We start from the raw sequence: 72,089 nt of genomic DNA on the forward strand, positions 1-72,089 counted from the left end.
GATGTTTCACTACGTTAAAGGCGCTATATAAAAACAAGTTGTTGTTGGGAAAAACAGAACCACAACTGTTTGTAGATAAAACCCACGCAATGATCCAACCGCTCTGCGATGCCATGTGATAAAGTGCGGGCTGAAGCGCTCAGTGTGCTGGGGAACTTGGCCATGGGGGGAATCGGATTGTCCAGGTTTTGCTGCACCTGGATGGAAACAGTGAGCAGGTCACCAGGTCCTGTTGTTCAACACTGCGCTCGGTATTCCCACGTATTGGATCTGCCGAGGCTTCCTCAGTAACTGGGAATGATCCAGGGGAACCCAACAGGGTCTACATGGACTTCCTCAGTAACTGAGAATGATCCAGGGGAACCCAACAGGGCCTACATGGACTTCCTCAGTAACTGAGAATGATCCAGGGGAACCCAACAGGGGCTACATGGACTTCCTCAGCAACTGAGAATGATCCAGGGGAACCCAACAGGGTCTACATGGACTTCCTCAGCAACTGAGAATGATCCAGGCGAACCCCACAGGGGCTACATGGACTTCCTCAGTAACTGAGAATGATCCAGGGGACCCCAACAGGGGCTACATGGACTTCCTCAGTAACTGAGAATGATCCAGGCGAACCCCACAGGGACTACATGGACTTCCTCAGTAACTGAGAATGATCCAGGGGAACCCAACAGGGGCTACATGGACTTCCTCAGTAACTGAGAATGATCCAGGGGAACCACACAGGGGCTACATGGACTTCCTCAGTAACTGAGAATGATCCAGGGGAACCCCACAGGGACTACATGGACTTCCTCAGTAACTGAGAATGATCCAGGGGACCCCAACAGGGGCTACATGGACTTCCTCAGGAACTGAGAATGATCCAGGCGAACCCCACAGGGACTACATGGACTTCCTCAGTAACTGGGAATGATCCAGGGGAACCCAACAGGGACGACATGGACTTCCTCAGCAACTGAGAATGATCCAGGGGAACCCCACAGGGGCTACATGGACTTCCTCAGTAACTGAGAATGATCCAGGGGAACCCCACAGGGGCTACATGGAGTTCCTCAGTAACTGAGAATGATCCAGGGGAACCCCACAGGGGCTACATGGACATCCTCAGTAACTGAGAATGATCCAGGGGAACCCAACAGGGGCTACATGGACTTCCTCAGTAACTGAGAATGATCCAGGGGAACCCCACAGGGGCTACATGGACTTCCTCAGTAACTGAGAATGATCCAGGGGAACCCGACAGGGGCTACATGGACTTCCTCAGTAACTGAGCATGATCCAGGGGAACCAACAGGAACATACCATTATTGTCCCCGAGGGGGGCAAGAGGGGAGGGAAAGGTGAGGAACATACCACTATTTTCCCCGGGGGGGAGAGGAGAAGGAGAGGTGAGTGGAGAGGTGAAGAATTGTAGCTCCAGCTTTCTGGCCATTTCTATCAACAATACTTTAAATCCTTAAATCCAAATCCCCAAGAAAGAACTGTCCTGTTTGGCGAGCTTGTGGGGGTGGCATTGAAGTGCATTCATATACAACCGGACATTTCACACTGACAGGCTGGGTGGCAGGGAACCCAGGCCCATTGATGTCATCACCATCGAAAGTGATTACTGGGAACAATACTCCGAGAGGTAACTCAGAGACACTGTGCCTTCGCATTATTAAAGCACAGTCACCACTCAGTCCCAACCCAACTGGTGCAAGTCAGGAAATGGCCGGCCCATTGTCTTCCAGGAGATAAGCCGGTTAAGCAAGATCGGTTTGTGATCGAAACCCATTACCTGCTAATGGGGGCCATCAACTCAGGAAACGACAGACATCCAGTAATCAGCACCCATTGTCTCTCCAGGTGCAAGGCCTGGGAGCGGGAAAATAAAACACAATTTTTCACAAAGATTTCAAAGGCTACGAGCCGCTCCAGGACACGGGGAGGTGGGGGGGTCCAAACAGATCACCGGAGTCAATCCATCGGTCAGTATTGGCGGGAGGAAAGGTGATGGGTTTTGGGGATATAAGGAGCCGCTTTCCAAAAAGCTCCAGCTCAGGAGGAAGAACGCTACGGAAAAAGCTCAGGAAAAAGCCCAGGAAAAAGCTCAGAAAAAACCCAGGAGTGAGACGTTCAGGAAGAAGCTGCAAGCAAGACAACGGGCAATCAGGGTGAGCATATTAGCTGTGTGAGGGGGTGATTGTAAGTCCCAACCAAACCCAAGGGGTTTAGTGCTGCGGGGTGGTCCTGTGTTAGTTTATTTCACGGGAGGTTGCTTTTATTAAGCCGTGGTAACTTGGCACGGCAGGGCTTATTGGACAAGCCAGGGTTGTACTGTTTTGCACTGTTTATGAGTGGTGTTGTTAATCTTATTCAACATAATACAGTTGAGCCTGAAAAAAATGTGCCCGAGTCTGATCTATCCATATAATCCCTATCGTCCAGAACCTGTAGTAGGAGGTGCATTTACGTTATGCCCGAGAAAACCACCGACAGGCACCCCCTCAGTACTGCCTCTCCGATAGTGCGGCACTCCCTCAATACTGCCCCTCCGGCAGTGCGGCACCCCCTCAGTACTGCCAATCTGACAGTGCGGCACTCCCTCAGTACTGTCACTCTGACAGTGTGGCACTCCCTCAGTACTGCCCCACCAACATTGCGGCACTCCCTCAGTACTGACGCTCCGACAGTGCGGCACTCCCTCAGTACTGCCCCACCAACATTGCGGCACTCCCTCAGTACTGACGCTCCAACAGTGCGGCACTCCCTCAGTACTGCCATTCTGACAGCATGGCACTCCCTCAGTACTGCCCCCCTGACATTGCAGCACTCCCTCAGTACTGCCCCCCTGACAGTGCAGCACTCCCTCAGTACTGCCCCTCCGACAGTGCAGCACTCCCTCAGGACTGCACAGTAGTGTATGTCTTTATTTTACACTCAGGTCCCTGGAGTGGGGCTTGAACCCATGATACAACATTGCATCACTGGATGCTGCACAGTCTGAGCTGTGAGTCATATCCCGACCTCAGTTGGAACAGCTAACTTAGAACAAACAACAACAGCAACTTTTATACAGCACCTTTAACACAGTAAAACTCCCCAAGCGCTTCACAGGAGCGTTATAGAATAAAGATTGATAGCGAGCCACGTAAGGAGACATTGAAAATTGCAGCTCAGTCAAATTGTGAGGGAAATTGGCAGTGCTGTCTTCATACCAAAAGGGGGGTGATGTTGCTTCTGAAAAGACCACATTTTTTGACAATTTCTGTGTCACTCAGTTGATTGGTTTATAAAACCCGTTTGTACCAAACCTCCAGTCAGGTTTGCAGAATCATTTCCAGTTCCCCACGTGTCATTTGATGGTGGATCTCAGCGTGTATCTCCTCGACCGCTCGTGAGGCGGTGTCTCAGACCGATTGGTGGGTCAGCAGCCACTCCGCACTGCAGTGAGCATCGGCAGGCCATTCCACTGTGGGAGGCCTCACCGCAGAGCTCGGTGCACGGGCTATATCCACACAGAGACGCTATGCCGCCAGGTACAGCAGCAACAACCTGCATTGCTATAGCAACTGGAACATTAGAACAACATCCCGAGGCAGCTGACAGAGGCGTAATCTGGTCAAAGTGGTGCTGAGCCAAAGGGGGAGGGGCTGGGAGGGGGATCAAAACCTTCAGTCACAGATTGGGTTTGAAGGGAGGTCTTAAAAGAGGAGAGGGGTGGAGTGGCAGAGAGGTTTAGGGAGCAGGAAGTTAGGACCCAGGCAGCTGAAGGCACGGCCCCCAATGGAGGGGGAAGGGAACGGGGGGATGGAGAAGAAGCCTGAGCCAGATACAGCGGCCCCTGAATACAACAACAACTTGTATTTATATAGCGAGTGTTGTGACAATGACAGACAGCGAGAATATAACCCTGATAATGTAACACAGTAATTGCAGCACTTGACACTCTGGGGAAAGCTTGTAATTTGAAATCCATGAGGTGTACATAAGCGAGAGCAGGTCCTGTTTGTGGCCGGTGCGGAGATCACCACTTACAGAAGGTAGTTACTGCAGAGAATTCAGGGCCACAGTGACCTCCTGGACTAGTTTCCATCGCCTGGTGGCGGGGGATGGTCGCAGAGGAGTTTCCCAGATTTATTTCCCCCAATGGGTTTTTTCCCTGGTTTTTTGCCTCTCCCAGGAGATCAGGTAGTTTTTGGTGGGGTGGAGAGTCTATACTGTGATACACAAGGTATCACAAATGTGTGGGACGGGCTGGATTGACCACAGGGTCTTTACCTGTCCGTCACTGTCCGCGGGTTTGGGTTTCAAAGATGTAGAGCTGAATTGGAAAGAAAGACTTGCATTTATATAGCGCCTTTCACTACCTCAGGACATCCCAAAGAGCTTTACAGCCAATGAAGTACTTTTGAAGTGTAGTCGCTGTGGTAATGGAGGAGACACGACAGACAGTGTGTGCACAGCAAGCTCCCACAAGTTACTTTGGGCCCAAATTATAACTTTTCCATGCCGAATTCCCGCCCCAGAAGCAAAATTGGGGTCACAGCCCCTGACAGGAAGTGGAGTGCAATGTGGTGTACAGCATTTCCCCTGGGGGCGGGCTCAGGGGCCAGTGTCAGGCTGCACCATCGCGGCACTGACCCCGTCACATCGGCATAGAAAGGCCTGACCGGTTAGTTGTCCAAAACAAATGTCGGGGCGCAGAGGTGCGCACTGCATGTAACTTTCACCCCGTGAGTGAAATGCGGACATGGCTCACGGGGCACTCTCCGTTTCGCGTCTCTGCTAAATCGCGCGGGTAGCTCCCCCCCCGCCCCCACTCCATACCCTCGGGGAAAACACTGTCACAGCCCGTAAGCGCCCTCTGGAGGCACTAATGGCAGGCACACAGCAGGGGAATTTCATCCTCAGTCTCTTTTTGTGATGTTGATTGAGGGATAAATATTGACCAGGACACTGGGGAAAACTCCCCTGCTCTTCTTCAAAACATTGGCATGGGATCGTTAACACCCACCTGAGATAGCAGATGGGGCCTTGGTTTAACCTCTCGCCTGAAAGACGGCCCCTCCGACAGTGCGTCACTACCTCAGTTCTGCACTGGGACTGTCAGTGTGGATTTCTGAGAGTCTCTGGAGTGGACCATCTCTCCAGCCACGCATTCATCTATTCTATCCTCCTATTCTGGAGTGGACCTTCGGACTCAGAGGTGAGTGTGCTGCCCATTGAGCCACAGCTGACTGAGCTGGAAACTTAAGGCCCATTAATGGCCCATCGACGGTGTTCGCCCTCAGTGGGGTGAACAAATCCAGAAATTATGGCCAGAATGATGTAGGCTAGGCCATTATTTGCTTTTTTTTAAGTTTTAAATTTATTTCTGCTAAGTTAGTTCTCAGTCTATTAAATAGAGGCATGGCAGGGCAGTTCTGTCCCGTGGAGAGCACATCCTGTGCCATGTGGGAAGTCCTGGACACTTTTCGTGGCCTGGACGACCACATGTGCAGGAAGTGTCACCAGTTACAGCAACTCGAGCTCCGCGTTTCGGAGATTGAGCGGCGGCTGGAGTCACTGCGGTGCATCCGCGAGGCTGAGAACTTCGTGGATAGCACGTTTCTAGAGGTGGCCACCACTCAGCTTAAGAGTGTGCAGGCATGAGAGGGAATGGGTGACCACCAGACAGAAGAGGAGGTCCAGGCAGGTAGTGCAGGAGTCCCCTGAGTCCATCTCACTCTCCAACCAGTATTGTGTTCTGAGTGCTGATGGGGGCGATGGTTCCTCCAGGAAGTTCAGCCAGAGCCAAGTCCACGGCACCACGGGTGGCTCAGCTGCACAGGGGGGAGGAAGAAGAGTGGAAGAGCAATAGTGGTAGGGGATTCGATAGTTAGGGGAACAGACAGACATTTCTGCGACCGCAGACGTGACTCCAGGATGGTATGTTGCCTGCCTGGTGCCGGGGTCCAGAATTTCACTAAGTGGCTGCAGTACGTTCTGAGGGGGGAGGGTGAACAGCCAGAGATTGTGGTCCATATCGATACCAATGACATAGGTAGAAAGAAGTATGTAGTCCTACAGGCAGAGTTTAGAGAGCTAGATTAAAAAGCAACACAGCAATGGTAGTAATCTCCAGATTACTCCCGGTGCCACGTGCTAGTGAGTACAGAAATAGGAGGATAGAGCAGATGAATGCGTGGCTGGAGAGATGGTGCAGGATGGAGGGCTTTAGTTTTCTGAGGCATTGGGACCATTTCTCGGGGAGGTGGGACCTGTCCAAGTCGGACGGGTTACACGTCAACAGAGCCGGGACCAATATCCTCGCGGGAGATTTGCTAGTGCTGTTGGGGAGGGTTTAAACTAGCTTGGCAGGGGGATGGGAACCGGAGAATAAATTCAGTGGGGCGAGAAGCAAATCTGGAATTGGAAAGCAGAAAAGTAGTAAGTAAATTTGGAAGACAGAGGAAACAAAGCCCAGAAAATAGACAGCAAAGATGGTTGGCAGTGCTCAATGGTATATACTTCAATGCAAGGAGTATAGGGAATATTGCAGATGAGCTGAGAGCACAGATAGACAATTGAGAGAACGATATTGGGATGGAAATTCTGACGTGTCCGGGCCTGTACGTAGTTTCTACGGACCCGGGAAGGCATCGGAAAAGCCGGTTTTCAGCGTGCAATGCGCATGCACTGAAAACCTGCTTTTCCGATCTGTCAAGCTGGAGCTGGAGAGATCGTAGCCAGATCATGAGCGAGGATATTTGTACGGGCAAGATGGGACTATTTATCCATATCTTGCCCAGCAAATGTCCTCAAAAATCATAGCCTACTTTTACAGGCGTAAGTGCTTTAAAACATACAGAAACAATTGTAAAATAAAGTTATAGACATATAGTTTATTGTTCAAAAACCTCCCCACTACAGTAAGTTTATTACCATAATTAAAAAAACTTTTTTAGCAATCGGGAACATATTTTATTTCTATTGGACACAATAACTTTAATTTCAAATAATTTTAAATATCTGTGGTCTGTTTTTTAGTTTTTATTATTTTGTGTGTTTGGTTTTGTCACCATTAATAGCACTGAGAACTGGTAGATACGCGAGTCTTAGTGCTATTAATGGGAACCTGTGAACTACCAACCTGATTGGCTGAGCAGCCACACATGACTGCATCTTCTGCGTGGGAACCCTCTGGACTAGATCGTGCTTAAATGCATTCAGGAGAATTTTATCAATGAGTATGTAACAAGTCCAACAAGGGAGGGGACGGATCTGGACTTGGTTTTGGGGAATGAAGATGGGCAGGTGGAAGGGGTATCAGTGGGAGAGCATTTTGGCGCCAGTGATCATAATTCAGTTAGATTTAGTGTAGTTATGGAAAAGGACAAAGATAGACCAGGAATAAAAGTTCTCAGTTGGGGAAGAGCCAATTTTGCTGAGCTGAGATGAGATTTGGCCAAAGTGGACTGGAAACAGCTACTTGATGGTAAATCAGTGTCAGAGCAGTGAGAGGCATTCAAGGAGGAAATCCTGTGGTTTCAGAGTAAGTCTGTTCCCTTAAAGAAAAATGTGGGACTAAAAATCCTCGGGGCCCTGGATGTCAAGGGACATACAGTGTAGGATAAAGTAAAAAAGGGAGGCTTATGACAGATACCGAGGGCTCAAAACTGCAGGAACTTGAGAGGGGTATAGAAAGTGCAGGGTGCAATTAAAAAGGAAATTAGGAAAGCAAAGAGAGAGCATGAAAACATTTTGGCAAGTAAAATCAAGGAAAACCCAAAGATGTTTTATAAATACATTAAGAGCAGGAGGATAATTAAAGAAAGTGTAGAGCCTATTCGAGACCATAAAGGTAATCTGTGTGTGGAGGCGTAAGACGTGGGTATGTTTCTGAATGAATACTTTCTATCTGTTCTCACAAAGGAGAGAGGCAATGCAGACATTGCAATCAGGGAGGAGGAGTGTGAAATATTCGATGAAATAAACATAGTGAGAGAGGAAGTATTAAGGGGCTTAGCAGCTTTGAAAGTGGATAAATCCCCTGGCCCTGATAAAATGTATCCCAAGCTGTTAAGTGAAGCAAAAGAGGAAATAGCACAGGCTCTGACCAACATTTTCCAATCCTCTCTGACTGCACGTGTGGTGCCAGAGGTCTGGAGGACTGCTAATGTTGTACCTTTGTTTAAAAAGGGAGAAAGGGATAGATCGAGTAATTGCAGGCCAGTCAGCCTAACCTCATGGTGGGAAAGTTATTGGAAAAATTTCTGAGAGACAGGATAAATCTTCATTTAGAAAGACATGGATTAATCCAGGACAGTCAGCATGGGTTTGTAAAGGGAAGGTCGTGTCTGACTAACTTAATTGAATTCATCAAGGAAGTAATAAGGAGGGTTGATGAGGGCAGTGCATATGATGTAGTGTAGATAGATTTTTGCAAGACTTTTGGTAAGGTCCTACATGGCAGACTGGTCATGAAAGTAAAACCCCTTGGATCCAGGGCAAAGTGGCAAGTTGGATCCAAAATTGGCTCAGAGGCAGGAAGCAAAGGGTAATGGTTGGTGATTTAATGACTGGAAGGCTGTTTCCAGTGGGGTTCCGCAGGGCTCAGTACAAGGTCATTGCTTTTTGTGGTATATATCAATGATTTAGACTTGAATGTAGGGGGCATGATAAAGAAGTTTGCAGATGATACTAAAATCGGCCGTGTGGCTGATAATGAAGAAGAAACCTGCAGACTGCAGGAAGATATCAATGAAATGGTCAGGTGGGCAGAACAGTGGCAAATAGAATTTAATCCAGAGAAGTGTGAGGTAATGCATTTGGGGAGGGCTACCAAGGCAAGGGAATACACATTAAATGGTAGGATACAGAGAAGTGTAGAGGAACATATCCACAAATACCTGAAGGTAGCAGGCCAGGTAGCTGTGAGGTTATCCACTTTGGCAGAAAGAATAGAAAAGCAAATTATTTTTTAAATGGAGAATTATTGCAAACTGCTGCATTACAGAGGGATTTGGGGATCCTTGTGCATGAAACACAAACATTTAGAATGCAGCAAGTAATGAGGAAAGCAAATGGAATGTTGGCCGTTATTACAAGGGGGATGGAGTATAAAAGCAGGGAAGTCCTGCTACAATTGTACAGGGTATTGGTGAGACCTGGAGTATTGTGTGCAGTTTTGGTCTCCATATTTAAGAAAGGATATCCTTTCATTGAAGGCAGTTCAGAGGAGGCCCACTAGGTTGATTCCGGAGCTGAGGGGGTTGACTTATGAAGACATGTTGAGTAGGTTGGGCCTATACTCATTGGAGTTCAGAAGAATGAGAGTTGATCTTCTCGAAACATATAACATAATGAGAGGGCTTGACAAGGTGGATGCAGAGAGGATATTTCCACTCATAGAGGAAACTAAAACTAGAGGGCATAGTTTCAGAATAAGGGGTCGCCTATTTAGAACTGAGATGAGGAGGAATTTCTTCTCTCAGAGGGTTGTAAATCTGTGGGATTCTCATGCCGCAGAGAGCTGTGGAGGCTGGGTCCTTGAATATATTTAAGGCAGAGGTAGACAGATTTTTGAACAATTAGTGGATAAAGGGTTATGGTGAGCAGGCAGGGAAGTGGAGCTGAGTCCACGATCAGATCAGCCAAGATCTCATTGAATGGTGGAGCAGGCTCGAGGGGCCAAATAGACTCCTGCTCCTATTTCTTATGTTCTTAATCCGTAATACCCTTACCCAACAGGGTGCTGATGGTGCCGGAGAACCAGCCTGAGCCTCAGATCCTGAACTGCCCACTGCAACACTGGACTGAGACACAGAGGGAGCAGAGTGTGTGCAAAGTGGTGACTGGCTGGTCTGCTTGTCCCCGAGACCCTCCCGACCCCACAGTCCCAACAGGATCCCCCCCCCTCGATACCCAGCACCCAGTCCCATCAGAGCCCCTGACCTCCCCGTGACCCCCATGATCCCCCCACCCCCCGATCACGCCGGTCCCCCCCGTTCCACGCACAGTCAGCCCCCGATAAAGCCCACCCTCCCCCGGCCCGGTCTCCCCTCTCCTGGGTAACAGTCTTGCACACACATACACACACCTACAGACAGTGCTGGGTAACAGTCACACGCACACACATACACACAACTACAGACAGTGCTGGGTAGCAGTCACACACACACACACATACACACACCTACAGACAGTGCTGGGTAACAGTCACACACCACACCTACAGGCGGTGCTGGGTAAGCCACACTAACACTCAGGGACATGTACACGGTGATACACTGACTGCTCCTCTCCCGAAGCTGAGGCCTCACTCGGTACAGTTTTGTGCTGCTGCCATGAGCCACCCGTTAAGGAGAGAGAATGCAACATTGTGACTGTGGCCTCCTGCCCCCAGATTGCCCCCAGCAGTCAGCACACAGTGCACATTGCGATCCCACCATCGGGGGCAGCCCCAACAACCCCAGTGTGCAGAGTGAGAGCCAACAAGCTCCCCTCTGGAGTGGAACTAAACTACAGAACCAGTGGGAAGCTGTTCAACCTGCACAGTCTCCAGGCCAGATCCAAGGCCACTCCAACCTCTGTCGTCGAGCTACAGTATGTGGACGATGTCTGCATCTGCGCACATACAGAGGCCGCACTCCAGGACATAGTCGACGTATTTACTGAGGCGTACGAAAGCATGGGCCTTACGCTAAACATCTGTAAGACAAAGGTCCTCCACCAGCCTGCCCTCATCACACAGCACTGCCCCCAGTCATCAAGATCCATGGCGCTGCCCTGGACACCGTGGACCACTTCCCATATCTCGGGAGCCACCAATCAACAAGAGCAGATATTGACGACGAGATCCAACACCGCCTCCATGCGCCAGTGCAGCCTTCGGTCGCCTGAGGAAAAGAGTGTTTGAAGACCAGGCCCTCCAAACTGCCACCAAGCTCATGGTCTACAGGGCTGTAGTAATACCTGCCCTCCAATATGGCTCAGAGACATGGACCATGTACAGCAGACACCTCAAGTTGCTGGACAAATATCACCAACGATGTCTCTGCTAGATCCGACAAATCCCCTGGGAGGACAGGCGCACCAACATCAGCGTCCTCAGTCAGGCTAACATCCCCAGCATTGAAGCACTGCCCACACTCGATAGCTCCGCTAGGCAGGCCACATAGTCCGCATGCTAGACACGGGACTCCCAAAGCAAGTGCTCTACTCGGAGCTCCTTCATGGCAAACGAGCCAAAGGTGGGCAGCGGAAACGCTACAAGGACACCCTCAAAGCCTCCCTGATAAAGTGCAACATCTCCACTGACACCTGGGAGTCCCTGGCCCAAGACCACCCTAAGTGGAGGAAGTGCATCCGACAGGGCGCTGAGCACCTCGAGTCTCGTCGCCAAGAGCATGCAGAAACCAAGCGCAGGCAGCGGAAAGAGCGTGCGGCGAATCTGTCCACACCCACCCCTTCCCTCAATGACTGTCTGTCTCACCTGTGACACAGTCTGTGGTTCTCGTATTGGACTGTTCAGCCACAAAAGAACTCACTTCAGGATGGAAGCAAGTCTTTCTTGATTCCGAGGGACTGCCGATGATATGATGAGACTGGGAGGGTTTAATCCCAGCAGCTTTTAGTGTCTCTGTGTTTAATCTTGTGCACTCCAGGGGTTCGAGGTCAAATTGATCGTTTTAAAATGATTGATAATTGGCTTTGAATCAAATCTCCTGCTGATGTGCCAATGATTGACAGCCCACTCAGCCAATCAGGACAGACACTTACTGAAATGCAGCCAATCCAGCTGAGGGGGAGGTGGGACATTTCCAAAGCACTCGCCAGACACAGACTGAATATTCTTCACGTTTATTGCCTTTTACAGATTCACATTTAGAGAAACAAGACTTGAATAAACAGCCCAGCGAGAGCGAGCTGGAGACATTCGCAGGGAGAATGCAGCTTTATTAAAACAGTTGTGGGGATTTTCTCCACACCGTGAGAATCCTGTCCCTTTAAACGGGGACTAAACCTTGAATTGTAACAGCAGGGTGAGCAGGGAGGGGGTCTGCTCACTGAAGCGGCACTTCGTAGTTTAACATTAGTTTTACTCTGCTGACAGTCTTCAGCACTTTCGAGAGGTTTTACTTGGCAGCACGAGTCAACACTGTCCCATCAAACCCTCCCAGGGCAGGTACAGCACGGGTTAGATACAGAGTAAAGCTCCCTCTACACTGTCCCTTCAAACACTCCCAGGCAGGTACAGCATGGGTTAGATACAGAGTAAAGCTCCCTCGACACTGCCCCAATAACGTGCCTTACCCCCTGACCCTTAGATGCTTTCCCTGACCCAGTCCCGAGAAGGAAGAGAGTAGAAATGCAGTGCTGACAATGACCTTTGCCCTCCCGGCTCACCTCCTGTTCTATTTAAAGTTGCGTCTCCCCCGCAGACTGTCCCTGACACACTACGCACATTCTGCTCTCCTGACTCCCTTGCTGAGGGGAGAGGAGAGGCTCTCGTGGGTGAGGCTGCAGGAGAAGCTGGCGTTGGACTCCCAGTCGGAGCCAGAGAGGGTCAGCAGGCTGCTGACACTGTAGGTGTTGTCCGAAGCTCGCAGGTAGTCGCTGGTCTGGACCCCGGCCGAAATGGTCGCCCCGTCCTTCTTCCACTCCACCTCCACCGCATCGGGGTAGAAGTGATCGGCGAGGCACACCAGGGTGGCAGTGCCCTTGGTCGTGAGCTCCTCCAGGGAGGGGGGCAGCAGGGTCAGTGTGGGTGGTGTCTTCCCTCGGCCTGAAAGGGAGGAGAAGGATGTTTAATAGGTGTATATTAATGTGTGTGTGGGTCTGTGTCACTGTGGGTGTGTCACTGTGGGGATAATTCACATCTGATAACGGAGAGCTGGGTTAATGAACTCCTGGCTGGCGATTAACCATTAGAGGTGAGCAACACTAATTCTTCATCTTCTTTGCCTCGCTTGATAAGTTTAATATAAATATAAATGCGTTAGAAGTTAAGGTTTTTAAAAAAAAAATCTTTCATTTATATTATGCCTTTCACAACCACCGGACATCTCAAAGCACTTTTCAGCCAATGAAGTACTTTTGGAGTGTCGTCACTGTTGTAATGTGGGAAACACGGCAGTCAATCTGCGCACAGCAAGCTCCCACAAACAGCGATTTGATAATGACCTGATAATTTGTTCTTTTGTCATGTTGGTTGAGGGATAAATATTGACCAGGGCACCGGGGAGAACTCCCCTGCTCTTCTTCAAAATAGGGGCATTGGATCTTTTACATCTACCTGAGAGGGCAGACGAGGCCTCAATTTAAAATTTCATCTGAGAGACGACACCTCCAACAGTGTTGCACTCCCTCAGCACTGCCCTGCAGTGTCAGCCTAGATTTTTGTGCTCAAGTGCTTGGTGTGGGACTTGAACCCACAACATTCTGAATCAGAGGCGAGAGTGCAACGCACTGAGCCATGGCTGATGCTCAAAATCATACTGGGGTGAGGTCAAGGGTGAGGCTACAATTAGCCTCAGTGTCCCAGGGTCAGGCAGGGTCACTGCTCCCAATGATCCCGTGACCTCCTGGAAGGTCAGAGTGCGCGGACAATGGCCGAGGGTCAGGATCAGGGCCGTCCCACTTCAATGAAAGAAAGCCTTGAATTTATATAGCGCCTTTCACAACCTCAGGATGTCCCAAGGTGCTTTACAACCAATTGTACACAGGGAGATTTACGAGGATGTTGCCTGGACTGGAAAATGTTAGCTGTGAAGAAAGATTGGATAGGCTGGGGTTGTTTTCTTTGGAATAGAGGAGTCTGAGGGGAGACCTTATTGAGTTGTATAATATTATGAGGGGCCGAGATAGAGTGGATAGGACGGACCTATTTCCTTAAACAGATTGGCCAACAACCAGGGCATAGATTTTAAAGTAATTGCTCGGAGGTTTAGAGGGGATTTGAGGGGAAATGTCTTCACCCAGAGCGGGTGGGGGGTCTGGAAGTCACTGACTGAAAGGGTGGTAGAGGCAGAAACTCTCATCACTTTTAAAAATTACTTGGATGTACACTTGAAGTGCTGTAACCTACAGGGCTACGGACCAAGAGCTGAAAAGTATGATTAGGCTGGATAGATCTTTGCCGGCCAGTGAAGACACGATGGGTCGAATGGCCTCCTTTCATGCTGTAAATTTCTCTGATTCTATGAAGCTCCCAGACTGCAATGAGATCATGACCAGATCATCGGCTTTAACTATGTTAGTTGTGGGATAAATATTGGCCAGGACACTGGGAAGAACCCCCATGCCCTTCCAATAATGATTATGAGATCTTTCATGTTCACTTGAGAGGGCAGATGGGACTTCGGTTTAACATCTCATCTGAAAGACGGCACCTCTGACAGAGGGAGGATATGTTTGAAGGATCATCAAATGAGGCCATATGGTTTAAACTGATGAACAGAAAAGGGACGATCACACTGCTGGGAGTGTACTATCGACCCCTAAACAGTCAGAGGGAGATAGAAGAGAAAATATGTCGGCAAATTGCTGAGAAGTGCAAAAACAATCAGGCAGCAATAGTCAGGGATTTCAACTCCCCTCACATTAACTGGGATGGAATCATGTCAAAGGTATAGAGGGTGCAGAATTCTTCAAATGCATTCAGGAGAACTTTTACAGCCAGTACGTAGCAAGTCCAGCAAGGGAGGCACAGTTCTGGGCTTAGTTTTTGGGAATGAAGCTGGGCAGGTGGAAGGGAGATCAGTGAGAGAGCATTGTGGTGCTCTTGATCATAATTCAGTTAGATTTAGTGTAGTTATGGAAAAGGACAAAGGTAGAGTAGGAATAAAGGTTCTCAATTGGGGAAAGGCCAATTTTACTAAGCTGAGAGGTGATTTAGCAAAAGTGGGCTGGAAACTGCTACTTGAAGGTAAATCAGTGTCAGAGCAGTGGGAGGCATTCAAGGGGGAGATAGTGAGGGTTCAGAGCAAGTATGTTCCCACAAAGGAAAAGGGTGGCACTCCCAAATCTAGAGCCCCCTGGATGTCAAAGGGCATACAGGATAGGTTATGGCAAAAAAGGGAAGCTTATGTCAGATACCCAGAGCTAAATACTGCAGAAAGCCCAGAGGTGTATAGAAAGTGCAGGGGTGAAATTAAAAAGGAAATTCGAAATGCAAAGAGAGGGCATGAAAAAATACTGGCAAGTAAAATCAAGGTGTACTCAAAGATATTTTATAAATACATAAAGAGCAAGAGGATAACTAAAGAAAGAGTTGGGCCTATTGGAGACCAAAAAGGTACCCTGTGTGTGGAGGCGGAAGATGGGGGAATGGTTCTTAATGAATATTTTGCATCTGTCTTCACAGAAGAGAGGGACGATGCAGACATTGTAATTAAGGAGGACAAGTGTGAAATATTAGATGAGATAAACATAGTGAGAGAAGAAGTATTAAGGAGCTTAGCATCTTTGATCGTAGAAAAATCACCAGGCCCGGATGAAATGTATCCCAGGCTTTTAAGAGAAGCAAGCGGGGATATAGCAGAGGCTCTGACCATCATTTTCCAATCTACTCTGGCTACAAGTGTGGTGCCAGAGGACTGGAGGACTGCTAACGTGTACCTTTGTTTGAAAAGTGAGAAAGGGATAGACCGAGTAATTACAGGCCAGTCAGCCGAACCTTGGTGGAGGAAAAATTATTGGAAACAATAATTGTCATATAGAAAGGGACATATTAATCAAGGACAGTCAGCATGGATTTATTCAGGCAAGGTCGTGCCTGACTAATTTGATTTAATTTTTTGCGGAGATAACAAGGAGAGTCGATGAGTTTTGCATCTTTGATGTCGTACACATGGACTTTTGCAAGGTTTTTGGTAAGGTCTCACATGGCAGAAAAGTAAAAAGCCCAGGGATCCAAGGGAAAGTGGCAAGTTGGATCCAAAATTGGCTCAGTGGCAGGAAGCAAAGTGTAATGATCAACGGGTGTTTTTGTGACTGGAAGGCTGTTTCATGTGGGGTTTCAAGCCAGGTTTGCTGATAATACAAAGATGGGAGGAAAAGCAATGTGTGATGAGGATACAAAAAACCTGCAAAAAGACATAGACAAGCAAAGTGAGTGGGCAAAAATTTGGCAGATCGAGTATAATGTTGGAAAGTGTGAGGTTATGCACATTGGCAGAAAAAAATCAAAGAGCAAGTTATTATTCCAATGGAGAAAAATTGCAAAGTGCTGTAGTACAGCGGGACCTGGGGGTACTTGTGCATGAAACACAAAAGGATAGTATGCAGGTTCAGCAAGTGATCAGGAAGGCCAATGGAATCTTGGCCATTATTGCAATGGGGATGGAGTATAAAAGCAGGGAAGTCTAGCTACAGTTATACAGGGTATTGGTGAGGCCATAGCTGGAATATTGCGTGCAGTTTTGGCTTCAATATTTAAGAAAGGATTGACTTGCTTTGGAGGCAGTTCAGAGAAGGTTCACTAGGTTGATTCCAGAGATGAGGGGGGTTGTCTTTTGAAGAAAAGTTGAGTAGGTTGGGCCTCGACTCATTGGAATTCAGAAGAATGAGAGGTGATCTTATCACATGTAAGATTATGAGGGGCCATGCAAGGTGGATGCAGAGAGGATGTTTCCACTGATAAGGGAGACTAGAACTAGGGGGCTTAATCTTAGAATAAGTGGCCGCCCATTTAAAACTGAGATGCGGAGGAATTTCTTCTCTCAGAATCTTTAATCTCTAAGTATTCTCTAATCTCCGGATTACTCCTGGTGCCACGAGCTAATGAGTACAGAAATAGGAGGATAGAACAGATGAATGCGTGACGGGAGAGATGGTGCAGGCGGGATGCTTTAGTTTCCTGAGGCATTGGGACCTCTTCTGGGGGAGGTGGGACCTGTACAAGCCGACCGGGTTGCTCCTCAACAGAGCCGGGACCAATAGCCATGAGTGGGGCATTTGCTCGTGCTGTTGGGGAGGGTTTAAACTAGCTTGGCAGGGGGATGGGAACCGGAGAATAGATTCAGTAGGGAGGGGAGTAAAGCTGGAATTAGAAAGCAAAAATAAGGAAAGTGAGTTTGAAGGAGAGAGGAAACAAGCAGATAAAAAGGGTAAAAAAACAAATTTAAAGGCACTTTGCCGAAATAACAAAATAGCTGAGTTGATGGCACAAATAGATACAAATGAATATGATCTGATAGCCATTACGGAGACGTGGTTGCAAGGTGACCAGGACTGAGAACTAAATACTCAGGAGTCCTTGACAATCCGGAAAGGACAGACAGAAAGGTAAAGTAGGTGGGGTAGCTCTGTTGACAAAGGATGGAATTACTGCAATAGTGAGAAATTATATTGGCTCAAATGATTAGGATGTTGAAACTGTTTGGGAGGAGATAAGGAATAATAAAGGGAAAAAGTCACTGGTGGGCATAGTCTATAGGTCCCCTAACAGTAGCAACTCTGTTGGTCGGAGTATAAACCAAGAAATAGTGGGGGCTTGTAAAAATGGAACAGCAATAATTATGGGTGATTTTAACCTCCACATTGATTGGATAAATCAAATTGGTCAGGGTAGTCTTGAGGAAGAGTTCATAGAGTGCATAAGGGACGGGTTCCTTGAGCAGTCTATAATGGAACCACCCAGGGGGCAGGCTATCTTAGATCTGGTCCTGTGTAATGAGACAGGATTAATAAACAATCTCCCAGTAAAGGATCCCCTTGGACTGAGTGATGATAACATGGTTCAATTTCAAATTCAGATGGAGGGTGAGAAAGATGGATCTCTAACCAGCTTACTAAGCTTAAATAAAGGAGACTACAAAGGTATAAGTGCAGAATTGGCTAAAATGGACTGGGAAAATAGATTAAAGTGTAGGACGGCTGATGAACAGTGGCATACATATGAAGGAGATATTTCACAACTCTCAAGAAAAATATATTCTAGTGAGGAGGAAAGGGTGCAAAAGAAAAGATAGCCATCCGTGGCTAACTAAAGAAATAAAGAAAGGTATCCAATTAAAAACAAGGGCATACAAAGTGGCCAAAACTAGTGGAAGGACAGAAGATTGGGAAGCTTTTAAAAGCCAACAAAGAATGACTAAAAAAATGATTAAGAAAGGGAAGATAGACGATGAAAGTAAACGAGCACAAAATATAAAAACAGATAGCAAGAGTTTCTATCGGTATATAAAAAGGAAAAGAGTGGCCAAAGTAAATGATGGTCCCTGAGAGGACAAAACCAGGGAATTGGTGATGAGGAACATAGAGATGGCAGAAACTCTGAACAAAGATTTTGTATCAGTCTTTACGGTAGAGGACACTGAGATGAGGAGGAATTTCTTCTCTCAGAGGGTTGTAAATCTGTGGAATTTGCTGCCTCAGAGAGCTGTGGAGGCTGGGTCATTGAATATATTTAAGACAGAGATAGACAGTTTCATAACCAATAAGGGAATAAGGGGTTATGGGGAGCGGGCAGGGAAGTTGACCTGAGTCCATGATCGGATTGGCCATGATCGTATTAAATGGGGGAGCAGGCTCGAGGGGCTGTGTGGCCTACTCCCGCTCCTATTTCGGATGTTCTTAAAATGAGGAGGAGTGGGACTAATTGGGTAAATCTTTCAAAGAGCCGGCACAGGCACGATGGGCCAAATGGCCTCCTTCTGTGCTGTAAGATTCTAGGCTGTGAGCGCGGTTCACAGTTTTCTCCCGTGTCATTAACAAACGTACAGCTGTGACAACCTCTCTCTTTCACTTCCTCTGTGGGTGAAGTTTCATTCTTCCGATCTGACAGTCTCTTCAGTTATTTTTTGCACGGGGGATTTCTGCTGTGGTCTGAGTCTCTAATAATAACGGTCCAATCAGGCAGAATAACAGCAGCTCGGACCGGCTAGGACAGCGGACCCAGGCTCAGTGCTGACCCTGCAACGTCCTCCTCACCAACATCTGGGGACTTGTGCCAAAAGTGGGAGAACTGCCCCACAGACTAGTCAAGCACCAGTTTGACATAGTCCTACTCACAGAATCATACCTTTCAGCCAATGTCCTACTGCACCCCCACCACTGACCTTCCTGCCCCCGAAATCCCTGAATCCTTAAACAGGAACCCGTTTGAAGAACAGTTTGTATTGAAGTTCTGGGTGTGAAAGAGTCTTTGCTGAGAAAACAATCACTATCACGAGAGAAAAAGTTACTCGGTAAAATAATGGAACTAAAGGTGGACAAGTACCCTGTACCTGATGGCTTGCATCCTAGGCTCTTAAATGAAGTGGCTGCAGAGATAGTGGATGCATTGGTTGAAATGCATCAGAGGGTCTAGTGAGGAGGAGGAACTGAAGGATATCCTTGTTCGGCGGGAAATTGTGTCAGTGAAATTGATGGGATTGAAGGCTGATAAATCCCCGGGGCCTGATAGTCTGCATCCCAGAGTACTTAAGGATGTGGCCCTAGAAATAGCGGATGCATTTGTGATAATTTTCCAACAGTCTACTGACTCTGGATCAGTTCCTTTGGACTGGAGGGTAGCTAATGTAACACCACTTTTTAAAAAGGGAGGGAGAGAGAAAGTGGGTAATTATGGACCGGTTCGCCTGACATCAGTCGTGGGGAAAATGTTGGAATCAATTATTAAGGATGAAATAGCAGCGCAATTGGAAAGCAGTGACAGGATTGGTCCAAGTCAGCATGGATTTATAAAGGGGAAATCATGCTTGACAAATCTTCTGGAATTTTTTGAGGATGTAACTGGGAGAGGAGACAAGGGAGAACCAGTGGATGTGGTGTATTTGGACTTTCAAAAGGCTTTTGACTAGATCCCACACAGGAGATTGGTGTGCAAAATCAAAGCACTTGGTATTGGGGGTAATATACTGACGCGGATAGAGAATTGGTTGGCAGATAGGAAGCAGAGAGTCGGGATAAATTGGTCCTTTTCAGAATGGCAGGCAGTGACTAGTGGAGTGCCACAGGGCTCAGTGCTGGGACCCCAGCTCTTTACAATATACATCAATGATTTGGATGAAGGAATTGAGTGTAATATCTCCAAGTTTGCAGATTACACTAAACTGGGTGGCAGTGTGAGCTGTGAGAGGGACGCTAGGAGGCTGCAGGTGAATTGGACAGGTTAGGTGAGTGGGCAAATGCATGGCAGGTGCAGTATAATGTGGACAAATGTGAGGTTATCCACTTTGGGGGTAAAAATGCGAAGACAGAATATTATCTGAATGGTGGCAGATTTGGAAAAGGGGAGGTGCAACGAGACCTGGGTGTCATGGTTCATCAGTCATTGAAAGTTGGCATACAGGTACAGCAAGCGGTGAGGAAGGCAAATGGTATGTTGGCCTTCATTGCTAGGTGATTTGAGTACAGGAGCAGGGAGGCCTTACTGCAGTTGTACAGGGCCTTCGTGAGGCCTCACCTGGAATATTGTGTTCAGTTTTGGTCTCCTAATCTGAGGAAGGACGTTCTTGCTATTGAGGGAGTGCAGCGAATGTTCATCAGACTGATTCCCGGGATGGCTGGACTGACATATGAGGAGAGACTGGATCAACTGGGCCTGTATTCACTGGAGTTTAGAAGGATGAGATGGGATCTCATAGAAACATTTAAAATTCTGACGAGACTGGACAGGTTAGATGTGGGAAGAATGTTCCCAATGTTGGGGAAGTCCAGAACCAGGGGACACAGTCTTAGGATAAGGGGTAGGCCATTTAGGACTGCGATGAGGAGAAACTTCTTCAATCAGAGAGTTGTTAACCTGTGGAATTCCCTGCCGCAGAGATTTGTTGATGCCAGTTCATTAGGTATATTCAAGAGGGAGTTAGATATGGCCCTTACTGCTAAGGGGATCAAGGGATATGGAGAGAAAGCAGGAAAGGGGTTCTAAGGGAATGATCAGCCATGATCTTATTGAATGGTAGTGCAGGCTCGAAGGGCCGAATGGCCTACTCCTGCACACATTTTCTATGTTTCTATGTAAATCTACCATAGTTCCCTGGATTCTGGAGATGTCCCAGCAGATTGGAAAACCGCAAATATAACGACCCTATTTAAAAAAGGAAGGAGACAGAAAACAGTAAACTATAGACCAGTTAGCCTACCATCTGTCGTTGGGAAAATGCTGGTGTCCATTATTAAGAAAGCAGTAATAGGACATTTGGAAAAGCATTTGGATGAAGTCCTTACTACTAGGGGAATCAAGGGGCATGGTGAGAAAGCAGGAATGGGGTACTGAAGTTGCATGTTCAGCCATGAACTCATTGAATGGCGGTGCAGGCTAGAAGGGCCGAATGGCCTACTCCTGCACCTATTTTCTATGTTTTTATGTTTCTATAATTCAGTCAAGCAGAGTCAGCATGGACTTATGAAAGGGAAATCATGTTTGACACATTTGCTGGAGTTCTTTGAGGAAGTAATGTGCAGGGTGGATATGGGGGAACAAGTGGATGCAGTGTATTTGGATTTCCAGAAGGGATTCAATAAGGTGCCACGTAAAAGAATACCGGACACGATAAGAGAACACGGGGTTGGTGCTAATATATTAGCATGGTTAGAGGATTGGCTAACTAACAGAAAACAGAGAGTCAAGATAAATGGGTCATTTTCTGGTCGGCAACCAGTAACTAGTGGGGTTTCACAGGGATCGGTGTTGGGGCCTCACCTATTTACAATCTATATTAATAACTTGGATGAATGGAATGAGTGTAAAAAATCGAAGAGCAAATTATTATTTAAATGGAGAAAGATTACAAAATGCTGTAGTACAGAGGGACCTGGGGACCCTTGTGTATGAAACACAAAAGGTTAGTATGCAGATACAGCAAGTAATCAGGAAGCAAATGGAATGTTGGCCTTAATTGCAAGGGGGATGGAGTATAAAAGCAGGGAAGTCCTGCTTCATCTGTACAGGGTATTGGTGAGACCACACCGAGAGTACTGTGTACAGTTTTGGTCTCTTTATGTAAGGAGGGATATATTTGCACTGGAGGCAGTTCAGAGAAGGTTCACGAGGTTGATTCCTGAGATGAAGGGGCTGACTTATAAAGAAAGGTTGAACAGGTTAATCAGAACATAAGAAATAGGAACAGGAGTAGGACATACGGCCCCTCCGCCATTCAATAAGGTCATGGCTGATCTGATCATGGACTCAGCTCAACTTCCACGCCTGCTCCACATATTCTTGTAAACTCCAAAGAGTATGAGAGGTGAACTTATTGAAACATATAAGATTCTGAGGGGACTCGACAAGATAGATGCAGTGAGGATGTTTCCACTCATAGGGGAACCTAGAACGAGCGGGCAGAGTTTAAGTATAAGGGGTCGGTCATTTGGAACTGAGATGAGGAGGAATTTCTTCTCTCTGAGGGTTGTAAATCTGTGCAATTCTCTGCCCCAGAGAGCTGTGGAGGCTGGGTCATTGAATATATTGAAAGTGGTGATGGACGGATTTTTGAACGATAAGGCAGTAAAGAGTTCTGGGTAGGAGGCAGGGAAGTGGAGCTGAGCCCATTATCAGATTAGCCATGATCTGATTGAATGGTGGAGCAGGCTCGAGGGGCCAAATGGCCGAGTCCTGCTCCTATTTCTTATGTTCTTATGATTCTTTGGCCGAGAATTTCCCTGGTCTAGCACCAGCCAATAAGAGGGTTTTGTTCAAATAATCGCAGCCGCCTTGCTTGCGGCCCGGGACACGTCATCCACCATTTTGGTAAGGGCCGTACCGCTGTCATTGGCAGCACTCACCTCAAAATGAGGATTGTCAGATGGTGACACCAATGCCTGGCTCGAGCCATGACTGTTAATTGGGGCGTTTGCGTTCACCATATGGCCCTGCCCTAAGCACACACAGAAAAGCAGGCGTGAAGCAGCCCCGCACAGATGCTGTTGGTGCTTCTTAACGGGGCACACATCTTTCAGGTATGTTGGCATTTAAGCTCTGGTCTGTTTTAAACAATATATTTTATGGAAGTAGTAGCTTGGTGCAATAAATGTAAAATATTTTCTCAGTGTGCAGGGAATGCAAGGGGTGCTGCTGGACGTGTTCAAGGCCTTGGGTGGTAAAGGAAGGTCCCTGGAAAGACCGGGAATGCTGGAAATACTCAGCAGGTCAGGCAGCATCCATGGAGAGAGACAGAATTAACGTTTCAGCTCAAGCTGCTGTCTGACCTGCTGAGTATTTCCAGCATTTACTGTCTTTATTTCAGATTTCCAGCTTCTGCTCGCAAAGGGAGGAGGAGGAAGTGGAAGGAAGGAGGCAACCCAGACAGCCACTTCATGGCCGGGATATCCGGGATCGAATCATCCGCCTGTGGTCCCAGTGACCACATCCCCAATCCCTTTTCAACATTAGTCCCATACCTTACCGTCCCTCTGTTACTGACCATCACAGCGTCCTCTTGGCCACAGTGCTGAAATAAAATCGTGAATCTTCGGAAATCTCTATTCCAGAGAGCTGTGGAGGGTGGGTCATTGAATATATTTAAGATGGAGATAGACAGATTCTTGAACTACGGGGAGTCACGGGTTGTGGGGAACAGGTGGGGAAGTGGAGTTGAGGCCAAGATCAGATCAGCCTTATTGAATGGTGGACCAGCTCGAGAGGCCGGACGGCCCACTCCTGTTCCTTTCCCTTATATTCTTGTGTACGAGTCCTGATTGCTAGAGTTTGTTGGTAGGTGGGTGATGGGGGCGTGGTGCATTGAGCAGCGTGTGAGGCTAGTGGTGCTGTTGGTGGGACACGGACTTTGAAGATGAATTCTCTGACCTTGACCACTCCGTTAGGTCATTGAACATTTGGTGGCACTGCATCCAGGTCCTCAGGTCCTGGTCTCACTGCCTTTGAAACGTTTGTCTGGTGCAGCCTCCTCGCCCCCTTGGATAGAGAACATCTCTACCCCCTCTGCACCTCCTCGCTTGGTGGCAACACTGTTTCAGACCCTGATGAGTTCCTGGTAAAAGACATGCAGCCCCGCATGGTGCTCCTGATGCCCCCAGGCTCACAAACAGGAGCTGCGTGTCATAATTGAGGCAGTACTGCTGGCGGAAGAAATATGTCATCAGCGCACACCATCTCGGAAGGGGCTCGACGTACAGGTATCTCTGCAGGATCTGAAGACGGAAAGTCGCATGCTGGGTACTGACGCACATCAACGCCTGACCGCCCTCCCTAAGTAGGAGACTCAGAACCACAGCAGAGACCCAGTGCTTCCTGTTATCCAGAAGAAGTCCACCAGCTTCTTCTGTATCTTGGCGACAAAAGCAGGGCCGGTGGGTGGGGAAAAGTGACCAGCCAGTACCACAGCATAGCGGCCACTAGCTGGTTTATGACTAGCGCTCGACCCCTGTAGGACAGCACTTGGAACAGTCCTGTCCAGCACCCTCGGCGAGCGGCAACTTTGTCCTTCAGCTCCTGGCAGTTCACCGGCCAGGCTTAGAGGAGATGGGTCATGCTCCAGGCAAAAGATCTGAACTCCTCTGGCAGGGAGTTCATCTGCCAGTGACCGACCAGGAGTCCGGAACATTTCTCCCAATTGATCCTGGCGGAGGATGCGGCTGAGTAAATCTCCTGGCACTCATGCATCCTCAGTAGGTCAATGGGATCCTCGACCATGAGGAGCACATCATCAGTGTAAGCCGAGAGGACAACCTCCACGCCCGGCCCTTACAGAGCCAGTCCCGTCAACCTCTTCCGCAAAAGGCGCAGGAAAGGCTCCACGCAGATGGCTTATAACTGGCCAGGCATTGGGCATCCCTGGCACACCCCTTTCCCAAAGCGAAGGGACGCCGTCAAAGACCCGTTAACCGTAATCAGACAATCCATGCGGCATACAAAAGTCAAGTCCGGGCGACAAAATGTGTCCCAAACCCGAAAGCATGCAGAGCCTCTCTTGCTACAGGTGTGGTGCCGGAGGACTGGAGGACTGCTAATGTTGTACCTTTGTTTAAAAAGGGAGAAAGGAATAGACCAAGTAATTACAGGCATGTCAGCCTAACCTCAGTGGTGGGGAAATTATTGGAAAAAATCCTGAGGGACAAGATAAATCTTCATTTAACAAGACACGGATTAATCAAGGACAGTCAGCATGGATTTGTTAAGGGAAGATCGTGTCTGAATAAAGTGAATTTTTTGAGGAGGTAACCAGGAGGATTGATGAGGGCAGTGCATATGATGTAGTGTGTATGGATTTTAACAAGGCTTTTGATAAGGTCCCACATGGCAGACTGCTCATGAAAGTAAAAGTCCATGGGTTTCAGGGCAAAGTGACAAGTTGGATCCAAAATTGGTTCAAAGGCAGGAAGCAAAGGGTCATAGTTTACGGGTGTTTTTGTGACTGGAAGGTTGTTTCCAGTGGGGTTCCGCAGGGCTCAGTACTTGGTCCCTTGCTTTTTGTGGTATATATCAATGACTTGAACTTGAATGTAAGGGGCATGATCAAGAATTTTGCAATTGAAACTAAAATTGGCCGTGTGGTTGATAATGAACAAGAAAGCTGTAGACTGCAGGAAGATATCAATGAAATGGTCAGGTGGGCAGAACAGTGGCAAATGGAATTCAATCCGGAGTAGTGTGAGGTAATGCATTTGGGGAGGGCTAACAAGGCAAGGGAATACACATTAAATGGTACGACACTGAAAAGTGCAGAGAAACAAAGGGACCTTGGAGTACAGGTCCACAGATTCCTGATGATAGCAGGTCAAGAAGGTAAGATGGTTAAGAAGGCATATGGAATACTTGCCTTTATTAGACGAGGCATGAATACAAGAGCAAGGACATTATGCTTGAACTGTATAAAACACTGGTTAGGCCACAGCAGGAGTACTGCGTGCAGTTCTGGTCACCACATTACATTACAAGAAAGATGCGATTGCACTGGAAAGGGTACAGAGGATGCAGAGGTTACAGGGCTACGGACAGAGAGCTGGAAAGTGGGATGAGGCTGGATAGCTCTTGGTTGGCCGGCGTAGGCCGAAACGGATTCCCTCCGTGCTGTGAATTTCTATGATTCTATCATGGACAGATGCATCTACAACAGGCAGATTGTTGAGGACGAGGTCAAGTAGGTTTTTCCCTCGTGTTGGTTCTCTCCCCACCTCCTCTGGGCCCAGTCTGGCAGATATGTCACAGAATTATAGAATCACAGAGGTTTACAGCACAGAAGGAGGCCATTTCAGACCATCATATCCGCGCCACCCAACAAAGAGCTATCCAGCCTAATTCCACTTTCCAGCTCTGGGTCCATAGCCCTGCAGGTTACGGAACTTCAAGTGCACATCCAAGTACTTTTTAAATGTGGTGAGGGTTTCTGCCTCTACTAATGAAGGACCTAATATTCCAGGTCCTGACCTACATCCTGAAGGGTGGAAGATGCTTGTGCGTGGATTTTTTTTAACATGTGGTGACCGTTGCACACCAGCCTTCACATGGGCTCGACAGAGCTAGGTCTTGGTCCAGTGGCAAGGGTTAACCAGGACGACTGGAGACCTGCTCTGCTGTACGGACCGAGTGTGCACACATATCGCAGTGTGGGCTGGCCCGTGCTACCCCTGGGCCCCTGGCCACACCCCCACGACCCTCTGGGTGAAGAAATTTCCCCTCAAGTCTCCTCTAATCACTTTAAATCTATGCCCCCTGATTGTTGAGCTGGAGGAGGAAATTCAGAAACTCCAACCCTGAGTTCAAGCACAGACCATTGCTTCCTTGAGTATGAATTGAAGCATAATTAAAGTTACATGCTCTGTTGAAGATTTTGTACATGGGAATAAAACTTATTTTATTGTAGGAGAGAGCAATTTCAGGTCATATTTGTGTGTCTGGCTAACAGAAATAGGTCCATCCTACCAACTCTTTCCAGGCCCCTCATAATTTTATACATCTCAATCAGGTCTCCCCTCAGCCTCCTCTGTCCAAAGAAAACAAACCCAGCCTATCCTATCGTTCCTCATAGTTAAAATTCTCCAGTCCAGGCAACATCCTCATATATCCTCTCTACCCTCGGTTTAACGTCTCGTCCGAAGAAATCGTACTGTTAATTAAACACTGAAGACGAGAACTTTGAAGTGGTGGGAATACTCAATGTATCAAGACAGGAACATTGTAAACATTGATTGTGACATCATGCACTCACAACCTCCCCATAGTATGCACAATGTGAGCACCAGACCCGAGGACAGAACCCAAGGAGATGTGCCCAGCACCAATCCAGGACAATGATCAATGTAAAGCCAAAGCTGAATGTTATCAGGGCTGCTTTGCCGATGATTGCCCTGTGATCGCGGGCACCAGCAGCACACGCACCTCTTGTGGGTACAGTCGTGTTGTGGTTATGTTGCTGCAGAGCACTCCACAGGCCTGCACTAATAATCCCCACAATCTCACCATGGCCCTTTGACTATTTCAATTCAGCTCTTTTTTAAATGCTGGAAATAAAAAGCTGGTCTCAGTAAAAGTGACCACAAAGCTGTCAAATTGTCACAAAAGCCCAATTGGTTCAGTGACGTCCTTTAGGGAAGGAAACCTGCCGTCCTTGCCACATAAAAGGTTACTGCCCAAGATAAGAGCTCACGGGGTTGTGGGTAATATATTAGCATGGATAGAGGATTGGCTAACTAACAGCAAACAGAGAGTCGGGATCAATGGGTCATTTTCAGGTCGGCAAATTGTAATTAGTGGGGTGCCGCAGGGATCAGTGCTGGGGCCTCAACTATTTACAACCAAAATTAATGACTTGAATGAAGGGACCGAGTGTAATGTAACCAAATTTGCTGATGTACAAAGATAGGTGAGAAAGCAAGTTGTGAGGAAGACACAAAGATTCTGCAAATGGATATAGACAGGCTGAGTGAGTGGACAAAGATTTGGCAGATGGAGTATAATGTTGGAAAATGTGAAGTTATCCACTTTGGTAGGAAAAATAAAAATTATAATTTAAATGGGGAGAGATTACAAAATGCTGTGGTACAGTTCATTGATATCTTCCTGCAGTCTACAGCTTTCTTCTTCATTATCAACCATAGCCGAGTTTAGCATCATCTGCAAACTTAGTATCATCTGTAATCATTCTCCCTACATTCAAGTCTAAATCATTGATATATACCACAAAAAGCCAGGGACCCAGCACTGATCCCTGCAGAACCCCACTGGAAACAGCCTGCCAATCACAAAAACACCCATCAACCATTACCCTCTGCTTCCTGCCTCTGAACCAATTTTGGATCCAACTTGTCACTTTGTCCTGGATCTCATGGGCTTTTACTTTTGTGACCAGTCTGCTGTGTGGGACCTTCTCAAAAGCCTTGTTAAAATCCAAATACACTGCATCATATGCACTGCCCTCATCGACCCTCCTGGTTATCTCCTCAAAAAATTCAATCAAGTTATTCAGACACGACCTTCCCTTAACAAATCCATGCTGACTGTCCTTGATTAATCCGTGTTTTGTTAAATGAAGATTCCTCCTATCCCACCCCCGAGGTTAGGCTGACTGACCTGTAGTGACTCGATCTATCCCTTGCTCCCTTTTTAAACAAAGGTACCATGTTTGCAGTCCTCCAGTCCTCCAGTACCTGGGATTGCAATGTCAGCATCGCCCCTCTCGGCCAGCTCGGTCAGAAATGGTGCTACCGAGACACTCTTGGTGATGGACAGTGAAGTCCCCCACCCAGAGTACATTCTGTGCCCTTGCTACTCTGCGTGCTTCTTCCAAGTGGTGTTCAACATGGAGGAGTACTGATTCATCAGCTGAGGGAGGGCGGGAGGTGGTAATCAGCAGGAGGTTTCATTGCCCGTGTTTGACCTGATGCCATGAGACTTCATGGGGTCCGGAGTCAATGTTGAGGACTCCCAGGGACACTCCCTCCCGACTGTATACCACTGAGCTGCCACCTCGGGTGATGGAGGTGTCTGGGACATTGGCTGAAAGGTCTGATTCTGTGAGTAGGACGATGTCAGGCTGGTGCTTGACTAGTCTGTGGGGCAGCTCTCCCACTTTTGACACAAGTCCCCAGATGTTGGTGAGGAGGACGTTGCAAGGTCAGCACTGAGCCTGGGTCCGCTGTCCTAGGCGGTTCGAGCTGCTGTTATTCTGCCTGATTGGACGGTTATTATTAGAGACTCAGACCACAGCAGAAATCCCCCGTGCAAAAAATAACTGAAGAGACTGTCAGATCGGAAGAATGAAACTTCACCCACAGAGGAAGTGAAAGAGGGAGGTTGTCACAGCTGTACGTTTGTTAATGGCACGGGAGAAAACTGTGAACCGCGCTCACAGCCTAGAATCTTACAGCACAGAAGGAGGCCATTCGGCCCATCGTGCCTGTGCCGGCTCTTTGAAAGAATTACCCAATTAGTCCCACCCCCCCTCTATTTCCCCATAATCCAGCAAATTGTTCCTTTTCAAGTATATATCCAATTCCCTCTTGCAGACCTGGGCCCACAGCATTAGACTGCCCCTAACATGGGCACAACTTTGGCATCTCATTCATTCACTGGGTCAGGAAATGCCTGGTGTGGGAAATGGAGTCCAGGGCTCTGAACATTCCCTCTCCTCTCCTGAGGAAGACTTCATGCTGGGGTCCAGTACCATGGGCCCCGACAGCACATTCCGACCTCACCTACTTCCTCATTCCACGTGTGTAAGCCTGGACCCTATCACCAGGATATCTGACTGCAGGAGGCCTCACCACTGTGACCAGCACTGTCCTCACCCGAAATCCACGCACAGTCTGCATTGATCTGGTGCCTTTAACGTGCCAAAGGTCACAAGACACTTCACATCGCTGCTGTAAGAACGTGGGGAGCGGGGGTTCGGGGGGCTTTAGGAAGGGTGATTGAAGGCCTGGGTGAAAGGATGGCGTTAGATGGAGGAGCGAGAGTTGGAGAGGGGGAGGGAATAGAACATAAGAAATAGCAGGAGTAGGCCTACGGCCCCTCGAGCCTGCTCCGCCTTTTAATATGATCATGGCTGATCCGATCATGGACTCAGGTCCACTTCCCTGCTTGCTCTCCATAACTCCTTATTCCCTTATCGGTTAAGAAACTGTCTATTTCTGTCTTAAATTTATTCAATGACCCATCTTCCACAACTCTCTGAGGCAGCGAATTCCACGGATTTACAACCCTCAGAGAAGAAATTCCTCCACATTTCAGTTTTAAATGGGCGGCCCCTTATTCTAAGATTATGCCTCCTAGTTCTTGTCTCCCCTATCAGTGGAAACAGCCTCTGCATCCACCTTGTCAAGCACCCTCATAATCTTCCATGTTTCGATAAGATCACCTTTCATTCTTCTGATTTCCATTCAGTATCGGCCCATCCTACTCAACCTTTCCTCATAAGTTATTGCCCTCATCTACGGAATCAACCTAGTGAACCTTCTCTGAATGCCTCCAAAGCAAGTGTATCCTTTCTTAAATATGGAAACCAAAACTGCACGCAGTATTCCAGTTGTGGCTTCACCAATACCCGGTATAACTGTAGCAAACACTTCCTTGCATTTATACTCCATCCCCTTTGCAATAAAGGCCAAGATTGCATTGGCCTTCCTGATCACTTGCTGAACCTGCATCCACCATCCACCTTTTGTGTTTCATGCACCAGGACCCCCAGTTCCCGCTGCACTGCAACACTTTGTTATTTTTCTCCATTTAAATAATAACTTGCTCTTTGATTTTTTTCTGACAAAGTGTATAACCTCACACTTTCCAACATTATATTCCATCTCCCAAATGTTTGCCCATTCACTTAGCCTGTCTATGTCCTTTTGCAGGTTTTTTGTTTCCTCCTCATACCTTGTGTTTACTCCTTTCTTTATATTGTCAGCAAACTTGGCTACATTACACTCGGTCCCTTCTTCCAAGTCGTTGATATAGATTGTAAATAATTGGGGTCCCAGCACTGATTCCTGCAGCATCCCACTAGTGACTGATTGCCAACCCGAGAATGAACCATTTATCACTATTCTGTTTTCTGTTAGTTAGCCAATCCTCTATCCATGTTTATATATTACCCCCAACTCCGTGAACTTTTATCCTGTGCCTTTAATGTGGCACCTCATTGAATGCCTTCTGGAAATCCAAATACACCACATCCACTGGTTCCCCTTTATCCACCCTGCTCATTACATCCTCAAAGAATTCCAGCAAATTTGTCAAACATGACTTCCCCTTCATAAATCCATTCTGACTCTGCCTGACTGAATTATGTTTTTCCAAATGTCCTGCTACTATTTCTTTAATATTTTCCCAACTGTTCTATAGTTTCCTGTTTTTTGTCTGCATCCTTTTTTTAATATGGGCATTACATTTGCAGTTTTCCAATCTGCTGGGATCTCCCCAGAATCCAGGGAATTTCGGTAAATTACAACCAATGCATCCACTATCCCTGTTGTTACTTCTCTTAAGACCCTAGAATGCAAGCCATCAGGTCCAGTGGATTTATCCGCCTTTTGTCCCATTATCTTACTGAGAACCACCTCCTTAGTGACTGTGATTGTGTGAAGTTCCTCTCCCCCCCCCCGCCCATAGACCCCTGACTATGCACTGTTGGGATATTGTTAGTGTCCTCTACTGTAAAGATTGCTACAAAATATTTGCTCAGTGTTTTTGCCATCTCCATGTTCCCCATGTTCCCCATGACTAATTCCCTGGTCTCGTCCTCTAAGGGACCAACATTTATTTTATCCGCTCTTTTCCTTTTTATATACCTGTAGAAACTCTTGCTATCTGTTTTTATATTTTGTGCTAGTTTACTTTCATCTTCCATTTCTTAATCATTTTTTTAGTTATTCTTTGCTGGATTTTAAAAGCTTCCCAGTCTTCTGTCCTCCTACTAATTTTGGCCACCTTGTATGCCCTTGTTTTTAAATTGGATACCGTCTTTTATTTCTTCAGTTAGCCACGGATGGCTATCTTTTCTTTTACATCCTTTCCTCCTCACTGGAATATATTTTTCTTGAGAGTGATTAAATATCTCCTCAAATGTACGTCATTGTTCATTAACCGTCCTACATTTTAATCTATTTTCCCAGTCCACTTTAACCAACTCTGCCCTCATACTTTTGTAGTCTCCTTTATTTAATCTTAGTATACTAGTTTGAGATTCAACTTTCTCGCCCTCGATCTAAATTTTAAATTCAACCATGATATTATCACTCATTCCAAGGGGATCGTTGACTGGGAGATTGTTTATTAATCCTGTCTCATTGCACAAGACCAGATCTAAGATAGCCTGCCCCCGGTTAGTTTCTTTACATACTGTACAAGGAACCCGTCCCTTATGCACTCTATCAACTCTTCTTCAAGGCTACCCTGACCAATTTGATTTGTCCAATCAATGTGCAGGTTAAAATCACCCACTACAATCATACCATGAGAACTTCCAGCGCGAGCTGCTCCAAGTGAGCGATGGCTTCGAGGTGGGTGATTGGGTGATGTCATCAGGACCCAGGTCGGCATTTGGAGCGTGGGCAGGAACATCGGCGGACCCAGGTAAAGCAGAGGAGTAGGAAGGTCGCGGGGAGGTGTGGCGAGTGATCGAGGTGGAGGAGCGATGAGGGATCGTGGCTGAGATTCGGTTGGTGATCGTGGCGGAAGTCCGGCAAATGTTTGGTGCGGAGGTGCGGCGGGAGATCGTGGTGGAGGTCAGGCGACTGTTTGGCGCAGAGGTGCGGCGAGAGATCGTGGCGGAGGTGCGGCGAATGTTGGTGACGGAGGAGCGGTGAGGGATCATGGTGGAGGTGCGGCAAATGAGGGTTCGGGGCCCAAAAGAGCCGAGGGCCCAGGGGCAGCACGGGCCAGCCCACACTGCGATATGTAAGTACACTAGGTCCGTGCAGAGCAGGCCTCCAGTCATCCGGGTTAATCTTTGCCACTGGATAAAGGCCTAGCTCTGTCAAGCCCGTGTGGTGGCTGATGTGCAACGGTCACACATGTTAAAAAAAATCCACGCACAGACATCTTCCAGCCCCTCAATTGGAGTTCAGGACTGGATCATCGGGTCCTTCATTGAAACATCTGTGAACTCATTTGGAAGCAAGTCATCCTCGTTCGAGGGACCGCCAATGATGATGATGAGTAGGTCAGTGAGGTCAGGGGCAGTCGGTCAGTGAGGTGAGAGGTAGTAGGTCAGTGAGGTCAGGGTTCATATTGGAGTGAGGCAGGGTACGAACACTGCATTTTGGAAAGTTGGGGTTTATGGAGAGCGGATGAAGGAAGCCAGGAGGGGACAACGAAATAATCGAGTTTAGAGATGAGACTGCACACAGGGAGGTTAAAGTAATAGTGACCTCAGTCTTTATCAAGACACTCCAGAGTGAGGAACAGGCCTTAGAGGCTGGCTTCTATACAGTGCTCCCAAGGGATGCTGGGATCCCTTGGGACTTCAGGGGATGTGCTCCCTGGTGGCAGAACATGGGAGTGCATGCTTTACAGATACACACCAGACCCACAACATGGGTTTCTTCCATCAAGGGGCTGATGTAGGGTGGAGATGGGCAACGTTGGAGATGGAAATAAGAGGATGTGGTGTTTGAAGCTCAGTCTTTGGAGAACCAATAGGAAGGAGCCATGTTTCCTGGTCTCTAGTGGAGGAGCGGCACCCTTCAGTGAGAAAACCAAGGCCTGTCTGAGGGCAGGTATTGTGACGGTCAGAGGTCCATTTTGTGGAAGGAGGAAAGGTCAGAGAGACCCCAGACATTGTGCTCCCCATGGATTCCGCCGCTGAGTAGGGTCAGCGGCCGGAAGGAGGCCCAAGCGTCGCCGGGGGGGGCGGGGGGGGAGGTAGGGAGGCCCGAGCATCGCCGGGGGGGGAGGGAGGGAGGGAGGCCCGTACTTTAGGGTGAGGAGTGAAGGTCGGGCCCAAACCTGTGGATGGGGCGGGTCGGAGGATCACAGCCGTTGAGTTCGCCGGGATAGGTTGGAGCAGCTGAGTCGGCCAATGGGGCGTGAGCAGCGAGGGTCCAGCTGGAGGGACATGGCAGCAAGCAGGTCGACCTGGAAGGTAGGCCGAGGATGGGCGATGGGCAGTGGGACCTTGCGTACAGGATTTTAGGGATTTAGCGGTAGGTAAAATACTTACACCGCAGTCAATCCACCTACGGCCCAAGCACCCAAGGCCCCACCCCACTGCTGGCCAAGAACGAGGAGACACTGAGGCAGTCAGAACCTGCTGGAAGGAACACTTTGAAGATCTCCTCAATCGAGAATCTGCCTTAGACCTGAGTGTCCTCGACTCCATCCCGCAGCATGCTACCCATCACCTTCTCAGTAAAACCCCAGCCCTGCACGAGGTTGAAAAAGCCACCCATCGGCTGAAGAACAACAAGGCATCGGGGACAGATGGAATCTCCGCTGAGGCATTAATGTATGGCAGAGGGGCACTATTGACATGAATGCATAACCTCATCTCTCTCATCTGGAGGGAGGAGAGCATGCCGGGAGATCGCAGAGATGCAGTAATTGTGATCCATCTTTAAAAAAGGGGACAAGTCCGACTGCGGCAACAGCAGAGGAATCTCCCTGTTATCAGCCATTGGGAAAGTCATCGCGAGAATCCTCCTCAACCGTCTTCTCCCTGTGGCTGAGGAGCTCCTGCCGGAGTCACAATGCGGATTCCGTCCACTACGGGGTACAACGGACATGATATTTACAGCGCGACAACTGCAAGAGAAAAGCAGGGAACAGCACCAACCCTTGTCCATGGCCGCCTTTGACCTTACAATGGCCTTTGACACTGTTAACCGCGAGGGTCTGTGGAGCGTCGTCCTCCGTTTCGGCTGCCCCCAAAAGTTTGTCCCCATTCTCAGCCTGCACCACAACGACATGCAAGCCATGATCCTAACCAACGGATCCATCATAGACGCAATCCACATTCGGACCGGAGTCAAGCAGGGCTGCATTAACGCACAAACCCTATTCTCGATCTTCCTGACGACAATGCTCCACCTCACACTATTGGAGAACCAATAGGAAGGAGCATGTTTCCTGGTCCCTATTTGGGGATCAACAGGAAGGGGCCATGTTTCCTGGTTCCTATTGGGGGACCAATAGAAAGGTATCATGTTTCACGCGACCTATTCGAGGACCAATAGGAAGGAGTCATGTTTCCTGGGACCTATTCGAGGACCAATAGGAAGGAACCATGGTTCCTGGTCCCTATTGGGGGACCAATAGGAAGGATCGATGTTTCCTGTCCCTATTGGGGGATCATAAGGAAGGAACCATGTTTCCTGGCCCCTATTGGAGGACCTACAGGAAGGGGCTATGTTTTGTGGGCCCTATTGGAGAACCAGTGGGATGTAGAGTGTGCATCCTTCCTGTTGTAAATGTTGGATCGTCGGCACCTGATCCCAGCAAAAACCCCTGACCTGGAGCGGGGCCATGGAAGGGGAAAGGATTCGTAGGTGTTCTGAGAGGACAGGATGGGGCAGTGGGTCAGACCCTGTCCTGTCGCTCCAGCTCACACTGATGGGGTGAGGATCTCCTCCCTCTGCTGGGCCTTCATGAAATCAGCTTTCTGTCCAAACTGGTCTCCACTGAGAAAAGGCCCTTAATTGGGCAATAAACAGCCAGTGTACTGAGAGAGGCCAAGGGATGGCCACTGTGGGGAATGGGGCCTTACTCCAGGAGAATGCATTTTCTGGGGTCAAGGGTTAACATCCATTGATGGGGCAGGGCACAGGGAGGTTTACTCTGCATTTCAGTGTGCTGCACCGGGGAGTCTGTGGGGAAGGGAGAGTGACACAGAGAGTGAAACGGGGAGAGAGAGGCTATGAATCAGAGACAGAGAGGTGTAGAGGAAAGCTGTGAAACATAGAGCAATGAAGGCTGAGACAGAGAGAGAGAGGGTGGGAGAGGGAGTGGAACCGGGAAGGAGATGGAGGGAGAGAAGAAGAGGAAGTGAAATGTGCTGACGTGGCTTTCTCTGTGTGAAGACATTTACATACTGAGGGATGGGCAGTGAGACTCTCACAGGCTGCAGGTTTATAAAGCAGGGCCCAGTGAAGGGCAGTTTATCAGTAAGCAGGCACAGGGACAGGAGCAGACACCATGATTTCACCCATCCAGCTGATCTGGCCTCTGGCATTCTGCGTCGCAGGTACCAATCTCTCTCCTTCCACGTTTAATATCTCCCTGCTGTCGATTTCTGTCCAACTCGACTGACCAGTGATTGAAGGGCAAATGCTGACACTGGAGGAGAGCTCAGTGTCTCGAGCAATCTCTCATTTTACAGCGTCTTTCTGTGACAGTGCTTACTTCACTTTCTTTCCCCATTTCCCCCTCAGGTATCAGTGGGGACATCATCATGACCCAGTCTCCCCCGGTGCTGTCAGTGAGTGAGGGACAGACTGCAACCATCACCTGTACCGCCAGTGCATCCGCCAGCAATTATGTTCATTGGTACCAGCAGAAAGCCGGGCAGAAACCCTCTCTGCTGATCTATTACGCAACAACACGTTTCACTGGAACCTCCGATCGCTTCACCGGCAGTTACCAGTCCAACACGTTCACCCTGAGCATCAGCAACGTGCAGAGCGAGGATGTCGCAAACTATTACTGTCAGTATGGGTATAGCTCCGCTGGACACTGTGATACACAGCCGTACAAAAACCTCAATATACACAGCCCCACCTCCTGTACTGACTCACCCCACAGTTATATATAATATATAATAATGGACACACAGCCCCACCTCCTGTACGGTTTTACACATGACTGACACACAGCTCGATGGGAGTGACGGCAGGAATATTCAGCTGGAAGCTGCAGTGAATTGGGAAAGGATGGAGTGGGTCAGAGAGGAGTTGGGGCTGTGTCTTCATCACTGACAATCTCACAGCTCTACTCTGTACATTCAGACAGCACGGAGACACTGGGTGGTCCTGTGTCCTCAATCCAAATAATCTCACAAACCCCCCACTATTGAGAGGGCCACAACTTATTAAACCCAAAGCATAAACATGATAGGACAGTGAACAAGTGAAATGGTCGTGCTCTTTCCCTGCCCACCCCACACTCCAGGCCCTGTGGTGCCCACCCGTCGCAGAAGGCCTCAGGCCTACCCTGGGCTCCATCCCCAGGGCCACCCGGGTGTGGACAAAGCCCCAGAAGGGAGACAGGCAGGCAGTGCGACCACCCTATGGGCCCCGTCCAACTGCAACCTGTGGATGGTCACCTCCGACCTGCCCACTCCACCCGCAGCGGGTGACCAGACCCAGGAGCAGGCCCACGGGGAGGCCCTCCGACCTGCCCACTCCACCCGCACTGGGTGAACAGGCCCAGGAGCAGGCCCACGTGGAGGCCCTCCGACCTGCCCACTACCCCGGCACTGGGTGAACAGGCCCAGGAGCAGGCCCACGGGGAGGCCCTCTGACCTGCCCACTCCCCCGGCACTGGGTGAACAGGCCCAGGAGCAGGCCCACGGGGAGGCCCTCTGACCTGCCCACTCCCCCCGCACCGGGTGACCAGGCCCAGGAGCGTGGGACTGAAGTGGAGCCAGAAATCGAGGAGCAGCCCCTTCAAATAGTGGAAGAGGGGCTGCATCCTCTCACACTCCACGTACACACGATTCACGGACTGAGGAAACAGGTTTCTAAAGCCCCTAAAACTCGTTATTTTATAATGATCCCCGAGGAAGGCCTGTGTCAGCAACACAAACATCTCGCTTGCAGACGGAGCCCGTTGTTCGAGGGGCACAAAGAGGTGAGCCCTGTGTGACGGGGACTTTCATTCTCCAGCAATTCCGTGGCCCCAGGGTTACCATCTGATGGGGTGGGAAGGGCAGCTGGGAGATTTGTCCCAAACACGTCGGATCTCCCGGGCACTGCCACAGACAGCTCGGACACAGGGAGAGGGAGGGAGAGGGAGAGGGAGGGAGAGAGAGAATGAGGGAGGGAGGGAGAGTGTGAGTGAAGGAGTGAGAGAAAGAGAGTGAGAGGGAAGGAAAGAGAGACTGAGGGAGAGAGAGAGATAGAGGGAGTGAGTGAGAGAGGGAGTGAGTGAGGGGAAGATGCAGAGAGAGAGTGAAGGAGAAAGGTGAGAGAGAGAGAAAAAATGAAGGAGAGTGAGAGAGAAACCGAGAGAGCAACAGATAGAGTGAGACACTGAGAAAGAGACAGAGGGAGACACACACACACACACACACACAGACAGAGAGAGGGGTAGAGAGACTGAGTGAGCCAGGGACGGAGGATATTGTACAGCCGCTGCACTGGAAGCTGTCACTGTGGCTCACGTTCGGTAAAGGAACCAAGCTCAGACTGAGTAAGTAAACCCCAATGCTCCGTTATTAAATCTTTAAATACTGAATCTTTCTAAGACACAAATGCTGAATATGCGAAGGTGTTTGTTTACAGATGATTACATTTGATCCTCCCATCTTTCCTCATCTAAATCTATCAGCATAATCCTCTATTCCCTTCTCCCTCATATCCCTGTCTAGCCTCCCCTTAAATACATCGATACTATTCACTTCAATCACTCCCTGTGGTAGCCAGTTGCACATTCTCACCACTCACTGGGTAAAGAATTTTCTCCTGAATTCCCGATTGGATTTCTTGCTGACTATCTTATATTGATGGCCTCTAGTTCTGCTCTTCCCCACAAGTGGAAACACTCTCTCTGTATCCACTCTATCAAATCCTTTCCAAATGTAAAAGAACTCTATCAGGTCATCTCTCAGCCTCAAGAGAAAAGAGCCCCAGCCTGTTCATCCTTTCCTGATATGTACACCCTCGCATTTCTGGTCCCATCCTTGTACACCTTCACTGCACCCTCTCCAGTGCCTCTGTATGGGTTATATAATATGGTGGGGAGCTGCGGTGAATGAAAGGGTTAATTGAAGAGTGCTGTGTATGACAGGGAGCCCGGCTGTATTCCTTTACCCACACTCCCCCTTCACCCAGCAAAAGTATAAGTAACGAACTGTTACCCACCGTGTGGAGGAGATCTGGACGTTGGCACACAGCGGTCCCATCCCTGCACCATCCCCGGAAATCGCTCCCGAGCCTCCTGCCTGTCTCAGTGTGACAGACACGGTGTGTGAGACACAGGCAGAGTGTGGGTGTGAGTGAGTGAGCTCGCTGGGGGCAGTCTGTGCTCCTGTCACAGTCTCTGATATAACTGAGCTCAGCCTCAGCACACTGACACTCCCGAGGTCCCGCCTCCCCCAGCTCCAACTCTGATCTGTCCAGCCCCCGCTCACCTCCTGTCCAACTTCTGATCGCAAACAGGGGCAGCAGGGCTCGCAATCCGGCGGCTGCAGTGCTCCAGGGTTGTGGGGAGACTCTCAGTTGCTGTTTCTGTGGCTCGAGTTCAGGCCGATATTTATCCCTCAACCTACATCACTTAAACATAGAAAATAGGAGCAGTAGTAGGCCATTCGGCACTTCGAATCTGCACCGACATTCAATATGATCATGTCTGATCCCCTGTCTCAACACCATATTCCCTCTTTTTCCCTATACCCTTTGATGCCTTTTGTAAGCCAAGGGGTAAGCCATTTAGGACCGAGATGAGGAGAAACTTCTTCACCCAGAGAGTGGTGAACCTGTGGAATTCTCCACCACAGAAAGTTGTTGAGGCCAATTCACTAAATATATTCAAAAAGGAGTTAGATGAAGTCCTTACTACTAGGGGGATCAAGGGGTATGGCAAGAAAGCAGGAATGGGGTACTGAAGTTGCATGTTCAGCCATGAACTCATTGAATGGTGGTGCAGGCTAGAAGGGCTGAATGGCCTACTCCTGCACCTATTTTCTATGTTTCTATGTTTCTAGAAATCCATCTATCTGCCTCTTAAATATATTCAGTGACTTGGCCTCCACAGCCTTCTGTGGTGGAGAATTCCACAGGTTCACCACCCTCTGAGTGAAAACATTTCTCCTCATCTCGGTCCTAAATTTCCTACCCCGTATCCTGAGATTGTGACCACTTATTCTAAACTTCCCAGCCCGGGAAAACATCCTCCCCAGATCCAGTCTATCCAACCCACTCAGAATTTAATATGTTTCAATGAGATCCCCTCATTCTTCTCAACTCTAGTGACTGCAGGCCCAGTCGACCCAATCTCTTTTTATACGACAGTCCTGCCATCCCAGGAATCAGTCTGGTGAACCTTCGCTGCACTCCCTCTATGGCAAGGATATCCTTTCTTAGGTAAGGAGACCAAAGCTGCACATAATACTCCAGGTGCGATCTCACCAAGGCCCTGTAGTAAGACCTCGTTGCTCAAATCCTCTTGCAATGAAGGCCAACGTACCATTTGCTTTCCTAACTGCTTGCTGCACCTGTATGTTTGCTTTCACTGACTGGTGTACAAGGACACCCAGGTCCCTCTGTACATCGACACTTCACAAACCATCACCATTTAAATAATACTTTGTCCTTATGTTTTTCCTACCAAAGTGAGTAACTTCACATTTATCCACAATATATTACATCTGTCACGTGTTTGCTCACTCACTCAACCTATCTAAGTTTCATTGCATCCTCCTCACAACTCATAATCCCATCTAATTTTGTGCTGTCAGCAAACTTGGAAATATTACATTTGGTTTCCTCATTCAAATCATTTATTTATACATTGTGAATATCTGGGGCCCAAGCATTGATCCCTGTGGTACCCCACTTGTCACTGCCCGCCACCCTGAAACACACCCATTTATTCCGACTGTTTCCTGTCAGTTAACCAATTTTCAATCCATGCCAATACATTACCCACAATCCTATGTGCTTTAATCTTGCACACTAACCTCTTTTGTGGGATTTTTATCTGAAAATCCAAATACACAACATCCACTGTGTTCTCCATTATCTATTCTATCAGTTAGATCCTCAAAAAACTCCAGTAGGTTCCTTTCATAAATCCACGTGACTGTCTTTAACCCCGTTGATGTTATCTAAGTGCACCGTTATCACATCCTTTATAATAGACTCCAGTATTTTCCCTATTAATGATCGGTCTGTAGTTCCCCGTTCTCTCTCCCTCCTTTTTTAAATAGTGGGGTTACATTTGCCACCCTCCAATCTGCAGGAACTGTTCCATAATCTATAGAATTTTGGAAGATGACAATCAATGTATCTACTATTTCCATGGCTACCTCTTTTAATACTCTGGGATGAAGATCATCAGACCCTGGGGATTTATCGGCCTTCAGGCCCATTAGTTTCTCCAGCACGATTTTCTTACTAATAATCATTTCCTTTAATTCCTCTTGTTCACTGGACCCATGGTTCACGAGCATTTCTGGGAAGTTATTTGTATCCTCCTCCGTGAAGAGATCATTTATCTCAGTGCTGTGTGTGGGAGCTTGCTGTGCACAAATTGGTTCCCGTGTTGGCCACATTACAACAGTGACTACACTTCAAAATGTACTTCATTGGCTGTGAAGCACTTTGGAACATCCTGAGGTGTGAAAGGTGCTATATAAATGCAGGTCTTTCTTTAATTTCTCTTTTCTTTTTGTTAACTCGGACTCGCACAATTCCCCTGCTGATTAAACTTGGACCCAGCAGAAAATCCCCAGATCACGGACTAACGTTCCATAAGAACATGGGAATTAGGAGCAGGAGGAGGCCATTTGGCCCCTCGAGCCTGCTCCACCATTCAATGAGATCATGCCTGTCTTCTACCTCAACTCCACTTTCCTGCACTGTCCCCATATCCATCGATCCCTTAATATCCAAAAATCTATCGATCTCCGGAATATACTCAAGGACTGAGCCTCCACAGCCCTCTGGGGTAGAGAATTCCAGAGATTCACCACCCTCTGAATGAAGAGGTTTCTCCTCATCTCAGTCCTAAATGGCCGACCCCTTATTCTGAGACTGTGACCCCTGGTTCTAGAATTCCCAGCCAGAGGAAACATCCTCCCTGCATCTACTCTGTCAAGCCCTGTCCGAATATTGTATGATTCAATGAGATCCCCTCTCATTCTTCGAAACACTAGAGAATATAAGCCTAATATACTCGATCTCTCCATAGGACAATCCCCCCATCCCAAATGTCCGTCTGATGTGTCTGCGTGTTTGTCACACGTGACGGAGCAGATGTTCCACCAGCAACACAGGACGTTACCTCAGTGCCCGGCCCACTTTCCCCATCCACTTACCACATTCTTACAGGTAAACGGGCTCAGCACCTGCCCTCGGCCGGTGAAATGTCTCCCCTCGACACCACAGGCTGCCCGTCATCTGCTCCCCATCTCACTACTGAAGGAACTACCTCTGGCTGGGGCTCAGCTCCTCTCCCCAAGTGGGCTCACTGTCCCAGTGTGAGCCCAGAGACTGAGCTCCCCAAATGGCCTCATTGTCCCAGTGTGAGCCCAGAGACTGAGCTCCCCAAGTGGGCTCACTGTCCCAGTGTGAGCCCAGAGACTGAGCTCCCCAAATGGCCTCATTGTCCCAGTGTGAGCCCAGAGACTGAGCTCCCCAAGTGGGCTCATTGTCCCAGTGTGAGTCCAGAGAGTGAGCTCCCCAAATGGCCTCATTGTCCCAGTGTGAGCCCAGAGACTGAGCTCCCCAAGTGGGCTCATTGTCCCAGTGTGAGTCCAGAGAGTGAGCATGTCAGGCTAATCGACCGTGAGGTGTCAGCCGTGGCTCAGTCGCTAGCATGCTCGGTTCTGAGAAAAGGAAGATTTGCATTTATATAGCGCCTTTCACGACCACCAGACATCCCAAAGTGCTTTACAGCCAATGAAGTACTTTTTGAAGTGTACTCACTGTTGTAATGTGGGAAACTCAGCAGCCAATTTGTGCACAGCAAGCTCCCACAAACAGCAATGTGCTGATGACCAAATAACCTGTTTTTGTTATGTTGATTGTGGGATAAATATTGGCCAGGACACCGGAGCTTGATTTGAACCCACAATCTCTGACTCAGAAGCGAGGGTGGTTCCAACTGAGCCACTGGCTGATACCATTCGGCCCATCGTGTCCGTGCCAGCCGACAAAGATCTATCCAGCCTAATCCCACTTTCCAGCTCTGGGTTCGTAGCTCTGTAGGTTACGGCACTTCAAGTGCACATCCAAGTACTTCTTAAATGTGGAGAGGGTTTCTGCCTCTACCACCCTTTCAGGTAGTGAGTTCCAGACCCCCACCACCCTCTGGATGAAAAGGATTCTCCTCAACTACCCTCTAATCGTTCTATCAATTACTTTAAATCTGTGACACCTGGTTAGTGACCCTACTGCAGAGGGAAATAGGTCTTGTCCGCATCCTCCGCCAGGATCAACTGGGAAATGTTCCGCACTCCTGGTGGGTCAGTGGCAGGTGGACTCCCTGCCGGAGGAGCTCAGGCCTTTTGCCTAGAGCACAACCCATCTCCTCTATCTGGGAGTCTACCTTAGCCCTGATGTGGAAGCCTGGCCGGCGAACTGTCAGGAGCTGGAGGCCAAAGTCGCCGCTCACCTAGGGCGCTGGACAGGACTGCTCCGAGTGCTGTCCTACAGGGGTCCAGTGCTAGTCATAAACCAGCTGGTGGCCGCTATGCTGTGGTACCGGCTGGTCACTTTGACCCCTCCCCCTGCGTTTGTCGCCAAGATACAGAAGAAGCTGGTGGACTTCTTCTGGAACAACAGGAAACATTGGGTCTTTGCTATGGTTTTAAGTCTCCCGCTCAGGGAGGGCGGTCAGGCGTTGGTGTGCATCAGTACCCAGCATGCGACTTTCCATCTTCAGTCCCTACAGAGATACCTGTACGTCGAGCCCCCTCCTACGTGCATTGGGGACGTATTTCTTCCGCCAGCAGTACTGCCTCAATTATGACACGCAGCTCCTGTTTGTGAGCCTGGGAGGCATCAAGACCCCCATACGGGGGCTTCCTGTCTTTTACCAGGAATTCATCAGAGTCTGGAACAGTGTCGCCACCAAGCGCAGGTCTCCCCAGTCTGGAGTGGCAGCTGTCCTGCAGGAGCCGCTGCTCAGGAATCTGTACCTCCATGACCGCGGTTTTAGGTGGCAGGCAGACGAGAGTGCTGTGGCTGGCGAGGTGACCAGGGTCAGGGATCTGCTCGATGGCGGAGGAGTGGGCTGGATGGTGCCAGATGTGGTAGGACGTTGCCTAAACTGGGTCAACATCCAGCGTGCGGCCAATGCCATCGAGTCGCTAAAAACAGCACTGGTCCCTGACTCCGTTAGGTGTGCCGAGGAGGCTCAAGCACGTGGGTTGATCCCCTCCGAACTGACCCCCGTCCAGACAGAATTCCTCATCGCACCAAGCCCCGAAACCTCCTTTGGGAGCCGGAGCCTCCCAACTTGAGCCTCCTCGGGGAAATCCCCTCCGTGCCTTTCAGTTCTGCGTGGAGGGGTTTCCTGTACGGGCTGCTCCTGCACACTATCCACCTTTCCACCCTCGTCTGCCGTCCAGACACGCCATGGCATACCATCTTGTCGTCCGGAGGAGGCGGGGGTCCCCAGTGAAGTGCACTCTACGCGGGAGTCCTTCCTCTATTTATTGGGGACTTGGCCTGGAGGGTATTGCAAGGAGCAGCCCCATGCAATAAGTTTTTAAGTCGGTTCACGGGCTCCCAGGCCGCCTGCAATTTCTGCTGTCTGGAAGAGTCCGTGTTCCTTGTTTTTATGGAGTGTGTGAGGTTGCAGCCCCTCTTCTGTTATTTGAAGGGGCTGCTCCTCAAATTCTGGTTGCACTTCAGTCCCATACTCCTGATCTTTTGACACCCTGTGCGGAGAGGAGTGGGCAGATCAGAAGGCCTCCCCGTCGGACTGCTCCTCGGCATGGGCAAGGGGGCCATCAGCCAGTCCAGGCAGCGGGCGGTCGAAGGGGTCGTTCATCCTGACTGCCTGCCTCTCTTCCGCGGTTACATCCGAGCCAGGGTATCCCTGGAGCTGGAGCACACGGTGTCCACTGGTACGCTCGCGGCCTTCCACGAGAGGTGGGCACCGGAGGGACTGGAGTGCATCATCACCCCCGGCAACCAAATTTTAATTTGATCATTTAATTTTATAGTTTAATTTGTTTAATTTGCCAGTTTTAGTGCCCCCCCTTTTTGGCCCAGGGGACACTTGTATAATCTGTGTGTTGGTGCCCTCAAAAAAAAAGGACACTGGAAAAATGTATCTTGGTGTGTGACCCTCCCCCCGCCTCCCTTCAGGGGGCATTTGTTTAAAGTGCACAAATAAAATAGTTGTGGGAAATAGGTCCTTCTTAACCACTCTATCTCGGCCCCTCATAATTTTATACACCTCAATTAAATCTCCCCTCAGCCTCCTCTGCTCCAAAGAAAATAACCCAGCCTATCCAATCTTTCATCATAACTAAAATTTTCCAGTCCTGGTAACATCCTCGTAAATCTCCTTTGTACTATAGCTTTGGCCGAACTACTATTTTAAACAGTTATAGCATAACCTCCCTGCTCTTATATTCAATGCCACGACTAATAAAGGCAAGTGTCCCATATGCCTTCTTAGCCACCTTATCTACCTGGCCTGCTACCTTCAGGGATCTGTGCTCCTGCACTCCAAGGTCCCTTTGTTCCTCTACACTTCTCAGGGTCCTACCATTTAATGTGTCTTCCCTTGCCTTGTTAGCCTTCCCCAAATGCATTACCTCACAGTTCTCTGGATTGAAATCCATTTGCCATTGTTCTGCCCACCTGACCAGTCCATTGATACCTTCCTGCAGTCTAAAGCTTTCTTCCTCACTATCATCTGCAAACTTCTTAATCATGTTCCCGACATTGAAGTCTAAATCATTGGTGTATATTACAAAGAGTAAGGGACTTAGTACTGAGCCCTACGGAACCCCACTCGAAACAGCCTTCCAGTCACAAAAACACCCGTTGACCATTACCCTTGGCTTCCTGCCACTGAGCCAATTTTGGATCCAACTTGCTACTTTCCCTTGGATCCCATGGGCTTTTACTTTTCTGCCACGTGAGACTTTGCCAAATGCCTTGCAAAAATCCATGTAGACTACATCAAAGGTGCAACACTCATCGACCCTCCTTGTTATCTCCGCAAAAAATTCACTCAAGTTAGTCAGGCACGACCTTCCCTTAACAATTCCATGCTGACTGTCCTTGATTAATCTGTCGCTTTCTATATGACAATTTATCCTCTCCCTCAGAATTGTTTCCAATAATTTTCCCACCACCGAGATTAGGCTGACTGGCCTGTAATTACTCGGTCTATCCCTTTCTCACTTTTTAAACAAAGGTACACGTTAACAGTCCTCCAATTCTCCGACACCACACCTGGAGCCAGAGAGGATTGGAAAATGATGGTCATAGCCTCTGCTATTTCCTCCCTTGCTTTTCTTAACAACCTGGGATACATTTGATCTGGACTTGGTGATTTATCCACTTTCAAAGCTGCTAAGCCCCTCAATACTTCCTCTCTCACTATGTTTATCTTATCTCATATTTCACACTTCTCCTCCTGAATTACAATGTCTGCATCGTCCCTCTCTTCTGTGAAGACAGATGCAAAGTATTCACAAAGAACCATACCCACGTCTTCCGTCTCCACACACAGGTTATCTTTTTGGTCTCCAATAGGCCCCACTCTTGCCTTGCTCTTTATGTATTTATAAAACATCTTTGGGTTTTCCTTGATATTACTTGCCAATATGTATTCATGCCTTCTCTTTGCATTCCTAATTTCCTTTTTAATTTCACCCCTGCACTTTCTAAACTTCTCTGGGCTTTCTGCAGTATTTAGCTCTGGGTATCTGACATAAGCTTCCCTTTTTTGCCTTACCCTACCCTGTATGACCTGTGCCATCCAGGGGGCTCTAGATTTGGGAGTGCCACCCTTTTCCTTTGTGGGAACATACTTGCTCTGAACCCTCACTATCTCCCCGTTGAATACCTCCCACTGCTCTGACACTGATTTACCTTCAAGTAGCTGTTTCCAGCCCACTTTTGCTAAATCACCTCTCAGCTTAGTAAAATGGGCCTTTCCCCAATTGAGAACCTTTATTCCTGCTCTATCTTTGTCCTTTTCCAAAACTACGCTAAATCTAACTGAATTATAATCACTAGCACCAAAATGCTCTCCCACTGATACCCCTTCCACCTGCCCAGCTTCATTCCCTAAAACTAAGTCCAGAACCGACCCCTCCCTTGTTGGGCTTGCTACGTACTGGCTATAAAAGTTCTCCTGAATGCATTTGAAGAATTCTGCGACCTCTATACCTTTGACACTGATTCCATCCCAGTTAATGTGAGGGGAGTTGAAATCCCCGACTATTGCTGCCCGTTTGTTTTTGACCTTCTCAGCAATTTGCCGACATGTTTTCTCTTCTATCTCCCTCTGACTGTTTAGGGGTCTATAGTACACTCCCAGCAGTGTGATCGTCCCTTTTATGTTCATCATTTTAACCCATATGGACTCATTTGATGATCCTTCTAACATACCATCCCTCTGTCAGAGGTGCCGTCTTTCAGATGAGACGTTAAACCAAAGTCCCGTCTGCCCTCTCAGGTGGACATGAAAGATCCCATAATTACTACTGGAAGGGCAAGGGGGTTCTTCCCAGTGTCCTGGCCAATATTTATCCCACAACAAACATAGTTAAAACTGATGATCTGGTCATGATCTCATTGCAGTCTGGGAGCTTCATAGAATCAGAGAAATTTACAGCATGAAAGGAGGCCATTCAGCCCATCGTGTCTGCGCCGGCCGACAAAGATCTATCCACCTTATCCCAGCTCTTGGTCCGTAGCCCTGTGGGTTACGGCATTTCAAGTGTACATCCAAGTACTTCTTAAATGTGCTCAGGGTTTCTGCCTCGACCACCCTTTCAGGCAGTGAGTTCCAGACCCCCACCACCCTCTGGGTGATGACATTTCCCCTCAAATCCCCTCTAAATCTCCGACCAATCACTTTAGATCTATGCCCTGGTTATTGAGCCCTATGCTAAGTGAAATAGGTCCGTCTTATCCATGCTATCTAGGGCCCTCATAATTTTATACACCTCAATAAGGTCTCCCCTCAGCCCCCTCTGTTCCAAAGAAAACAACCCCAGCCTATCCAATCTTTCCTCATAGCTAAAATTTTGCAGTCCAGGCAACATCCTCGTAAACCTTCCTGTGTGCAATTGGTTGTGAAGCAACTTCGGAAGTCCTGAGGTTGTGAAAGGCGCTATATAAATTCAAGGCTTTCTTTCATTGAAGTGGGTGGGCCCTGATCCTGACCCTCAGCCATTGTCCACGCACTCTGACCTTCCAGGAGGTCACGGGATCATTGGGAGCAGTACCCTGCCTGACCCCGGTACACTGAGGCTAATTGTAGCCTCACCATTGACCTCACCCCGGTGCTGGGCAGCAAGCTTTTAAATGCAATCTAGAAGCTTCTGCACCGACACCCAACATGAAGCCTTGCTGAAGTGTGTTTATACAAGTGTGTCGCAATGTTCCCGGATAAAGTTCTCCCGATCTGTGTGTGATCTGAGCTTTCTCACTGCTGAGCCTGTTTCCCTGTATCCACCCATCTACAGTTCGAGCTTCCTGCCAGTGAACAGTGTCTTAACGGGACACTCAGTCTTGACCGACTCTTACTGTTAACCATTTCAGTGCTGAATGTATGCCAACCCTGCACTGCAGATGTTTATACAACAGTCCAATCTGATTTTGAGTATCAGCTGTGGCTCATTGCGTTGCACTCTCGCCTCGGAGTCAGAAGGTTGTGGGTTCAAGTCCCACTCTACGGACTTGAGCACAAAAATTGAGGATGACACTCCAGTGCAGTGCTGAGGGAGCGCCGCACTGTCGGAGGCGCCGTCTTTCGGATGAGATGTTAAACCGAGGCCCCGTCTGCCCTCTCAGGTGGATGTAAAAGATCCCATGCCACTATTTTGAAGAAGAGCAGGGGAGATCTCCTCGGTGTCCTGGCCAATATTTATCCCTCAACCAACATGACAAAAGAACAGATTATCAGGTCGTTATCACATCGCTGTTTGTGGGAGCTTGCTGTGCACAGATTGGCTGCTGTGTTTCCCACATTACATCAGTGACTACACTCCAAAAGTATTTAATTGGCTGTAAAATGCTTTGAGATGTCCGGTGGTTGTGAAAGTTGCAATATAAATGCAATATTTCCTTTTTTTTTAATCACCTTAACATCAAACGCATTTATATTTAGATCAAACTGATCAAGTGAGGCAAAGAAGATGAAGAATTAGTGTTGCTCGCCTCCAATGGTTAATCACCAGCCAGGAGTTCATTAACCCAACTCTCCGTTATCAGATGTGAATTATCCCCACAGTGACACACACACACACACTAATATACACCTATTAAACATCCTTCTCCTCCCTTTCAGGCCGAGGGAAGACACCACCCACGCTGACCCTGCTGCCCCCCTCCCCGGAGGAGGTCACGACCAAGGGCACTGCCACCCTGGTGTGCCTCGCCGATCACTTCTACCCCGATGCGGTGGAGGTGGAGTGGAAGAAGAACGGGGCGACCATTTCGGCCGGGGTCCAGACCAGCGACTACCTGCGAGCTTCGGACAACACCTACAGTGTCAGCAGCCTACTGACCCTCTCTGGCTCCGACTGGGAGTCCAACGCCAGCTTCTCCTGCAGCCTCACCCACGAGAGCCTCTCCTCTCCCCTCAGCAAGGGCATCAGGAGAGCAGAATGTGCGTAGTGTGTCAGGGACAGACCGCGGGGGAGACGCAACTTTAAATAGAACAAGGGGTGAGCCGGGAGGGCAAAGGTCATTGTTAGCACTGCATTTCTACTTTCTTCCTTCTCGGGACTGGGTCAGGGAAAGCATCTGAGTGTCAGGGGGTAAGGCACGTTATTGGGGCAGTGTCAAGGGAGCTTTACTCTGTATCTAACCCGTCCTGAACATGCCCTGGGAGTGTTTGATGGGACAGTGGAGAGGGAGCTTTACTCTGTATCTCACCCGTGCTGCACCTGCCCTGGAAGTGTTTGATGGGACAGTGTTGACTCGTGCTGCCAAGTAAAACCTCTCGAAGATGCTGAAGACTGTCAGCAGAGTAAAACTAATGTTAAACTGCGAAGTACCGCTTCAGTAAGCAGACCTCCTCCCTGCTCACCCTGCTGTTACAATTCAAGGTTTTGTCCCCGTTTAAAGGGACAGGATTCTCACGGTGTGGAGAAAATCCCCACAACTGTTTTAATAAAGCTGCATTCTCCCTGTGAATGTCTCCAGCTCGCTCTCGCCGGGCTGTTTATTCAAGTCTTGTTTCTCTAAATGTGAATCTGTAAAAGGCAATAAACGTGAAGAATATTCAGTCTGTGTCTGGCGAGTGCTTTGGAAATGTCCCACCTCCCCCTCAGCTGGATTGGCTGCATTTCAGTAAGTGTCTGTCCTGATTGGCTGGGTGGGCTGTCAATCAATGGCAGGTCAGCAGGAGATTTGTTTCAAAGCCAATTATCAATCATTTTAAAACGATCAATTTGACCTCGAACCCCTGGAGTGCACAAGATTAAACACAGAGACACTAAAAGCTGCTGGGATTAAACTCTCCCAGTCTGAGCATTGGCTCTCACTCTGCACACTGGGGGTGTGGGATCGCACTGTGCACTTGTGCTGACTGCTGGGGGCAATCTGGGGGCAGGAGGCCACAGTCACAATGTTGCATTCTCTCTCCTTAACGTGTGGCTCGTGGCAGCAGCTCAAAACTGTACCGAGTGAGGCCTCAGCTTAGGGAGAGGAGCAGTCAGTGTATCACTGTGTACATGTCCCTGAGTGTTAGTGTGGCTTACTGAGCACCGCCTGTAGGTGTGTGTGTGTGTGTGTGTTACCCAGCACCCTCTGTAGGTGTGTGTGTGTGTTACCCAGCACCCTCTGTCGGTGTGTGTGTGTGTGAGTGTTACCCAGCACCCTCTGTAGGTGTGTTTGTGTGTGTGTGTGTGTGTGAGTGTTACCCAGCATTGTTATGTCGGCCTGAGGAGTGCTCCGCGGTGATGCTCCAGCTCCTGGGGATGTCGTAAGTCTTTAGGGGACTGTGGGGGAGGAGGGGAGTGGAGGGGTGACCTCGGCGGATGATCAGGGGCTGACCTTGTGTGGAACGGTGGGGACCAGGGCGATCAGGGGGGTGTTCTCAGGGAGTCTCACCAATATCCTGTGCAGATGTAGCAGGACTTCTCTGCTTTTATACTCCATCCCCCTTACAATAAAGGGCAACATTACATTAGCTTTCCTGATCACTTGCTGTACCTGCATACTAACTTTTTGTGTTTCATGCACCAGGACCCCCAGGTCCCTCTGTACTGCAGCAGTTTGCAAGTTTTCTCCTTTTAAATAATAAATTGCTTTCCTATTCTTTCTGCCAAATGGATAACCTCACATTTTCCCACATTATACTCCATCTGCCAACGTTTTGCCCACTCACTGAGCCTGTCTATATCCCTTTGCAGATTTTTAGTGTCCTCCTCACAATGTGCTTTCCCAGCCACCATCATAGGCAGTCCCTCGGAATCGAGGAAGACTTGCTTCCAATCTTAAAATGAGTCGTTAGGTGACTGAACAGTCCAATACGAGAACCACAGTCCCTGCCACAGGTGGGACAGACAGTCATTGAGGGTAAGGGTGGGTGGGACAGGTTTGCTGCACGTTCCTTCCGCTGCCTGCACTTGATTTCTGCATGCACCACGGCGATGAGATGCGAAGTGCTCAGCGCCATCCCAGATACATTTCCTCCACTTCGGGAAGTCTTTGACCAGGGTCTCCCAGGTGTCAGTGGGGATTTTGCACTTCATCAGGGAGGCTTTGAGGGTGTCCTTGTAACGTTCCTCTGCCCACCTTTGGCTCGTTTGCCGTGAAAGAGTTCCGAGTAGAGCAAGTATTCAAAAAGGAGTTAGATGTAGTCCTTACTACTAGGGGGATCAAGGGGTATGGCGAGAAAGCAGGAATGGGGTACTGAAGTTGCATGTTCAGCCATGAACTCATTGAATGACGGTGCAGGCTCGAAGGGCCGAATGGCCTACTCCTGCACCTAGTTTCTATGTTTCTATGTTTGGGTGTCTTGTATCTGGCATGTGGACAATTTGGCCTGCCCATGGAGCTGATCAAGTGTGGTCAGTGCTTCAATGCTGGGGATGTTGACCTGGTCGAGGACACTAATGTTGGTGAATCTGTCCTCCCAGCAAATTTTGCTACTTTACACTCAGTTCCTTCGTCATTAATAGAGATTGGAAATAATTGAGACCCCAGCACCGATCCCTGTGGCACCTCACTAGTTACTGTTTCCCAAAGGGAAAATGACCCATTTATCCTGAGTCTCTGTTTTCTGTTAGTTAGCCAATCTTCTATCCATGCTAATATATTACCCCCAACCCCGTGAACCTTTATCTTGTGTCTTTTATGTGGCACCTTATCGAATGCCTTCTGGAAATCCAAATACACCACATCCACTGGTTCCCCTTTATCCACCCTGCTCGTTACATCCTCAAAGAATTCCAGCAAATTTGTCAAACATGATTTCCCTTTCATAAAACCATGCTGACTCTGCTTGATTGAACTACGCTTTTCCAAATGTCCTGCTACTGCTTCCTTAATAATGGACTCCAGCATTTTCCCAACCACAGATGTTAGGCTAACTGGTCTATAATTTCCTGCTTTCTGTCTGCCTCCTTTTTTAAATAGGGATGTTACATTTGCTGTGCGTGCTTTGGAGAGGGCGTTAAAAGGAGCGGCGACATCCAGAATACCAGATTTTGCCTCAATTCAACAACAACAACCTGTATTTATATAGCACCTTTAACGTAGTGAAACGTCCCAAGGCACTTCCCAGGAGTATTACGAGATACAAAAGTTGACACCGAGTCACATAAGAAGAAATTAGTGTAGGTGACCAAAAAGGTATGTTTTAAGGATCGTCTTGAAGGAGGAAAGAGAGGTAGAGAGGCGGAGAGGTTTAGGGAGAGAGTTCCAGAGCTTGGGGTCTCGGCAACAGAAGGCACGGCCACCAATGGTTGAGCGATTATAATCAGGGATGCTCAGGAGGGAAGAATTGGAGGAGCACAGACATCTCGGGGGCTTGTGGGGCTGGAGGAGATTACAGAGATAGGGAGGGGGCGAGGCTATGGAGGGATTTGAAAACATTGATGAGAATTTTAAAAATCGAGGCGCTGCTTAACCGGAAGCTGATGACGGTCTCTACCCTCCCCTTTCCCCCGCCCCCCCCGAGCTGCTCCCAAGCCTCGCTCCCTCCCCTCCCTCACTCCTGCCCTCCTCACACCCCATCCCTCCTTCTCCCTCCCCCCAATCCCAACCCTCCCATCCATCACCCTGCACTCCCTCCCCACCTCCGTGCCCCCTTACCTCACATGCCCCTCCTCCCCCCCCCCATCCCCTCTGTCCCTCCCAAACTGGAGTAGCCCATTCAGCCCCTCGAGCCTGCTCCACCATTCAATGAGATCATGGCTGATCATTTATCACAACTCCACTTTCCTGCACTGTCCCCATATCCCTCGATTCCCTTAATATCCAAAAATCTATCGATCTCCGTCTTAAATATACTCAATGACTGAGCCTCCACAGCCCTCCGGGGTAAGGAATTCCAACGATTCACTACATTTTCTGAGTGAAGAGGTTTCTCCTCATCTCAGGCCTAAATGGAGGACCCCTTATTCTGAGACTGTGACCCCTGGTTCTAGACTCCCCAGCCAGAGGAAACATCTTCCCTGCATCTACCCTGTCAAGCCCTGTCAGAATTCTGTATGTTTCAATGAGATCCCCTCTCATTCTTCGAAACACTAGAGAGTATGGGTCTAGTCTACTCAATCTCTCCAAAGGACAATCCCCTATCCCAGATGTCCGTCTGATGTGTCAGCGTGTTTGTCACACGTGACGGAGCAGACAGCAGGAGTTCCACCAGCAACACAGGACGTTACCTCAGTGCCCGGCCCACTTTCCCCATCCACTTACCACATTCTTACAGGTAAACGGGCTCAGCACCTGCCCTCGGCCGGTGAAATGTCTCCCCTCTACACCACAGGCTGCCCGTCATCTGTTCCCCATCTCACTACTGAAGGCACTACCTCTGGCTGGGGCACAGCTCCCCTCCCCAAGTGGGCTCACTGTCCCAGTGTGAGCCCAGAGACTGAGCTCCCAAGTGGGCTCACAGTCCCAGTGTGAGCCCAGATACTGAGCATTTCAGGCTAATCGACCATGAGGTCTCAGCCGTGGCTCAGTCACTAGCACGCTCGTCTCTGAGAAAAGGAAGAAAGACTAGCATTTATATAGCGCCTTTCACAACTGCCAGACATCCCAAAATGCTTTACAGCCAATGAAGTAATTTTTGAAGTGTACTCACTGTTGTAATGTCGGATATGCAGGAGCCAATTTGTGCACAGCAAGCTCCCACAAACTGCAATGTGATGATGACCAAATAACCTGTTTTTGTTATGTTGATTGAGGAATAAATATTGTCCTGGACACCGCAGTGGGATTTGAACCCTCAAATTCTGACTCCGAGACTAGGGTGCTACCAACTGAGCCACTGGCTGACTCCATTCGGCCCATCTTGTCCGCGCTGGCCGACAAAGGGCTATCCAGCCTAATCCCACTTTCCAGTTCTGGGTTCGTAGCCCTGTAGGTTACGGCACTTCAAGTGTTTTTCCAAGTACTTCTTAAATGTGGAGATTGTTTCTGCCTCTACCACCCTTTCAGGCAGTGAGTTCCAGACCCCCACCATCCTCTGGGTGAAGGCATTTCATAAGAACATAACAACATAAGAATTAGGAACAGGAGTAAGCCATCTAGCCCCTCGAGCCTGCTCCACCATTCAACAAGATCATGGCTGATCTGGTCATAGACTCAGCTCCACTTACCCGCCCGCTTCCCAGAACCCTTAATTGCCTTATTGGTTAAAAATCTATCTATCTGTGATTTGAATACATTCAATGAGCTAGCCTCAACTGTTTCCTTGGGCAGAGAATTCCACAGATTCACAACTCTCTGGGAGAAGAAATTCCTTCTCAACTTGGTTTTAAATTGGCTCCCCCATATTTTGAGGCTGTGTCCCCTAGTTCTAGTCTCCCCGACCAGTGGAAACAACCTCTCTGCCTCTATCTTGTCTATCCCTTTCATTATTTTAAATGTTTCTACAATATCACCCCTCATCCTTCTGAACTCCAACGAGTAAAGACCCAGTCTACTCAATCTATCATCATAAGGTAACCCCCTCACCTCTGGAATCAGCTGAGTGAATCATCTCTGTACCCCCTCCAAAGCTAGTATATACTTTTTAAAAAAGGAGGGAGAGAGAAAACAGGGAATTATAGACCGGTCAGCCTGACCTCAGTAGTGGGTAAAATGATGGAATCAATTATTAAGGATGTCATAGCAGCGCATTTGGAAAATGGAGACATGATAGGTCCAAGTCAGCATGGATTTGTGAAAGGGTAATCATGCTTGACAAATCTTCTGGAATTTTTTGAGGATGTTTCCAGTAAAGTGGACAAAGGAGAACCAGTTGATGTGGTATATTTGGACTTTCAGAAGGCTTTCGACAAGGACCCACACAAGAGATTAATGTGTAAAGTTAAAGCACATGGGATTGGGGGTAGTGTGCTGACGTGGATTGAGAACTGGTTGTCAGACAGGAAGCAAAGAGTAGGAGTAAACGGGTACTTTTCAGAATGGCAGGCAGTGACTAGTGGGGTGCCGCAAGGTTCTGTGCTGGGGCCCCAGCTGTTTACATTGTACATTAATGATTTAGACGAGGGGATTAAATGCAGTATCTCCAAATTTGCGGATGACACTAAGTTGGGTGGCAGTGTGAGCTGCGAGGAGGATGCTATTAGGCTGCAGAGTGACTTGGATAGGTTAGGTGAGTGGGCAAATGCATGGCAGATGAAGTATAATGTGGATAAATGTGAGGTTATCCACTTTGGTGGTAAAAACAGAGAGACAGACTATTATCTGAATGGTGACATATTAGGAAAAGGGAAGGTGCAACGAGACCTGGGTGTCATGGTACATCAGTCATTGAAGGTTGGCATGCAGGTACAGCAGGCGGTTAAGAAAGCAAATGGCATGTTGGCCTTCATAGCGAGGGGATTTGAGTACAGGGGCAGGGACGTGTTGCTACAGTTGTACAGCGCCTTGGTGAGGCCACACCTGGAGTATTGTGTACAGTTTTGGTCTCCTAACTTGAGGAAGGACATTCTTGCTATTGAGGGAGTGCAGCGAAGATTCACCAGACTGATTCCTGGGATGGTGGGACTGACCTATCAAGAAAGACTGGATCAACTGGGCTTGTATTCACTGGAGTTCAGAAGAATGAGAGGGGACCTCATGGAAACGTTTAAAATTCTGACGGGTTTAGACAGGTTAGATGCAGGAAGAATGTTCCCAATGTTGGGGAAGTCCAGAACCAGGGGTCACAGTCTGAGGACAAGGGGTAAGCCATTTAGGACCGAGATGAGGAGAAACTTCTTCACCTAGAGAGTGGTGAACCTGTGGAATTCTCTACCACAGAAAGTAGTTGAGGCCAATTCACTAAATATATTCAAAAGGGAGTTAGATGAAGTCCTTACTACTCGGGGGATCAAGGGTTATGGCGAGAAAGCAGGAAGGGGGTACTGAAGTTTCATGTTCAGCCATGAACTCATTGAATGGCGGTGCAGGCTAGAAGGGCTGAATGGCCTGCTCCTGCACCTATTTTCTATGTTTCTATATTTCTATACTTCCTTAAGTAAGGTGACCAAAACTGCACGCAGTACTCCAGGTGCGGCCTCACCAATACCCTGTACATTTGCAGCAGGACCTCCCTGCTTTTGTACTCCATCCCTCTCGCAATAAAGGCCAACATTCCATTCGCCTTCCTGATTACCTGCTGCACCTGCAAACTAACTTTTTGGGATTCATGTACAAGGACCCCCAGGTCTCTCTGCACCGCAGCATGTTGTAATTTCTCCCCATTCAAATAATATTTCCTTTTACTGTTTTTTTTTTCCAAGGTGGATGACCTCATATTTTCTGACATTGTATTCCATCTGCCAAACCTTAGCCCATTCGCTTAATCTATCTAAATCTCTTTGCAGCCTCTCTGTGTCCTCTACACAACCCGCTTTCCCACTAATCTTTGTGTCATCTGCAAATTTTGTTACGTTACACTCTGTCCCCTCTTCCAGGTCATCTATGTACATTGTAAACAGTTGTGGTCCCAGCACCGATCCCTGTGGCACACCACTAACCACTGATTCCAACCCGAAAAAATCCATTTATCCCGAATCTCTGCTTTCTGTTAGCCAGCCAATTCTCTATCCATGCTAATACATTTCCTCTGACCCCGCGTACCTTTATCTTCTGCAGTAACCTTTTGTGTGGCACCTTATTGAATGCCTTTTGGAAATCTAAATACACCACATCCATCGGTACACCTCTATCCACCATGCTCGTTATATCCTCAAAGAATTCCAGTAAATTAGTTAAACATGATTTCCCCTTCATGAATCCATGTTGCGTCTGCTTGATTGCACTATTCCTATGTAGATGACCCGCTATTTCTTCCTTAATGATAGCTTCAAGCATTTTCCCACTACAGATGTTAAACTAACCGACCTATAGTTACCTGCCTTTAGTCTGCCCCCTTTTTAAAACAGAGGCGTCACATTAGCTGCTTTCCAATCCGCTGGTACCTCTCCAGAGTCCAGAGAATTTTGGTAGATTATAACGAATGCATCTGCTATAACTTCCGCATCTCTTTTAATACCCTGGGATGCATTTCATCAGGACCAGGGGACTTGTCTACCTTGAGTCCCATTAGCCTGTCTAGCACTACCCCTCTAGTGATAGTGATTGTCTCAAGGTCCTCCCTTCCCACATTCCCATGTCCAGCAATTTTTGGCATGGTTTTTGTGTCTTCCACTGTGAAGACCGAAGCAAAATAATTGTTTAAGGTCTCAGCCATTTCCACATTTCCCATTATTAAATCCCCCTTCTCATCTTCTAAGGGACCAACATTTACTTTAGTCACTCCTTTCCGTTTTATATATCGGTAAAATCTTTTACTATCTGTTTTTATGTTTTGCGCAAGTTTACTTTCGTAATCTATCTTTCCTTTCTGTATTGCTTTCTTAGTCATTCTTTGCTGTCGTTTAAAATTTTCCCAATCTTCTTGTTTCCCACTAACCTTGGCCATCTTATACCCATTGGTTTTTAATTTGATACTCTCCTTTATTCCTTGGTTATCCACGGCTGGTTATCCCTTCTCTTCCCGCCCTTCTTTTCACTGGAATATATTTTTGTTGAGCACTATGAAAGAGCTCCGTCCAGTCCTCCACTGTTCCTCAATTGTGCCACCGTTTAGTCTGTGTTTCCAGTCTACTTTAGCCAACTCTGCCCTCATCCCACTGTAGTCCCCTTTGTTGAAGCATAGTACGCTCGTTTGAGACACTACTTCCTCACCCTTAATCTGTATTACAAAATCAACCATACTGTGATCACTCATTCCGAGAGGATCTTTTACTTTGAGATCGTTTATTATTCCTGTCTCATTACACAGGACCAGATCTAAGATAGCTTGCTCCCTGTTCCCTTCCCCTCACACACCCTCGAAACCTCCTACCAATTACTTTAAATCTATGCCCCCTGGTTGTTGACCCCTCTGTTAAGGGAAATAGATCCTTCCTATCCACTCTATTTCAGGCCCTCATAAGTTTATACACCTCAATAAGGTCTCCCCTCAGCCTCCTCTGTTTCACGGAAAACACCCCCAGCCTATCCAGTCTTTCCTCATGGCTAAAATTTTCCAGTCCAGGCAACATCCTCATAAATCTGCCTATGTGCAATTGGTTGTAAAGCACCTTGGGATGTCCTGAGGTGGTGAAAGGCACTATACAAATTCAAGGCTTTCTTTCATTGAAGTGGGAGGGCCCTGATCCTGACCCTCACCCATTGTTCACGCACTCTGACCTTCCAGGAGGTCACGGGATCATTGGGAGCAGTGACCCTGTCTGACCTCGGTATTTTGAGGCTAATTGTCGCCTCACCCTTGACCTCACCCCGGTGCTGGGCAGCAAGCTTTTACATACAATCTAGAAGCTTCTACACCATCACCCAACATGAAGCCTTGCTGAAGTGTGTTTATACAAGTGTGTCGCAATATTCCCAGATAAAGTTCTCCCGATCTGTGTGTGATCTGAGCTTTCTCACTGCTGAGCCTGTTTCCCCTGTATCCACCCATCTACAGTTCGAGCTTCCTGCCAGTGAACAGCATCTTAACGGGACACTCAGTCTTTACCGACTCTTACTGTTAACCATTTCAGTGCTGAATGTGTGCCAACCCTGCACTGCAGATGTTTATACAACAGTCCAATATGATTTTGAGGATCAGCCGTGGCTCAGTGTGTTGCACTCTCGCCTCTGAGACTGTGACCCCTGGTACTCGACTCCCCAGCCAGACGAAACATCCTCCCTGCATCTACCCTGTAAAGCCCTGTCAGAATTGTATATGTTTCAATGGGATCCCTTCTCATTTTTCGAAACTCTAGAGAGTAAAGGCCTTGGAACTTGAGGAACCAGGTGGGTAGATGGAGTTCAGATACAGATGAGCAATGATCTGATTGAATGGGGAACAGGCTCGAGGGGCTGAATGGCCTCCTCCTGTTCATTGTGTCCAGCAGCAGCTGTGTACTTCTCCTCAACCTCATCTTGACTTTTATCAGTCGCATCAGAGCCTTGATTCCCTCACCAGGGGGCTGGTGTTTCCAGATCAATGTCCAGCTGATCGATGCCATGATCAGACTCAGTGAGCGCTGTCAGAGGATGGAAAGGCTGCTCTAAATGCAGCCTTGTTCTAATGCATTTGGGGCGGGGCAACAAGGCAAGGGAATACACAATAAATGGGATGGGTGGGGTGGAGGAACGGAGGGACCTTGGAGTGCATGTCCACAGATCCCTGAAGGTAGCAGGCCAGGTCGATAAGATGGTTAAAAAGGCATACGGAATACTTGCCTTTATTAGCTGAGGCATTGAATACAAGAGCAGGGAGGTTATGCTTGAACTGTATAAAACACTAGTTAGGCCACAGCTAGAGTACTGCGTGCAGTCCTGGTCACCACATTACAGGAAAGATGTGATTACAGAGGAGATTCACGAGGATGTTGCCAGAACTGGACAATTTTAGCTCTGAGGAAAGATTGGATCTGCTGGGGGTGTTTTCTTTGGAACAGAGGAGGCTGAGGGGAGATCTTATTGAGGTGTGTAAAATGATGAGGGGCCTAGATAGAGTGGATAGAATGGACCCATTTCCCTTAGCAGAGGGGTCAACAGCCAGGGGGCATAGATTTAAAGTACTTGGTGGAAGGTTTAGAGGGGAGATGAGGAAACAATTCTTCACCCAGAGGGTGGTGGGGGTCTGGAACTCACTGCCTGAAAGGGTGGTAGAGGCAAAAACTCTCACCACATTTAAAAAGTACTTGGATGTGCACTTAAAGTGCCGTAACCCACAGGGCTACGGACCCAGAGCTGGAAAGTGGGATTAGGCTGGGTAGCTCTTTGTTGACCGGCGCGGACATGATGGGCCGAAATGGCCTCCTTCCGTCCTGTAATTTTCTGTGATTCTATGATCGTGCTGGTGGTGTTGACCACTTTAAAAGACGCAGCATACATTTTATTGAAACTATTTCCGTTCCCGGTTTCCCCACTGCCAATAATTGGATCAATTGATGCTGCAGCGCCCCCTTGTGGTACATCTATCTGTGCTCCACCCAAACCCCTGCTTGCAACCCTTGAACCCACATTGCCTCCGCTTGCTGGAGCCCCGCTCCTTTATCACAGCATCTCACAGCACAGAGGGAGGCCATTCGGCCCATCAAACCTGTGCTGGCTCTTTGAAAGAACTGTGGACTACAATGGCCTAGACTAATGATCCAGAGACATGAGTTCAAATCCCACCACGGCAGCTGGGGAATTTAAATTCAGTTGATTTGGAATAAAAAGCGAGTGTCAGTAATGGTGACCATGAAACTGCTGGATTGTCGCAAAAACCCATCTACCTGGCCTGCTACCTTCAGGGATCTGTGGACATGCAAACCAAGGTCCCTTTGTTCCTCTACACCTTTCAGTGTCCTACCATTTAATGTATATTCCCTTGCCTTGATAGACCTCCCCAAATGCATGACCTCACACTTCTCCAGATTAAATTGCATTTGCCACTGTTCTGCCCACCTGACTATTTCATTGATATCTTTCTGCAATCTGCAGCTCTTTTCTTCATTATCAACCACACGACCGATTTTAGTGTCATCTGCAAACTTCTGAATCATACTCCCTACATTCAAGTCCAAATCATTGATATATACCACAAAAAGTTAGGGACCTCGTACTGACCTCTGCAGAACCCCACTGGAAACAGCCTTCCAGTCACAAAAACACCCATCAACCATTACCCTTTGCTTCCTGCCTCTGAGCCAATTTTGGATCCCACTTGCAACTTTGCCCTGGATCTCATGGGCTTTTACCTTCATGACCAGTCTGCAATGTGGCACCTTATCAAAAGTCTTGCTAAAATCCATATATACTGCATCAAATACATTGCCCTCATCTACCCTCCTTATTACTTCTTCGGTGAATTCAATTAAGTTCGTCAGACACGACTTTCCCTGAACAAATCCATCCTGACTGTCTTTGATTAATCCCTCTATCTTAATGAAGATTTAACCTGTCTCTCAGGAGTTTTTTCCAATAATTTTCCCACCACTGAGGTTAGGCTGACTGGCCTGTAATTACTCGGTCGATCCCTTTCTCCCTTTTTAAACAAAGATACAATGTTAGCAGTCCTCCAGTCCTCCTGCACCACACCTGTAGCCAGAGAGGATTGGAAAATGATGGTCAGAGCCTCTGCTATTTCCTCTTTTGATTCTCTTAATAGCCTGGGATACATTTCATCCAGGCCAGGGGATTTCTCCACTCTCAAAGCTGCTAAGCTCCTTAATACTTCCTCTCTCACTATGTTTCTTTCATTTCATATTTCCCACTCCTCCTCCCTGATTGCAATGTCTGCATCGCCCCTCTCTTTTGTGAAAACAGACGCAAAGTGTTCATTAAGAACCAGACCCACGTTTTACGCCTCCACACACAGATTATCTTTATGGTCTCTAATAGGCCCAACTCTTTCTTTAATTATCCTCCTGCTCGTAATATATTTATAAAACATCTTTGGGTTTTCCTTGATTTTACTTGCCAAAATGTTTTCATGCTCTCTCTTTGCTTTCCTAATTTCCTTTTTAATTGCACCCATGCACTTTCTATACTCCTCTAAAGTTCCTGCAGTATTGAGCCCTCGGTATCTGTCATAAGCCTCCCTTTTTTACTTTATCCTATACTGTATTTCCCTTGACATCCAGGACCTCTAGATTTGTTAGCCCCACCCTTTTTCTTTAAGGGAACAGACTTACTCTGAAACTACAGGATTTCCTCCTTGAATGCCTCCCACTGCTCTGACACTGATTTACCTTCAAGTGGCCGTTTCCAGTCCACTTTGGCCAAATCTCATCTCAGCTCAGCAAAATTGGCTTTTCCCCATTGAGAACTTTTATTCCTGCTCTATCTTTGTCCTTTTCCATAACTACCCTAAATCTAACTGAATTATGATCACTAGCACCAAAATGCTCTCCCACTGATACCCCTTCCACCTGCCCCTCTTCATCCCCCCAAACCAAGTCCAGAACCGTCCCCTCCCTTGTTGGGCTTGTTACAAACTGGCTAAAAAAGTTCTCCTGAAGGCATTTTAGGAATTCCGCACCCTCTATATCTTTCACACTAATTTTATCCCAGTTAATATTAGGGTAGTTGAAATCCCCTGCTAAAACTGCCCTATAGTTTTTGCACGTGTCAGAAATGGGCCCACATATTTGCTCTTCTCTCTCCCTCTGACTGTTTGGGGGTCTATAGTACACTCCCAGCAGTGTGATTACCCCTTTTTCGTTCTTCAATTCGACCTATATGGCCTCATTTGATGATCCTTCTGACATATCATCCCTCCTCACAGCTGTAATTGTTTCTTTCAATTGTTTCACAACTGCGAACTCCTCCTTTTTTATCCCCCTCTCTATCCCGTCTGAAAACCCTGTAACCAGGAATGTTGAGCTGCCATACCTGCCCTTCTTTCAGCCATGTCTCAGTAATAGCTATAATATCGTACTCCCAAGTGTCTATCTGTGCTCTCAGCTCATCTGCCTTATTCCCTATACTCCATGCATTGAAGTATATACCATTTAGCACTGCCAAACTGCCTTGTTGTCTATTTTCTAGGCTTTGTTTCCTCTGTCTTCCAAAATCACTTTCTATTTTTCTGCTTTCCAATTCCAGCTTTGCTTCTCTTCCCACTGAATCCATTCTCAGGATCCCATCCCCTGGCAAGCAAGTTTAAACCCTCCCCAAAGGCAATAGCAAATCCCCCCACAACGATATTCGTCCCGGCTCTGTTGAGGTGCAACCCATCCGGCTTGTACAGGTCCCACCTGCCCCAGAAATGGTCCCAATGCCTCAGGAAACTAAAGCCCTCTCTCCTGCAACATCTTTCTAGCCATGTAGTCATCTGCTTTACCCTCCTATTTCTGTAGTCACTATTGTGAGCTCAAAATAAAGTGTGACGTTAGTCTTTTTTGCAGGTCTCCAGAGTGCCCCCGCATCCTGTGAAGCCTCCTTAAATACCTTTGCTCTCAAGGGATTATGGGATTCCTTGGGACTCCAGGCATTGAGCCCTTTGGTGGCTGTACATAGTAAATACAAGTCCACATATATAACAACTAGACCATTGCACTGGCAGTAATACGGAGATTACTACCTTTGAGGTCTTGCTTTTTTATCTCTCTCCTTGGTCCCTACTCTCCCCCTGTAGGATCTCATCCCTCTTTCTACCTGTGTCATTGGTACAGATATGGACCACAACCTCTGGCTGTTCACCCTCCCCCCTCAGAATGTACTGCAGCCTCTCAGTGACATCCTTGACCCTGGCAGTAGACAAGCAACATACCATCCTGGAGTCACGTCTGCGGCCGCAGAAATACCTGTCTGTTCCCCTAACTATCGAATCCCCTACCACTATTGCTCTTCCACTCTTCTTCCTCCCCCCTGTGCAGCTGAGCCACCCGTGGTGCCGTGGACTTGGCTCTGGCTGCACTTCCTAGAGGAACCATCGCCCCCACCAGTACTCAGAACAGAATACTGGTTGGAGAGCGAGATGGACTCAGGGGACTCCTGCACTAACTGCCTGGACCTCCTCTTCTGTCTGGTGGTCACCCATTCCCTCTCGGCCTGCACACTCTTAAGCTGCGTGGTGGCCACCTCTAGAAGCGTGCTATACATGAAGTTCTCAGCCTCGCGGATGCACCGCAGTGACTCCAGCCGCCGCTCAATCTCCGACACGCGGAGCTCGAGTTGCTGTAACTGGTGACACTTCCTGCACATGTGGTCGTCCCGGCCACGAGAAGCGTCCAGGACTTCCCACATGGCACAGGATGTGCTCTCCACGGGACAGAACTGCCCTGCCATGCCTCTATTTAATAGACTGAGAAATGACTGAGCAGAAATAAACTTAAAACTATTAAAAAAACAAATAATAGCCTGGCCTACATCAGTTAGGCCATAATTTGTGGATTCTTTCACCCCACTGAGGGCGAACACCATCGATGGGCCATTAATGGTCGTAAGTTTTCAGCTCAGTCAGCTGTGGCTCAATGGGCAGCACACTCGTCTCTGATTCCAAAAGTTGTAGGTTCAAGTCCCACTCCAGAGACTAAGCTCAGAAATCTGGACTGACAGTCCCAGTGCAGTACTGAGGTAGTGACGCACTGTTGGAGGAGCCGTCTTTCAGGTGAGAGGTTAAACCGAGGCCTTGCCTGCCCTCTCAGGTGGGTGTTAACTACTTTGAAGAAGAGCAGGGGAGTTCTGCTGGTGTCCTGGCCAATATTTATCCCTCAATCAAAATCAGACTGGGGATGAAATTGCCCTGCTGTGCATCTACCATTAGTGCCTCAAGGGGATGTGACAGTGTTTTCCCCGGGGAGGTGGGGACAGCTACCAGCTCCCGCGGGATTTAGCAGAAACACGCAACGGAGAACGTCCCATGAGCCGTGTCTGTGCCAGTCCTGAGGGTCACGAACCGGTCCGCACTTCGCTGGCGAGGTGAAGCTTACTGCGATGTGCGCGTGGCCATTTGTTTTTGCCGAATTACCGGTCGGGCCTTTCTGTGCCAATGTGGCGGGGTCGGTGCTGCGATAGTGCAGCCCAACACTCGCCCCCCCGAGCCCACCCCCAGGGGAAGTGCAGTGCACCACATTGCGCTCCACTTCCTGTCAGGGGCCGTGACCTCAATTTCGCTTCCGGAGCGGGACTTCGGCATGGGAAAAGTTACTGCACCATCCGGGGCAATATGCAATTTGGGTCCATTATCTGGTCATAGTCACATGTGGGAGCTTGCTATGCACAAACTGTCTGTCGTGTCTCCTCCATTACCGCAGTCGCCACACTTCAAAAGTACTTCATTGGCTGTAAAGCACTTTGGGACATCCTGAGGTGGTGAAAGGCGCTATTTAAATGCAAGTCTTTCTTACCAATTCAGCTCAACTTCTTTGACACCCAAACCCGTGGACAGTGATGGACAGGTAAAGACCCTGTGGTCCATCCAGCCCGTCCCACACAATTGTGATACCTTATGTATCACAGTATAGACTCTCCACCCCACCCAAAACTACCTGATCTCCTGGGAGAGGCGAAAAACCAGGGAAAAAACCCATTGGGGGGAAATAAATCTGGGAAACTCCTCTCCGACCGCCCCCGCTCCCCCCCCAGGCGATGGAAACTAGTCCAGGAGGTCACTGTGGCCCTGAATTCCCTGCAGTAACTACCTTCTGTAAGTGGTGATCTCCGCACCGGCCACAAACAGGTCCTGCTCTCGCTTATGTACAGCTCATGGATTTAAAATTACAAGCTTTCCCCACAGTGTCAAGTGCTGCAAATACTGTGTTACATTATCAGGGTTATATTCTCACTGTCTGTCATTGTCACAACACTCGCTATATAAATGCAAGTTGTTGTTGTGTTTAGGGGCCGCTGTATCTGTCTCAGGCTTCTTATCCATCCCCCCCCTTCCCTTCCCCCTCCATTGGGGGCCATGCCTTCAGCTGCCTGGGCCCAAACTCCCTGCTCCCTAAACCTCTCTGCCACTCCACCTCTCTCCTCTTTTAAGATCTCCCTTCAAACCCAATCTGTGACTCTCCCTCCCAGCCCCTCCCCCTTTGGCTCAGCACCACTTTGACCAGATTACGCCTCTGTCAGCTGCCTCGGGATATTGTTCTAATGTTCCAGTTGTATAGCAAATCAGGTTGTTGCTGCTGTACCTGGTGGCAGAGCGTCTCTGTGTGGATATACCCCATGCACCGAGCTCCGCGGTGAGGCCTCCCACAGTGGAATGGCCTGCCGATGCTCGCTGCAGTGCGGAGTGGCTACTGACCCGCCAATCAGTCTGAGACACCGCCTCATGAGCGGATGAGGAGATACACGCAGAGATCCACCATCAAATGACACGTGGGGAACTGGAAATGATTCTGCAAACCTGACTGGAGGTTTGGTACAAACGGGTTTTACAAACCAATCAATTGAGTGACACAGAAATTGTCCAAAAATTTGGTCTTTTCAGAATCAACATCGCCCCCTTTTGGTATGAAGACAGCACTGCCAACTGCCCTCACAATTTGACTGAGCTGCAATTTTCAATGTCTCCTTACATTGCTCGCTGTCAATCTTTATTCTATAACGCTCCTGTGAAGTGCTCGGGGAGTTTTCCTGTGTTAAAGGTGCTGTATAAAAGTTGCTGTTGTTGTTTGTTCTGAGTTAGCTGTTTCAACTGAGGTCGGGATATGACTCACAGCTCAGACTGTGCGGCATCCAGTGATGCAATGTTGTATCTGGGTTCAAGCCCCACTCCAGGGACCTGAGTGTAAAATAAAGACATACACCTGACATACTGTGCAGTCCTGAGGGAGTGCTGCACTGTCAGAGGGGCAGTACTGAGGGAGTGCCGCACTGTCAGAGGGGCAGTACTGAGGGAGTGCCGCACTGTCGGAGGGGTGGTACTGAGGGAGTGCCGCACTGTCGGAGGGGCGGTACTGAGGGAGTGCCGCACTGTCGGAGGGTGTGCGTGTGTGCATTGGGAAATTTCAGTCCTAGTCACACAGCAATTGTTGGCAACGTTCTCTGATGAAGTCCATGTAACCCCTGTTGGATTCCCCTGGATTATTCTCAGTTACTGAGGAAGTCTCGGCAGATCCAATACATGGGAATACCGTGCGCAGTGTTGACCGACTGGACCTGGTGACCTGCAGCAACACCTGGACCCTCCGATTCCCCCCTTGGCCAAGTTTCCCAGCACACTGAGCGCTTCAGTCCTCACTTCATCTCACGGCATCTCAGAGCGGTTGAATCCTTGCGTGGGATTTGTCTGCAAACAGTTGGATGGTGTCTGCTCTCAACTGGATTACGTTCTTACAGAGGCTCGACAGCGCCTCCTTCTGGTTCTCCTTGTTCCCCCACAACAACAACAACTTGTATTTATATAGCGCCTTTAATGGAGTGAAACGTCCCAAGGCGCTTCACAGGAGTATTATGGGATACAAATTTGACACCTAGCCGCATAAGTAGAAATTAGTGCTGGTCAAACAGGTCGGTTTTAAGGGGCGTCTTGAAGGAGGAAAGAGAGGTAGAGAGGCAGAGAGGTTTAGGAAGGGAGTTCCAGAGCTTGGGGCTCAAGCAACAGAAGGCACGGCCACCAATGGTTGAGCGATTATAATCAGGGATGCTCAGGAGGGCAGAATTAGAGGAGCGCAGACATCTTGGTTGGTTGTGGGGCTGGAGGAGATTACAGAGATAGGGAGGGGTGAGGCCATGGAGGGTTTTGAAAATAAGGATGAGAATTTTGAAATCAAAGGCGTTGCTTAACCGGGAGCCAATGTAGGTCAGCGAGCACAGGGGTGATGGGTGAACAGGACTTGGTGCGAGTTAGGGCATAGGCAGCTGAGTTTTGGGTCACCTCTAGTTTACGTAGGGTAGAATGTGGGAGACCAGCCAGGATTGCGTTGGAATAGTCGAATCTAGAGGTAACAAAGCATGGATGAGGGTTTCAGCAGCGGATGAGCTGAGGCAGGGGTGGAGACGGGCGATGTTACAGAGATGGAAATAGATGGTCTTAGTTATGCTGCGGATGTGTGGTCGAAAGCTCAGACTAATCAACGTGACCGTCACTTTATGAGACCAGTAATGGGCTCCAGTTGTAATGTTGCCCAGGCCCATGACACACAGAAACTGGACAAGTGTAGAGCAAACACCCCAACAATCTGCTCACCAGCGTGTCTGTGAGCTGCAGCTGTGAAACCCGTGGAGATTTGAACAGCTCTCCGAAGGAGGAAGCCACGGTGATTGGCTGACAGTCTGGGACGGTAAGGATCGGAGCTGCCTGCCCTTCCACAATGCCCGGCAGGCTGAGGCCAGCGTATTTCACCATCGCTCTGGCCGGCAGGACAGCCTCCTTGTCGGACTTGCCCAGGTCCATCATCTGGTCCCATCCCCCACTTTTCATCGTGTCCTTACTGACTGTTTTATTATTGGTCGGAGCCAGTGGGTCCTTTAGTGCCCCCACACAGTCCATGCCCATCTCTGCTTCTCCATGTTTCACAGCCAGCTGAGAAATCTCTCTGGTTGGATTTGCCGTGGGGAGCAGTACCATTGAGCAGAGAAACATTAACACAGGGGTTGAGATGAATGAGCAGGGGGCAGAATAACAGTGGGAATAATGTAGTCACCACCTCTGCCAACTCGGGCTTAGTGTTCAGACGGCGACCAGGGATCGAAGGGTTAAATAGATTGAAGCTCTCTCCTCGTTGCTCTCTCAGGCACAAATACACAGTCTGAAGCACTTTGCTGTGATTGGTCCACCCCTGCGGTTTCTGTGTTGCCATGGTTTCCATTGTGAGGCCAGGGGACATGTGCCCTCAGTGGTGATGTGTCCCGCGGGGGTCATGTGCCCATATAAGTCCTGCCCGCTGTGTGTATCAGTTTAAGGTGGGTGTTGGGGATGAAGACCCAGACCTGAGATACAGGCGAGACGGACAAGGCAACATTCACATCCCTGGGCAGCCATGTTGGATTGAGCAGCTGTTTCTTCCTAATAGATAACCCTCCACACCACAGACTCTCAAAGTCCTTGTGGAAAAGGTGTAGAAATGGGAGTGTCCCACAGACATTTCCAACAGCATTGACCCAAATTGGGATTTTCATGTATCGGGGATTGAAACTGTTTAATGGCATCATGAGGAAGTGGTTGTGACATCAGAGCATTTTGTTGTGACATCAGAGCGGTCCATTGTGACATGTGTTCCAGTCTTCGCCCCTTTAAAATGGCCGTTTATTGCCGACCAGCCCAGGTTTCTCCCCCACATATCCTCCCTGCTTTCCTCCTTTGGCCTCGAGAGAGAAATCTCAGATCACACACAGATCGGGAGAACTTTATCCGGGAACATTGCGGCACACTTGTATAAACACACTTCAGCAAGGCTTCATGTTGGGTGTCGGTGTCGAAGCTTCTAGATTGCATTTAAAAGCTTGCTGCTCAGCACGGGGGTGAGGTCAAGGGTGAGGCTACAATTAGCCTCAGTGTACGGGGGTCAGGCAGGGTCACTGCTCCCAATGATCCCGTGACCTCCTGGAAGGTCAGAGTGCATGGACAATGGGCGAGGGTCAGGATCAGGGACCTCTCACTTCAATGAAAGAAAGCCTTGAATTTATATAGCGCCTTTCACAACCTCTGGACGTCCCAAGGTGCTTTACAACCAATTGCACACAGGAAGGTTTACGAGGATGTTGCGAAGACTGGAAAATTTTAGCTATGAGGAAAGATTGGATAGGCTGGGTTTGTTTTCTTTGGCACAGAGGAGGCTGAGGGGAGATTTAATTGAGGTGTATAAAATTATGAAGGGCCTAGATAGAGTGGATTGGATGGACCTATTTTCCTCAGCAGGCTGGTCAACAACCAGGGCATAGATTTAAAGTAATTGGTGGGAGGTTTAGAGGGGATTTGAGGGGAAATGTCTTCACCCAGAGGGTGGTGGAGGTCTGGAACTCACTGCCTAAAAGGGTGGTAGAGGCAGAAACCCTTAGCACATTTAAGAAGTACTTGGATGTACACTTGAAATGCCGTAACCCACAGGGCTACGGACCCAGAGCTGGAAAGTGGGATTAGGCTGGATAGATCTTTGTCCGCCGGCGTGGACACGATGGGCCGAATGGCCTCCTTATATGCTGTAAATTTCTCTGATTCTACGAAGCTCCAGACTGCAATGAGATCATGACCAGATCATCGGTTTTAACTATGTTAGCTGTGGGATAAATATTGGCCAGGACACTGGGAAGAACCCCCTTGTCCTTCCAATCATGATTATGTGAGCTTTCATGTCCACCTGAGTTAGATTTAGCGTAGTTATGTAAAAGGACAAAGATAGAGCAGGAATAAAGGTTCTCAATTGGGGAAAGGCCCATTTTACTAAGCTGAGAGGTGATTTAGCAAAAGTAGGTTGGAAACAGCTACTTGAAGGTAAATCAGTGTCAGAGCAGTGGGAGGTATTCCAGGGGGAGATAGTGAGGGTTCAGAGCAAGTATGTTCGCACAAAGGAAAAGGGTGGCACTCCCAAATCTAGAGCCCCCTGGATGGCAAAGAGCATACAGGGTAGGATAAGGCAAAAAAGGGAAGCTTATGTCAGATACCCAGAGCTAAATACTGCAGAAAGCCCAGAGGCATATAGGAAGTGCAGGGGTGAAATTAAAAAGGAAACTAGGAATACAAAAAAAGGGCATGAAAAAATATTGGCAAGTAAAATCAAGGAAAACCCGAAGATGCTTTGTAAATACATAAAGAGCAAGAGGATAACTAAGGAAAGAGTTGGGCCGATTGGAGACCAAAAAGGTAACCTGTGTGTGGAGGTGGAAGATGTGGGTATGGTTGTAAGTGAATACTTTGCATCTGTCTTCACAGAAGAGAGGCACGATGCAGGCATTGTAATTAAGGAGAAGTATGAAATATTAGATGTGATAAACATAGTGAGAGAGGAAGCATTAAGGGGTTTAGCTTCTTGGAAAGTGGATAAATCTCCAGGCCCAGTTGAAATATATCCCAAGCTTTTCAGAGAAGCAAGGGAGGAAATAGCGGAGGTTCTGACCATCATTTTCCAATCATCCCTGGCTACAGGTGTAATGTTGGAGGACTGGAGGACTGCTAACGTGGTACCTTTGTTTAAAAAGTGAGAAAGGGATAGCCCAAGTAATTACAGGCCAGTCAGCCTAACCTCGGTGGTGGGAAAATTATTGGAAACAAATCTGAGGGAGAGGATAAATTGTCATATAGAAAGGGACGGATTAATCAAGGACAGTCAGCATGGATTTGTTAGTGGAAGGTTGCGCCTGACTAACTTGATGAATTTTTTGCGGAGATGACAAGGAGGGTCGATGAATGTTGCACCTTTGATGTTGTCAACATGGATTTTTGCAAGGCATTTGGTAAAGTCAGAAAAGTTAAAAGCCCAGGGATCCAAGGGAAAGTGGCAAGTGGGATCCAAAATTGGCTGAGTGGCAGTCTCTCACTCTGTCTCCGTCTCTCGCTCTCCCTTCCCCACAGACTCCCAGGTGCAGCACACTGAAATGCAGAGTAAACCTCCCTGTGCCCTGCCCCACCAATGGATGTTAATCCTTGACCCCAGAGCATGCCTTCTCCTGGAGTAAGGCCCCATTTCCACAGTGGCCATTCCTTTGCCTCTCTCAGTACACTGGCTGTTTATTGCCCAATTAAGGGCCGTTCTGTGCTTTGGGCCTATTCTCAGTGGGGACCGGTTTGGACAGAAAGCTCATTTCATGAAGGCTCAACAGAGGGAGGAGATCCTCACCCCATCAGTGTGAGCTGGAGCGACAGGACAGGGTCTGACCCACTGCCCCATCCTGTCTGCTCAGAACATCTTCGAATCCCTTCCCCTCTCCTTCCCCTTCCATGGCCCGGCTCCAGGTCAGGGTGTGTCAATGATCCAAAATTTGCACCAGGAAGGGTCCGCACTCCACGTCGACCATGGACTCCATATCCCACTGGTCCTCCAATCGAGCCCAGGCAACATGTTTCCTTCCTATTGGTTCCCCAGTAG

This window comes from Pristiophorus japonicus, chromosome 8, assembly GCF_044704955.1.
Source record: "Pristiophorus japonicus isolate sPriJap1 chromosome 8, sPriJap1.hap1, whole genome shotgun sequence".
Taxonomy (NCBI): Eukaryota; Metazoa; Chordata; class Chondrichthyes; family Pristiophoridae; genus Pristiophorus; species Pristiophorus japonicus.